This window comes from Pelobates fuscus, chromosome 8, assembly GCF_036172605.1.
Source record: "Pelobates fuscus isolate aPelFus1 chromosome 8, aPelFus1.pri, whole genome shotgun sequence".
Lineage (NCBI taxonomy): Eukaryota > Metazoa > Chordata > Amphibia > Anura > Pelobatidae > Pelobates > Pelobates fuscus.
This window is the reverse complement of record NC_086324.1, coordinates 21,012,957-21,085,045: the sequence shown is the minus strand read 5'-3', so window position 1 is coordinate 21,085,045 and position 72,089 is coordinate 21,012,957. Positions and strand designations below refer to the sequence as shown.

General features: G+C 39.0%; 1 protein-coding gene across 1 annotated transcript; it reads right to left on the bottom strand.

Annotated features, from left to right (window-relative positions):
• Positions 1 to 20,322: 20,322 nt before the first annotated feature.
• Positions 20,323 to 52,908, bottom strand: SPOPL (speckle type BTB/POZ protein like). The gene is made up of 12 exons (XM_063429374.1): positions 52,595 to 52,908; positions 42,873 to 43,002; positions 39,076 to 39,205; positions 30,016 to 30,137; positions 29,728 to 29,879; positions 28,194 to 28,321; positions 25,302 to 25,479; positions 25,154 to 25,209; positions 24,106 to 24,228; positions 22,052 to 22,194; positions 21,838 to 21,891; positions 20,323 to 21,170 (listed from the first exon to the last, which is right to left on the bottom strand). The coding sequence occupies exons 3-12, from the start codon at positions 39,151 to 39,153 to the stop codon at positions 21,026 to 21,028; spliced, it is 1,179 nt and encodes a 392-aa protein (XP_063285444.1). The 5' UTR covers positions 39,154 to 39,205; positions 42,873 to 43,002; positions 52,595 to 52,908; the 3' UTR covers positions 20,323 to 21,025.
• Positions 52,909 to 72,089: the final 19,181 nt, after the last annotated feature.

Here is a 72,089-nt window from a genome sequence, read left to right as displayed (position 1 = left end):
ACACACATACGCTTGCAGACAACTAACTGCTATTCAATCTATTACAGTGAAAAATGTTGTGGGTTTTCAAATGCACGCTATTGTGCCACCAGATATGAGTGGCACTGTGCACACTGGCAGAGTACACGCTGTTGGCCTGACACACAGACGCTTGCAGACAACTAACTGCTAATTAATCTATTACAGTGAAAACATTTTTTGTTTTTAAATGCAAGCTATTGTGACACCATATATGAGTGGTGGCACTGGGCAAGTGGGCACAGTATCCATTGTGAGCCTGACACACATACGCTTGCAGACAACTAACTGCTATTCAATCTATTACAGTGAAAAATGTTGTGGGTTTTTAAATGCACGCTATTGTGCCACCAGATATGAGTGGCACTGTGCACACTGGCAGAGTACACGCGGTTGGCCTGACACACAGACGCTTGCAGACAACTAACTGCTACTTAATCTATTACAATGAAAAAAAAAATGTTTTTAAATGCAAGCTATTGTGACACCAGATATGAGTGGTGGCACTGGGCAAGTGGGCACAGTATCCACTGTGAGCCTGACACACAGACGCTTGCTGACAACTAACTGCTATTCAATCTATTACAGTGAAAAAAAAGTTTGTGGGTTTTTAAATGCACGCTATTGTGCCACCAGATATGAGTGGCACTGTGCACACTGGCAGAGTACACGCTGTTGGCCTGACACACAGACGCTTGCAGACAACTAACTGCTATTCAATCTATAACAGTGAAAAAAGTTTTTTGTTTTTAAATGCAAGCTATTGTGACACCAGATATGAGTGGTGGCACTGGGCAAATGGGCACAGTATCCACTGTGAGCCTGACACAGAAGCTGGCAGGCAACTGCAATTAGATTACAAAAAAAAAAGCAGACTGATGTTCTAGCCCTAAAAAGGGCTTTTTGGGGTGCTGTCCTTACAGCAGAGATCAGATGAGTCCTTCAGGACTGTAGTGGACACTGAATACACTAGCCTAGCTATACATTTCCCTATTAAATGAGCAGCAGCTACACTTTCCCTCCTCTATCTAAGAATGCAGCTTCAGAATGAATCTAAAATGGATGCTGTACAGAAGGTGGGAGGGTCTGGAAGGGAGGGTCTGCTGCTGATTGGCTGGAATGTGTCTGTTTGGCACAGGGTCAAAGTTTAGTCAATGATGACAAATAGGGGGCGGATCGAACCGCGCATGTGTTCGCCCACCGTGGCGAATGCGAACACACTATGTTCGCCAGGATCTATTCGCCAGCGAACAGTTCGGCGCATCACTATTAGTAATGTAGTTTTGAATTGTGAACACTAAGTTCTCTGGGGTAACTCTCAGGATTTGGTTAATTTAATCACTGTACAAGTATTTATTTGCCCTTTATTACATATTTATTACTATCAACTTTAATTTATCATCCAGGTATACGTCTATTTAGTCATGTCACTTGTGAATTATTTCGTATTTCACATTTTCTATCACCACGCAAGTGATTTGCTTTTATGATAATACCTCCCTACATACAACAACCACTTGCTCTACAGACTGCTATAATCAGCTTGGTCTGGCTGTTAGGGTACCCTAGGTGGCCATAGGTAGTTTTTGGCCTCTTGTGCCATGATATAGCGGTTACGCGAGGCCAACTCAGCAAAGGTATTTTGCCCCTTGAGCCAAATCATAGTTACTGCCTCTCAAATGTATTCTGCCCTCTTGGCAAAGCAGTTAGAGTATCATCATACACAGCCAACTTATCATATATCTCTTTAGCTCTCACTGAGATGACAACACCCTGCCACAATGCTCAGTACCAAACCTGCCCCACGGGCCAAATCATAGGTAGAGCCTCTCATCACCACTTGGCAACTAGTTAGGTTCCCAAGTCACCAATTTAGCTTAATCATTTCACCATTTGGCTTAACAAGGGTCAGCCAGTACCTAGGTGTTATACAGTATCTCCCATTAACAATTTTTTTATCTTTTAATTAAGGTTATAATGTTGATAAATATTAAAGTATTGGTTATGTAATGTCAACATGTAACAAGTTGTAAACTATTAAACTTTTTACAGGTCTACCCAAACGTGGGTTCTCGCACACCAAAACAGACTCATGCCACCACTACTATAACTCGGCTTATTGTCCCCGACCACAAATAGAAGGCTGAGCCTGTGATAGTTTGCCTATAAATATACAGGCTACCCTTTCCTCTGTGCTGTTGCTGCCTGGTTCAGCCCACCCACCGCTCCCTTTATCAAACCATTCAATTTGGTGGGCCCTCTTTTTACAGGCCTACCCGAATGTCGGCTCCCGCACACCACAACCTACTAATGCCACCACTACTATAACTCTGCTTATTGTCCGCAACCACATATATATAAATGCCTGTTCAAGGCAGAACATGACTTTCTTCAGTTTATGCGGGCTTGTGCAAAAAGATGTACAAAAATTTTATTTACAAAAGTACCAACATACAAATGACAATGGGCATTCAATACAGATGCGAAAATATTCTCTTATGCTGGCCAGGTGCAGCTAACCAGATAAAGAAATTTGGAAAATCTGGAGAATTTTTATTGCAAATGTTTTCAGGATAAACAAATGTAGTCTCCTTCGATTTGTGGTAAGTACTTTAACCCATGAAGACTGATATGATGTCTGTTCACTGTCACATTTATTTCTAATAATAGTAAGTAACTAGGAATAGGAAGTAACTATACTGACGATTCAGGAAGTCTTGCATTCCGTATTCCAAAATAAAAGGTGCAAATTGACATTTAGGCCTCCTTCGTATACTGTTAATATTTTAAGACATGAGTGGTCCATATGGGAGGAAGACGTCAGACAAAAGTTTAATGTGCAGTCATGACCTTTACCTGACCAAATATATGTTATTATATTATAACCGAACTAGTATAACTCTTACATTTTTAACTCTTAATTCTCATTTTATTTATATATTGATATTCCTTTGAAACAAATACAAATATAAACACGGGTGACATAATGCATTTTTCAATGCATTTTTGGGGAAGGGGACCTTCCCTTTTTAACAAACTTGATCAACTGCGTTTTCTTTTCTGTTGCTTGTAGATGTTTTTTATTTTTTTATTTTTTTGTATTGCTACATGTCACATTCACCTCAAATAGATTAAAATGAGTTTAGCATGCAGTCATCCATTTTACCCATTTACCCGAGTCAGTAACCCGAGTCAGTAACTGATATAGGGCTTAATCCAAGCATCATAATAACTACTAGAGTCAGTTGTAGTGGTTATAATGCCAGAAGTACCTCAGCACCAATACCCAGCAGGAAACCATTTTGCAATAGCTCATACTTGGGTCCCGGCCGGCGATGCCACCCAGCTTCTGCAGTGCTGCAGAAACTGGTATCCAATCCCCTCAGCAATTTAATGGCTACGAGGATCAGTTTAGTACTTTCAAACAATGGATGCCCCTCTTCATATAGAGATATGCACAGAATTGACATTAACCGGCCTGGAACTCTTGTTCCGAGCTAGCTAATGACACTTCTGAAGGTGGAATTAAAACTCTGGCGGCAGAGTGGTTAAACTCTGTAAGTTCAACGTTTCAAAGCTGAAGTTGTCATAGTGCTTAGAGTATACATTCATGTTACTTTGCTAAAACCTACCTCAATTATATGTATTTTAATAACAATTGAGAAAAGGCGAAAGGTTGAAAAGACTTTTTCGGGATTCAAAACTCTGGATCAAAGATTTCAAAATTATTACAAATAGCAAATGTATCACCTGAGCTAGTAATTCACCGGTTACTGAAATCATCCACAATATCAGTTGTCTTTTTTTTTTTTAATTCTCCAAGTCATTTATCATTCATCCTCTATATGTCAGGTTTCCAACCACTAAAAGCTACGTAAAAGGTAGGTACTGTGTAAATGTGCATTTTCAAGTTGCCAATCGCATATCGCTTCGAGGAGGAAAAATAAAAAACATTTTTCAGCACATATATTATATTATAGCCTATAGCTTTCAAACAAGCAAAGTCTGATTTGTTCCAAACTGTATTCACATAATCAATTTAATTATTTGAGTGAAACTCAATCATAAACCACCGCAGTGTACATAATCATGTATTGCCCATTATAATTGCTTATCTCTATTCATTAACATATTCATACATCTATATAATTACACACCTGATAAACCTACCATTGAATTAAAAAACTGCCTCTCACACAGAGCTAGTGAGGAAGGGGTAGAACAAGTTGCTAAATTATTATTTTTTTCCTCGTTCATAGTATCTGCATTTTGTATCTGCATTTTGAGTGACCCTGACCTATTTAAACAATGCATCATTCTCACTTTGGAAAAAAAAAAATGTGTCTCGATGTTAATTAAGGTTTATAAAGTTTCCATTATCGGATGACAGTTTCACAAAACCAGATGTTCTTCATGTCTGGTGGTAAACAGATTTTACAAGATTGCATGCAAATTAAACTTAATTTGTTTTTAAATTAAGGAAATGCGATTGTATAGAAATTCTTACTGGAATAAAAATTAATATATTATACATTGCGATGAAGATGTCAATTAGTACCTAAATGGCTGGTTTGTGTTATCTTGCAAAAGGGGTAAAGATATGGAAATAAGGCACAATGGACAATTTACTGGGGTGAATAGCGTAGCGGAGGTAAGAAAGGGAAAGAAACAAATATATTGATGAGGGCAGGGGCAGTCGTAAGCTCGTGCTTCAAAAGGATAAATTGTGTATGTAAATTAAAATGAGAAGACAAAAAATGAAAACATTTTGAAGCACAACCAATACTAAACATTTAGTTAGCTATTTGGTTGCGATAAAAAAAAAATTAGGAAGTTACAGTTACTCTTTAAAGGAAGAATATAGTGGCAGGAGTACAAATGTGTATTCCTGACACTATAGGTCTAAATAGCAGTTTGGTCCCCCGACTCCCCTTACTTTTGGCTAAAAAGGGGATTTACTCACTTGGCTGGCTCTGCCTCTGATTCGTCCCCTTGGCCGAGAACATCAATATTGAAGATCTCAGCCAATCCAATGCTTTCCCCTTAGGAAAGAATTTGGAGGATATGACACATTCGTGACAAAATGCTGTAAGGGATGCATTGTGTGTAAGGTGTGCATAGAGAGTCAGAGTGTGTGTGTGTATATATATATATATATATATATATATATATATATATATATATATACATACACACTGCTCAAAAAAATAAAGGAAACACTTAAACAACACAATGTAACTCCAAGTCAATCACACTTCTGTGAAATCAAACTGCCCACTAAGGAAGCAACACTAAGTGACAATCAATTTCACATGCTGTTGTGCAAATGGGATAGACAGCAGCAGGACCGCTACCTCAGCCTTTGTGCAAGGAGGAACAAGAGGAGCACTGCCAGAGCCCTGCAAAATGACCTCCAGCAGGCCACAAATGTGCATGTGTCTGCTCAAATGGTCAGAAACAGACAACATGAGGGTGGTATGAGGGCCCGACGTCCACAGGTCGGGGTTGTGCTTACAGCCCAACACCGTGCAGGACGTTTGGCATTTGCCAGAGAACACCGAGATTAGCAAATTCGCCACTGGCGCCCTGTGCTTTTCACAGATGAAAGCAGGTTCACACTGAGCACGTGTCAGACGTGACAGAGTCTGGAGACGCCGTGGAGAACGTTCTGCTGCTTGCAACATCCTCCAGCATGACCGGTTTGGCAGTGGGTCAGTATTGGTGTGGGGTGGCATTTCTTTGGGGGGCTGCACAGCCCTCCATGTGCTCGCCAGAGGTAGCGTGACTGCCATTAGGTACCGAGATGAGATACTCAGACCTCTTGTGAGACCGTATGCTGGTGCGGTTGGCCCTGGGTTCCTCCTAATGCAAGACAATGCTAGACCTCATGTGGCTGGAGTGTGTCAGCAGTTCCTGCAAGACAAAGGCATTGATGCTATGGCCTGGCCCGCCCTTTTCCCAGACCTGAATCCAATTGAGCACATCTGGGACATCATGTCTCGCTCCATCCACCAACGTCACGTTGCACCACAGACTGTCCAGGTCTGGGAGGAGATCCCTCAGGAGACCATTCGCCACCTCATCAGGAGCATGCACAGGCGTTGTAGGGAGGTCATACAGGCACATGGAGGCCAGACACACTACTGAGCCGCATTTTGACTTGTTTTAAGGACATTACATCAAAGTTGGATCAGCCTGTAGTGTGTTTTTCCACTTTAATTTTGAGTTTGACTCCAAATCCAGACCTCCATGGGTTGAAAAATGTGATTTCCATTTTTTTAATTTTTGTGTGATTCAACTATGTAAAGATTCAGATCTAGGATGTGTTATTTTTGTGTTCCCTTTATTCTTTTGAGCAATGTGTGTGTATACACACAATCACATACATATAAATGTATATATATATATATATATATATATGTATCACAATAGACCACCCAAGTGCAGCGATATATAATAATAAAAGGTAATTGCCTTCCCTAATGTTCTAGAGTGTAACAAAGGATATAAATGTCCAGGCTCTGGCACTCAACCCAAAATGATATCAAAGTGAAACTATACCTGGGCACTCTCTCGGTTTTCCAAGTGTATTAAAAAAATATCACAAAAAGAGATTGGTCCGCAGCAAATTGCCCACAGAACAGAAGCTCACACAGAATGGCACTGTACCATGCAACAAATCACTCTGCAAACTGTGCCAACATTTATGTGGCAATAACAAATCACACAGCATTAAGGGATCATATTCGTGCACATCTGCGAATGTGGTGTACTTGATATCGTGTACAGTGTGTGACAAAGGTTGCTACATTGGAGAAACTGGCCCTAAGCTGCATCTCAGAATGAATCTACACAGACAATCAAGAACCACCAGGAAAATGGATATTGTACCCCTGATGGTCATTACTTCACTCAGACTGGTCACTCCATCCAAAACCTCAGGATTAAAGTTCTTAAGGAGAATTACAAAGACTCTTGTTAACGAAAGACATTTGAGATGAAAATGATCACACATTTCAACACCAGAAATGAAGGACTTAATGTAGAATCCGGCTCTCTCACACACTACCAAAACATCTTAATGTCTTATATAGTTCTTTTTCAATATTCGCATTTCACCTTTATTGAAATATTATGTTAGTCGAATAAAGAAGGTATCATTGCATACTGCAATACTCTGGTATTTTGGCATATATATATATATATATATATATTTGGAATTCCTTGCAGAAGTGCCCAACACTCTCCAGTTCTTGCTTCAGTCTATGTTTATTCCGGCCTTATCTCCAGCACTGGGGGCTGGACGTTACCTGTGGCTGCTCCTATCATCTCAGCCTTCCTGAAGCAGATGCCTAATTAGACAGGTATCCATTGTCAGCTCATTGACTTTGGTTCCTGTTTTTGTGTATCCAGATCGTTTTGCTCCTGCCCTTGGCTTATTCGCATCGTGTATCCTGACTTCTGGCATCCTCTGACTTTGGCTTACACTTGATGATTCTCCTGCTTGTGTCCTTACCTGTACTGCGACTTGGAGCAATATCCTGCACAGCCCCCGTGCACAGACTCACAGGCCGGGTGAATTCTTACCTGACCACCTTGGTCTGTGTTCAATTGCAAGGGTGAGCATAAATCTTTGCCTACCTGATACCCAACTACGGTAAGCCGTGACAGTGTACAACTGATAGTGAATTTACACAATTACTACACTTTCTAGCCATGTTTGTTAGACAGTGTAGCAATCAATCAAACCCTTACACGGCCATATTTACCATGAAGAGCTCACACGGGTGTGCCATTTAAAATTTGGTGTTCTACCAGTTTGGGAGACTGCAAGGTTACATATCTGTCCTTGTTGGAAATCATCTTCACACACTGACTAAAGGCATTTTTCCTATAAATATGTTTAATAGAGAGGCAATTATCAACCAGATTGTTGAGGAAAAATATGTCCAACTTCTATCATATAGATGCTAATATTTACTTATCTTTACTTTTCATAATAGTCTTGACAAAGTCATACATTGTTTGAATGTTTCAAAGCAATAAGCAACCAATATATAAAAATCCATAAATAAAATAGATACTGTAGATCACTTCATTGAGATTTTGGTTGTATGTTGATTTGAAGCAATGTATGAGCCTGTTTTCCTTGCAGGGTTTAAATGGCTCTAGTGGCTGTCACTTAAAGGACCACTCTAGTGCCAGGAAAACATACTCGTTTTCCTGGCACTAGAGTGCCCTGAGGGTGCCCCCACTCCCGCTGGGCTCTGGGGGGAGGAAGGGGTTAAACTTAACTCTTTCTACAGCGCCGGGCGGGGAGCTTTCCTCCTCCTCTCCTTCTTCCTCGCGAGGTCATCGGCTGAATGCGCATGCGCGGCAGGAGCCGCGCTCGCATTCAGCCGGTCGCATAGGAAAGCATTTACAATGCTTTCCTATGGACCCTTGCGTGCGCTCACTGTGATTTTCACAGTGAGAAGCACGCAAGCGCCTCTAGCGGCTGTCAATCAGACAGCCACTAGAGGTTTTGGAGGCTGGATTAACCCTCAGTATAAACATAGCAGTTTCTCTGAAACTGCTATGTTTATAAAAAAAAGGGTTAATCCTAGAGGGACCTGGCACCCAGACCACCTCATTAAGCTGAAGTGGTCTGGGTGCCTAGAGTGGTCCTTTAAGACAGCTACCAGAGGCACTTCTGACAAAATAGAGAAAACTCTGCTGTTTCAATCAGATGGTCTCAGAGACTGAATGGAGCAATGCAGCATTTTGCTGCGCAGGCGCAGTAGCCTCCCAGAGCTTCCCTACGTGAAAGAATTGAATTGGCAAAGATCATCCATCCTTCTTGATGATTTTAGTCAAGAAGGCAGGACAGCAGCGCTGAGACCGGGGTGACAAAGGAGGATAGCAAGTAAACAACTTATTTTTACCTCCCAGGGGACATATACAGCCACCAGGGCACTATTGTATTAGGAATAATAAAGAGGAAAATGTTCTATTTCAACTCTCAAAAGTAAAGACAAATAGGTCAATGGGGCCTGATGGAATACATCCAAATTTATTAAAAGAGCTAAGTGGTGTGCTAGCGAAACCATTAACAGATTTAAACAAAGATTGTTAACAGGAGTAGTTCCAGAGGATTAGAAATTAGCAAATGTTGTGCCCAGTCACAAGAAAGGTAGTACGGAGGAGTCGGGCAACTATGGGCCCTTACTTCAGTAGGGGTGAAAGCAATGGAAACCATGTTAATGGATAGGATTGTTGAACATCTAAAATCACATGGATTTCAAGATCAGAGACAACATGGGTTTACTTCAGGGAGGTCATGCCAAACTAATATTATTGATTTTTTTGGTTGGGTAACTAAAATAATAGATCAGGGTGGTGCAGTAGACATTGCTTACCTAGATTTCAGTAAGGCTTTTGACACTGTCGCACATAAAAAGCTTATCAATAAACTGCAATATTTAACGTTGGATTCCAATATTGTTACATGGGTTAAGCAGTGGCTGAGTGACCAGCGGCAGAGGGTTGCAGTTAATGGAGTATATTCGAAGCAGGGTCGTTTTATCAGTGGGGCATCTCAGGGATCTGTACGTGGACCCATTCTCTATAATATTTTCATTAGTGATATTGCAGAAGGTCTCGATGGTAAGGTATGTCTTTTTGCTAATGATACCAAGATATGTAACAGGGTTGATGTTCCAAGAGGGATAAGCCAAATTAGTTAAACTAGAAAAATGGTCAGAGCTGTGGCAACTGACATTTAATGTGGATACGTGCATAATGCATCTTCAGGCTTATGGGGTAATTATTATAAATGACTTAAAAGGTAGGCAGACAATGTAATAGAGCAGCAGGAAATGCTAGCAGAATGCATGGTTGTATAGGGAGAGGTGTTAGCAGTAGAAAGAAGGAAGTGCTCATGCCATTGTGCAGAACTCTACTGGTGAGAAACATAGAATGTGACGGCAGATAAGAACCATTCGGCCCATCTAGTCTGCCCAATTTTCTAAATACTTTTACTAGTCCCTGGCCTTATCTTATAGTTAGGATAGCCTTATGCCTATCCCACGCATGCTTAAACTCCTTTACTGTGTTAACCTCTACCACTTCAGCTGGAAGGCTATTCCATGCATCCACTACCCTCTCAGTAAAGTAATACTTCCTGATATTATTTTTAAACCTTTGTCCCTCTAATTGAGACCTCAGTTGGAGTATTGTACGCAGTACTGGACACCGTATCTCCAGAAGGATATTGACACTTTAGAGAGAGTTCAGAGAAGGGCTACTAAACTGGTTCATGGATTACAGGATAAAATTTACCAGGAAATGTTAAAGGAACCTAACATGTATAGCTTTGAGAAAAGACGAGACAGGGGGGGATATGATAAAGGGAATCACCACAGTAAAAGGAGGAGAGTATATTTAAAAGAAAAACTACCACAACAAGAGGACATAGTTTTTTATTATAGTGGCAAAGGTTTTAAAATAATATCAGGAAGTATTACTTCTCTGAGAGGGTAGTAGATGCATGGAATAGCCTTTCAGCTAAAGTGGTAGAGGTTAATACAGTGAAGGAGATCAAGCATGGTGGGATAGGCGTAAGGCTATCCTAGATTTAAGATAAGGCCAGGGACTAATGAGAATATTTAGAAAATTGGGCAGACTATTCTAGGTTTCTAATTTATTAGATCATAGACTGTATATTCTATGTGTATTAACACGGTTCCTCCTAATTCTCTGGTCATTTAATAATAAATTAATAAATACAATGTAACATGTAATTTAGAGGCATGGTGGAGTTCTATTGAGCTGGTGAGAAGCTAAAACCACAACTAATTGTATGTCTGTAAATAAATTTTCCAGTGAGGCATATGTGCCACTATATTAATGGCATACAGGATTTTAGAATGCTAAATTTAGATTAAATTAGTGTGACTATACCTTCCAAATGACATACGGTAAATAGGGGGATTGACAAGTGCTTGCAGAATTTAAGATGCATAAAAGTGTAGGACTTTTTTTGAAGTCAAAGCAAAGCTAAAAGAGGGTGTGAGTGGGTGTGTGGCCAAATCTATTCAACTAAAATGTAATTCAGAACAATAACAGTATATCTTATGTAGAAAGAGACTTCTAAACACTACTTGTCTAACCCTTTCCTGATTTTATGGCGTGCTATGCCACCCTACAGGGCTTTTATGCGGTTAGGCTGGCACAGCATGCCCTAGCAATCAGGCCTTCCACTATACGTCAAATACTCAGCCTTAGTCATATGATCGTGATGACACTAAAATTGTATTATTCAGACCGGCGTGATTGACAGATTGCCAGCATGGGAACTGTCTAGGTTGTAAGACAGGTGCCTTAATATATAACTAATAAAATCACATAATTATACAAATAATTTAACATATACACTTAGAATAAAAATTATATATATTCATTCTACATGTATATTTAGGTATTATTTTTACATAATTATGTGATTTTTATTAGTTATATATTACCTCTCTTACAAACCTGGCAGAAAGGCCTGAGAATTTAATTTGCAAGCCCTATATTTAACCGTGTATCTTTCCAAACCAAACAAACTGAACACAAGAAGTCTGATATCAGATATGAACACAAATGTGAGTAGTTTTAGAGCAGTAAAATGTATAAGGACAATGATATCATTGGTGAAAGAGCAAATTGTGTGTGGAAAAATGAAAAAAAAAAAAACGAATATGAACCCTAATATAGGTTTGTGATTAAGAGGCTACTAAAAAAAACACAAAAAAAAAAAAAAAAAAAAAAAAAAAAAAGACTGTTCATACCCCATTTGAATACTCTTTGTTGGTCACTTTTGTAAATGGTATGCCTTGATGGCGTTAACTTTAATTCCTGGATCGCCATACTGTGTCAAAGGCAACATACGCCTAGCAAACCAATTTTGGCTAATTTCAATGTGTACAAAATGAAAAGGGGAAAGCTTTATGTTTGACAATGTCATTCCCCAAAAACCTGTAAATGGGGGATACTCATGTGAGACACCGCTGAAAACAAATGTGTATTTTATTGCAGTAAAAGCTAACAAGTATGACAACATTTACAGTTAAAATGCAATGCGGAAATCACTCTTAATTCCGCACTTTTTTTTTTCGAGGTTATTAATTTAAAGTTATGTTTCAATATTTGATCCTGATATATAATAAGCCTGGTGCACTTTATATGAAAGGTCAGTTATGGTTGAACAGACATTGCTCAAATTCCTGACTTTGTTTTGATCAGACAGATACATTACTATGAAGTTTTTTGTTTTTTTTTGCTCTGGAGCTCTGTTATAACTCACAATACCAACAATATGGATCTCCTAGAAAAGAGGGACATTTGGATACACAACAAAAAAAATGCCACACTATTGAGCTCTGCAATGACGGCATTCTGGTGGTGGCAACAGCATGCGTTGATTGACGTGCTGTCTGGCTGACCCCAGGTGCCGATGCATGCTGTCTGACTGTGCCACTAGCTCCTTGCGACGACCTCCCCCTGCTTCCAACTCGTCTCCTCCTCCTCTCTGTCTCCCCATCTGAACTTTCCCCCTGTTCTTCTTCTCTTCTAGCGGGCACCCACGTGACATCCACGGACGCATCGTCATCATCAACCGCTTCACTTGTATCTGACAACTCAGCAAAGGAAGCAGCAGCGGGTACAACATCATCATCATCACACCGTACGTCCATGTGTGTAATGCTGCCTGCCTGAGACATATCCCTGTTATCTACATCCTCTGGCAATAATGGTTGCGCATCACTCATTTCTTCCAACTGATGTGTAAATAACTCCTCTGACATACGCAGTGAAGCGGATGTGGTGCTAGTGTTGGTGGTGGCGGCAGATGGGCGAGTGGTATCTTGAGAGGTGCCCGAAGCTAAGCTGGAGGAGGATGGTGTGTCAAGGTTCCGAGCGGAAGCTGTAGAAGATTGGGTGTCCTGTGTTAGCCAGTCAACTATGTCCTCAGAACTTTTCAAGTTCAGGGTACGTGGCCTCTGAACACTGGGCATTATTCTAGGGCCAAAGGGAATCACAGCACCACGACGGCCCCTGCCTGTCTTTTTTTTTTTTTTTATTAGTGGTACTATGCATGCAAGCTACTGTGACAACAGATATGAGTGGCACTGTGCAGTGGCAGAAGTTGGCAAAGTAGACGCTGTAGGCCTGACACACACGCTTGCAGACAACCAACTGCTATTTAATCTATTACAGTCAAAATTGTATTTAAAAAAAAAAAAAAAAAATGTACACTACTGTTACACCAGATTTGAGTTGCACTGGTGTGACACTGTGCCCTGGCAGGCCCTGAAACGCACACGCGTGAAGGAAACTGACTGCTATTATATTACAGTCAAAAAAGTTTTTTTTTTTTTTTTAAATGCAAGCTATTGTGACACCAGTGAGTGGTGGCACTGGGCAAGTGGGCACAGTATATGCTTTGAGCCTGACACAGAGGCTGGCAGGCAACTGCAATTACTTTACACACACAAAAAAAAAAAAGCAGCCTGATGTTCTAGCCCAAAAAAGGGCTTTTTTGGGTGCTGTCCTTACAGAAGAGATCAGATGAGTCCTTCAGGACTGTAGTGGACACTGAAAACACTAGCCTAGCTATCAATTTCCCTATCAAATCAGCAGCAGCTACACTGTCCCTCCCTCTCACTAAGAATGCAGCTTCACAATGAATGTAAAATGGATGCTGCCCAGGAGGTGGGAGGGTCTGCTGCTGATTGACTGAAATGTGTCTGCTGACTGTGAGGTACAGGGTCAAAGTTTACTCAATGATGACGAATAGGGGGCGGACCGAACAGCGCATATGTTCGATGTTCGCCAGCGAACCGCTCGGGACATCACTAGTTCTATTTTAATTCAGCTTTTTCCTGGGGGCTGTGTGCATCCCAGTACTACCTTACACAATTTCCCCATAACAGTAAAAACACAAGCCCTAAAAATATAATGCAAGACATATAATTTATAATATATATGAAGTACTCCTTTAATTTCTCCCCATAAGAAACGGTTCACTTATTTTCTTGTATATATCACCCTAACATTATACAGTGATCTTTCAGCAGTAATATTAACCTATAATGTATTCATCTCAATCCTGGAACTTGTGATAAATATTTTTTAAATCTTATCCCACATCTAAAACCCTACAGCCAACTGAACAAAAACCTCTCTTCTAAATGAGAAGACCTATTGGAAACAAAAACAGAAATAAAGCAAAATATGTGTTTCTAAATAAATTGTAACTTTAGCAAAAGATGACAGTACACAATGGTCAAAAGACAAGGATTTTAAATTCCCCAAAACAGCCAGACAGAGAACTTGAAATGCTATATAGTCCCATAAAATATCATTTCAAGACATAAAGCATTTTGTTAACGCAGCCGAACTCATATTATACATTTAGTTTAACGTACAGCACAGTGTTTGACATTTTTGGTACAAAAATGTATTTTTTTTTCTTTTAAATTGAAAATAACAGACAATGAAAATATATAGATTTTTTTTTTTTTAACCCCATATTTCAAGAACAACCTGATATAGACGTATTCACCATATTTGTTAGACCAGACTATGTGCAATTTTGAACTATAGGGTTTCTGAAGCACCTTTAGAACAAGGCAATGTTCCACAAAATATTTACCAAAGCCCAAACAGCTTCTTTCTCCTAAGAGCCCACCCAACAAATATTCTTTTAACAAGTGTTAAACAATCTACATATAATCCCTCATACGGTTTATAAGTTAAATCCATTTAATGCTTCCTTCAAAATTAGAACAGAATATTTGGTACATTTCCTACTAAAAGGATTTCAGTATTTTTAAATGTAATACTTACATTTACCAGCACATATAGAACCGAGAAGCTAGACACCATACTCTACTTAGAGTTGAAGCCAATACACAAGAATGTCTTTTTGTTAATAATTACCGATCAATGGATGAGCAAAGTGATACGCTATAAATTATCACATTAATATTTTAACATAAGTAATTTTGTGTGCAACATCATATTCTAGTGAATACAGCATCTCTATAAAATAAAGGTTTGCTTTTTGGGCTTCCTTATAATATTTGGTGTGAGTACTACATGTGCACGGTGATAGCTTGTTATGTGTAATATGGGCAATGCAAAAACATAAAAATGGAAACATCTCTTAAAATAGCATACACTGGCAAGATACATACCTCAAGCCCTCAGAGATACACCGAACAAGCACTAGATTGGAAAAAAAACATCATCAGAACTGATGACTTCAGTGGCTGCAGAGGGGAGACTGGATTACAAATAAGATTTATGGCGAGTTTAAACTTTTTTGTTTTTTGTTTTTTTTAAACAAGGTGATGCCCCAGAAAAAAATTAAAATAAAGGAACACCAACGTTAGATTGTTCTTTCAAATGTTCACTGACATTTGTGAGAGGACATTTATGTTCAACAACGTGACAAACTCCTTTAAAGAGACTGTAATGCTGTAATAAGAGCACATTTTTAATGCACAAACAAAACAAAAAAAACGCACAATGCAAAGCATTCAAACATCCATATATACATTTAATTTTAATGTTTGAAGTGCGTATTTTTTTATTCCTACTGAAATGGCGGGTGCTGTCATTTTGGGTCATGTTTTGCTGTATTTGGATTCTCTGCTTGCATTACATTCTGATTGGCCATTTCTTGGATCCAGTCAGTGTGAAAATAGCGTTAACTGAAGGAAATTCAATTTTTTTCCCATTTAATGCATTCTTTCCAGACATAAAGTGCATAGCAGGTAAGTCACACAGCTTCTAAAAACATGAATTTGTCCCAGTGTGCAATCTCAAATTGGATAACTAGAGAAATAAAGCCTTTACCCACTCTTAATCTGCCTGAGAACAACAAATAGTAAAACTTTTGGCTCCTAATTCAGACATATAAACTAGTTTTAAAATACTGATCTATTTCAGAGCAATGTATAAACCATTTAAAATAACTACAATCACATTTCCTGACATCATGCAGGGGATTTAAGGATATTTTTTGTTTTAAAGCAATAATTTTGCTTAAAACAATGTTTGTTTTTTCTCCCATTTTTACAGACGCAATTATGGCCTCAATTTTATAAGCTTTCCGAATATCTCATTACGGTAAGAAAACAAAAGATGTATTCACTAAGATTACAATAAAGCGTTAAAGGTTACTTCTGTAGAGAAATCATTGGAAAGATTTAACAGTAGTTAATCATTTGGAAAGCTTAGTAAATCGAGGTTTATATAAATAGAAAGGAAAAACAAAATATCTCAGAGAGCCTCTCTTTAGTTATAACAGAATTAATACTAAAAAGGTTCTACAAAACGCCTTCATTAGATTCTTCCCAGTGTTAGAGGAGATCTCCATTAGACAGAAGAAAGTGGTGCTGTAACAGCGTACCTATCTACTGCTGGCAGTTTTCTGGAGACAGGTGAACAGGACATACCTGTCTGTATCGTGGGAACCAGCATTAGGTTCTAAACCTGGCCATAGAACAATTTAGATATTAAAGGGACACTTCAGTGCCTAAAATAAAAATAATACATACCACCCAATGAAAGCATGCATACATGCATTTATTTAATTGGGATATATATATATATATATATATATATATATATATATATATATATATAAAAAACAGCTTGCAAATCTCTTGTCTGCAGCCTTTGCAAGCCCTCCCTTTCTAACCCGGCCCAGACTTTCTCTGGCTGTCCAATCACAAACTTCCCTGGAGCTCAATGAGAAGGCAGGTGATCTAGGCAATAGCTGCACTGAGGAAGTAACAGGACTAGTTAACTGATTGACAGCCAGGAGGTGTAACAAATTAATTTAGCAATGTGCCATTTTCGATTGAAATCTGCAATTTTTGTAAAAAAGTGTGGGAGGGGCGGGAAAGAAATACATTTAAAGCACTTCAGAAAGCTTAAGTGCTTTTGGGGCCTGGAATGTCCCTTTAAGGCAAAAAACTGTTCATATACAGGTTGAGAAGTTTTCTAGCAATCAAAATGGTATTAAAGTTTAGTTTTTTCTTCTATTTATACAATAAAAAAAAAAAATGCAACTGCAAATTCTTCTTTGCACTTTTAGATAATTAGCACAAAGACACAGAGGACTCTCAAAAAAGGCACAGCTGCTTTCCACACGTTTGGATTACAAAAGCTATTTGAAAACCAATGAAACCCCAACATGCAATCTTCTGAAACTCAGAGGAATGTTTGCTAGAAAACCTGATTCTTACACCACTATGGCGGCTTACAAAACAAGAGGACATGTCCATTCTCACTGCCCAATACTATGCAGACATGCTCTTGAAAGATTAATTTACCAAATAACTTTGTATACAACTGTGCCCAATCTTACAATGCATAGCAACCACATGTCCCACGCAGCATTGCCATATTCACACACTACCGCTGTGAGCAAAATACACACACACAGACACACAAAAACCATAAACAAACTCCACAGTAAAGGCATGAACTCTGAAGGCAAACTGAAAAGCTCAAAAGAATAAACCTAAATCATATATAAACAGAGTAAATTACCATCAATCCTAAATAGCATGGATGACAAGGGGAATATGAACGTGGCTACTAGAAAATATAGGAAATCCTAGTTCCCATTAGTTTTTAAACCACTATTGTTTTTGCTTCCGTTTTATATGGCATTAATCAATTCCTACCTACATATACCAATAACATGCGCAGATTACTTTTTTTTGCTAGGGAAGTTTATAAATAAAAATAAATAAAACACACCTCTGCACGTTTTCTTTGTGTTATAGACATTATGCTGGCACTTCCTTTAACAAGGATTTGGAAGAAAATCAAGTGAAAAAGGGTCAGAAGGCAGAAAGGGCTCCTAACCGACCCCACAGGTTGCCAGTTAGCAATATCACAAAACCTGAATTGTGCACCAGTATTTACACACACAGACACACATATACAATGTAAAACAAAGCAATCCCATATTACACATTGTAATTTCCTATAATAAGAAACCAGCTCAGAGGATATATCCTAAAAAATATAGATAAAAAAAAAGTTTGCCACTCAGCCAAACCAAACCATTTGACAACACGCAGAATTTCAAGAGCTTCCATAATGAATATGTATCATGTAACTGTATTCAAGAATTTAAAACAGAACAATTATCATCAAAGGAAATGGTTATCACCAGTTTAATGTCATATTACATACAAAGAACTAGAATGTCTCTAAAGTGATTCCAATCAAATGTTTGTCAAAGTGCGCATTGAATTTGTTTGCTCAAATTTCAACTTTTGTTTAATGAATAGGTTTCCACGACAGTCATGCTAAAATGTATAGCTAAAAATTAGATGAAGTATTAAGTAACGGACAAGGTAACAGGGACAACATAAAAATATGAACCAGATCATAAATAGAAATAAAGTTGCACAGATTAATTTAGATGAGATTTTTAAAAATCACTTTTAGGGAAATTAATTTAAGAGACGGCAAATGGTTTCTGCATAAAACAAAGGTCACGAAATTGCACCTGAATATACACTAAGCAACACAACCATTACAGCTTTTTGTACTGCTATGGTGCAAGGGGTCTTTAGGTGAAGTCATTCCAGCTACTGGAAAACAGTTTGAGCAACCATTCAACCATTACTGCAACAAAAGCTGTAGTGGTTATGGGATTTACATGAACCTATAATGTGTGGAAAGGGAAATGTCCAAAAATAATTACAACAGTATGTAGACAAACTGAATTGGCAAATACCGCATACGAAGTTCAAAGACAAGGACACTTCATAAGTTGCTAAAAGCCATTAAAGTATAGCCCTTAATTAAACAGAATTGAACCAGCATCGCAGTGACTGATGCCATTAACCTGGAAGGGCTGCCATTTAAAAACTGCTTATAGCCATGGCCAGTGCACAAAAGGTAAAGAACACAGAGTGATGAACACAAGACCAGGACCCTGGAATGAAAACAGAACCCAAAAATAACAAAATACACTGCGATAAGTCATCTTTCACCAGATTTTTATAAAAAGAGACTATTTCACATCTAGAGCAAGTGAAATTATAAATTATGGCTGTTTATAATTGTCTTGCCTTATATATTATACCAAGAAATAAGAGGACATACTGCACAATATGTTCCCATATTTCAAGACAGTGACCTCATACACATTGATTCAGTTATAAATAGGGGAGCAGTTTTATCGACATCAGAGTTTAGAAGTAAAGTGTCTTATTGCTCCTCCGATAACCAGAAGTACAGAATGCAAACTAGATTTTCATTTTCATCAGCTCTCAAGGAACTCAAGGCCTTTTGGCGGTTTTTAAGTGATGAAAAGTAGAAATATTTAAGAATAACCCACTACAGGCTTTTCAGAACTTGTATAACAGTTTTATGCAAGGAGTGAAACTTTACTGAAGGCAATGGGTGGCCCCCACTTCCTATAGAATCCTTGGTATAAATAGATTGATAGGAGTTTCCATTATTTTGCAAATGTTGCGTGGCAGAAAACCAGCAAGTTACTCAATATAAATAAAAGATGCCACAAAAATATTTAACCACACAAAAAATAATTAAATTAAAAATATCCCTGACCACTCTTTACAGCCACTCCATGGGAGTTTTTGTGAAACCCATTGGTCAAAACACAGTCCATCCTAACAAAGGAAGCAAGCTACAGACGCACATAACATCACATGATATAACACACACACACAAACAGCGCAAGTGATGTCATCCTGCGGGAATGTGCATCAATAAATCTGCTTTGTATGGCGACTAAATGAAAGGTTTGACAAAGATAGCAGGTCTCACAGTTACAGACTTTAAAGATTGATCAAAGGGTAAAAATGGTTTTGCTGTTAAAGTGAAAAACAAAATGTATTTTAGTGGCACTTTTATTTAATAAAAAAATAAAAATAAACAGGTGACTTATTTTAAGTTCAAGTTGGAGTACAGATCACAAAGACATATTGGCAAAGCCTTTGTGTGTTTCCACTCATCATTCATTAAAACCAATGATGGATGAACATACTATGCAACACGCTAAAGAAAGCATGTCAAGTTGGGTCAATGAGTTGCATTAGCTTTCTAGCAGTCTTTTACAATACGTTGCCTATAGCAATTGAATGTAAACACATCTGCTCCTGTTAATTGACAGGGGCTTTCATTTCTGGAAAACAAGTGATTTTGCTTTAAAAGCCACCACTTAATTTCAGTTATGATGTGGAATAAAGTAGAAACAGCTGTTCAGTGAAGCAAAAAAAGAGAGAGAGAGAGAGAGAGAGAGAGAGAGAGAGAGAAATCAAAGCTTATGTTAACAATACATTTATATTCTGTTATTACTGCAGTATGGAGTTAGTGCAATCCTGCGTAGCCAAGTCACATGACAAGGCACGATCTGTAAAAACAAAAAACAAATACAAAAAAGGGGAAAAAAAGCAGAGAGATAAAGAAAAATCTGACACAACTGGCAAATATGAGACAATTTAGACTGGGTCTATTAAAAGGAATTTAAGGCCATTCAGTGAATTAGAGACCAGTCTAAATTTTAAAGCTGTGGATTAGATCAGGTCATCTATCCGCAAAGCAAACACTACAATTGATTTTCAATTCTATGGGCATGTCCGATCAAATACAGGACCTGTGGCAGGTATGTGTGATACCAAGGGACTCTATGCCTCACCCCACCCATGTGGAGTGGTCTCTCAAAGAGACTGAATTGGTACATCATTTAAAAGCGAGCAAGACCGTGCACAGGCCTTTATATTTTTTGCGTTCACAAGGTGCTTAAGACGCAAGGAGTTCATTGCTCATCTGGCACGCCATGCCGGGTTAGTATGAACTGCAGTCTTGCTTGGCCTCTGGTGGTCTCAGAGCAAAGAGAAGAACAAACTCTTCAGCCAGCTCAGGAGCCAGAGCTAATGTCCTTATAGAATTTGAAAAGACAGAAAGTTCATATGCCAATTCATGACTGTTTTAGCCGCTTTCTTGGAATTCCAAACGGTGGGCACTGTGCGGAAGCGAGTGCTCTGAAGGCCTCTGCTACTAAGTGTGGATGGGATTGGATCATGGATTTCCAGCCTGCTGTTTCCATTATGTCTGTTGCTTGACTGAAAAGGAAAAATAATAAACAATTAAAGCTACACAAACCAGAACAAAAATAAATAAATAATATGAGTAAATGAGAAGATGCATTTCATTAAATTACTCAATTTTATCAACACATTGTTAATATTAAAAAATGTAAATTAAAAGACCAGATCACCACATATGTTTGGCTGATGAGACTGCACATTCACACAAATCTCAGAATTCCTGGTTACACTGAACCACAACTACTGATAGGTTTACTGAATTTGAAGGTAGCAGAATTGAAAGCTTAGCCAAGCTAGCACATTTTTCCACTTTGGCTACACTGGCCTTACATTTGAAATTCACTTTGAATTCTCATTTTAGTTAATAAATGTGTGTTTTGTGGCCGTGTGTGCATGTCACCAACATGTACAGCTGCACTTCAAACATCTATTCTGATGTTACAGAGGTAACAATTGGTATCTTCAAACACTCAATTTAGCAATTTGTCTGGCACAACAAATAAAGGAGATCTGATAAATCTATAATGTTTGACAATCAAGTGCAGAATAACTTTATTACAACTGCAGGGAGTTTTGCTGGTTGATGATAAGCCTCACAAAGATAAATGCAAGGATGGTGCAGCAAAAACAACTTCTAAATGAACATGCAGATAAGAACAAAGGGAAAAGATGCAGCACTTACTTGCTATTCCAGTTTTTCCCATCTTTGCAACCCAATTGCCTGAGAACACTACATCTAAAAAAAAAAAAAAAAATACATATAAAACAAAGAAAAAAGTATTAAAAAAAAAAAAAAACAAAAAAAAAAAAAAAAAACACACACACACAAAACACATTCATTCAGTGTGTGAATGCAACGGAAACAAACACTAATAAATAATTAAAAGTGTACTTGCCGGTTTATAAAGTCTATTGCTTGTGCTTTCAGTTGCTCTGCACTGTGCAAATCTGCCAATATAAGGACATCGGCAACATTTTCTACTGAGAGGTTACTACACAACGCTTCTTCACACATGACTTTTAGCCGTTCCAGTGCATACTTACAAAGAGAAAAATAAGTCATTAGGATTTTTCTTTTTATATGAAATATTTCACAATATTAAATGAGAAAAAAAAAAAACAACAATATGAATGTAAATATATTATATATATATATATATATATATATTTATTATTTGCTATTCTAATATGGTGGCGATTGAAACAAGATAAACAAAGTCAGAATGCCAAGAATATAAATACAAATCAATTTTTGATTGGAAATTGATGTACATAAAAGGTTAACATTTGGGCACAGGATATGCTCTTAAGTTTGCAATTCTTTTAACAGGCATCCACAATGTTCAGTCAAGTAAAATCCCCCTTGACACATCTGCTCTGTTCCCTCTCACCACACAAAATTTAGAAATAGCATCTAACAGAATCTAGAGAAATTTAAACAAACATTAAATAAATAAATCATTGGAAACCAAGTACATGAGCAATTCCATATTCTATATAGATAGAGGAGACCCTTAAAACAAGGGGATCCCAGAAGTAGCTCTAAGTACACAGAAAGAAAAAAATAACCAAATAATATCAGAAGATATGGGGACAGACACAAATGGGTAGAACAGTAATAGAGGTAGGCAATAGAGATATACAAAACACCCTATCTATACCTGTAGTGGAACGAACCAAGCATCCTGAAACTTGCTAACTGCAGGGGAAGACAGCCCCCCTCACAGACCAGTAGCACAGTTACAATGGAGAAGGGGGTAAAAGACCCCAGAACACGTCCCAGTATAGGTTATAAGTGTATATATAAAAGAGAAAGCCCTTTCTGTACCTAAAGTAGCTCAGATAAGCCAAACCACAACTAGCTACCCAGAAAGAGGAAAAAAACGTCACCCACACTGGCTTCAGGTGAATGAATAAATAGGAGTCCTGTCTAACAAAGTAGTAGAATCATCTAAGGTAAAAAGGCTTAACCCCAGAGATGAGTAAAAGACCAACCCGCAGGACTAAACTAAATTCGTATGAAGCGCCAAAATTCTGAATGTTGGTGAAGATGCTCAATATAAACGAAAACCTATCTAAGCATAACTGCCTAAGTGCTACCTAGTGAAAGAAATAACAAAAATGAGAAATGCTTGAAGCGCGTTTCGGCGTGAATACACGCAGTCGTCAGTAGCTCCTGCGTATATTGAGCATCTTCCTCTATCTATATCATTACATTTTGGGTTACCCCCTACTCAGTAGCTCTGTGGTAGTCATCTTTTAGGACAGATCACACACTCTAACACGTTCACTGTGATTGTGAGGATCTGACCTTCTTTGTTAGTTTTCAATTCCATATTCTAGATGTAAAACTTTTTTATTCTTCTTTTAAGTAAGAACATTAGATGAAAGCTTTAATGCAGACAAAGTCATTCCATCTGCCTTTGCTACAGGTGCATTAGAGCCGAAAAAGTTCTCTCACGGATTATTGTGTTGCTCGATTTCCTACCCCCAAGCATTCCAACAAACTGTTGATATTATAAAGTGCTATGCAGCCTGCTTTATAATATATATATATATATATATATATATATATATATATATATATATATATTTATTTTGAGGGTGGGGGGTTGATTTCACACTGAATGTGCCACCATGCTACCTACTCAAAAAAACTGTTACAATACGAACACCTAAATTAAAAACACTGACTAAAACATGAGCCTATAACTACAGAAGTTACAAACATTAGAAATATAGTATCCACCTCTATAAAATATATTAAATATACACATAACAATGTAAAATACACAACTTTGACACGTTCGTTTACATATGTCTTATCAGCATTAGCCAAATTAAAATTAAGCCAGTATTGCATCCCCCTCCCCCATTCTAAACATTGAGAAGACTACCATATAAGAGCAAAGAAGAAAAAAAAAAAAAATCAAATTAGAAAATTACTTACTTTATCTGCTGCTGCCAACAAGTTATCAGCCATCTTGTCAAGATTAGGCGCTTTACCGGTGTAAATGAACCTCATCATTTCTTTAAACACTTCAGGGTCTACATCATGAATATCTACTCTATTCTGTAGAATGCATAAGAAATAAAATAAAATGTTATACACACACACACACACACTTTCATATAATGATAAAGCATCAAACACACCAGAGCTGGAGTACAAATTGACATAAGTATGGGTTTCATTTTAAAGTTTTGCAGTGTTATGCTCTTGTGCTATATTACATGCAGAGTCATTTAAAATGATCTTGTGCTTAGCGTGAGAATATTTAAATTAATACGCATACTTGAAAGCATGGAATAAGAGTCTCTTGACAGAGATGGAGGAGGAATGAGCCTAACTGCAGCAAATTCAACTAAATGGTGTATCAAAAGAAACATGTTTGCTTTTATTAATACATTATCTTTATATCTTTATACTTGCACACATCGTTGTTCTCTCATAACACTTTGTGGGATGCCATCACCACTATTATGCTGCCATGCAAATGCAGAGCTCTGATAACCCCAAGACATGCACCAACTTAGAAGAAAACAAAGTTGATGCATGCTGGAATCTTTAAGATAATTAACTTTTTCTGTAGGCAAGATCTGTAGGCATGCAATAGAAAAAGAAATGTAAAAACTTCACAATGTTTGCTGAGGTTCCTTAGGGGCGTGCATACCCATGGTTATTTTTTATTGGAATATAGTATTTAATATTAATGCTCAAGACACCTGGACCCCTTAACTTCTCTAGGATAAGGCACAGTCCATAGAACAATAGGGGTTTCACTGTATCTGTGAAAAATGTGTGCAGCTAATTCTCTGTCTCAACAACTACAGAGGAAATACAAGAATTCAACTATAGGAAAGAAGAGGGAGTCTTTAATTTTCCTCATAATAAAAAAGCAGAATAAATTAGCTTGAAGATACGCTAACAAATGTTTAACCAACAATAAGGTTTTTCAAGAAAAAAAAAAGAAAAGAAAAAGAAAAAATGATTTTACCTTTTTACTTTCTTCCATCTCATGTTCAAACATTGCACTAAATACTGGAGAGCGAGCTGAAACAGGAAAGGAAAATATAAAACCTTTCATTCCTCTTTTCATATGTGGGAGGAACGTTGCAAACAATATGAAACGATCAGAATGTTACCTGCAAGGATAGATTTATGAGCTTTGAATTCCTGTCCTCCTACATACAGGCTGCAATCTGTAAATCTTGTGGTTTCCCAGAGATAGCCTAAATCTTCAGCGAGCCGACATTCTGGTACTTTTAAGTTGTTTGTACTAGATTGGCCGGATATGTTCACCGAGTCTTGAACCACACTGACCTGGAGGGGAAAGATAGCTCCAATGAGGTGACTTCCAGGAAAGATACTGGGCCATATAAAGGGGCATGGGTGGAAATGTCAAAGTCCTACAGCTTTTCTACATGATATACAGAAGGTATCATCAGCAAACACAAATCTATGGGCTCACCCCACTAATCTACTCTGCCCTTCTTCTGGAAAATAAAGGGTTATTATTCATTTCGCTATTCCCAGGTAATGTAATGTGAATGTGAGTCACTGAAACACGTGGAGTTGCAGGAAGCCATAGAAGAAGTGGTATACTCAGAAATACTTCATATTTGAAGGCTATTCATAGGTCTGCTTCCTCTGACAATAATGGTTGTAAGTAATGAAACAGCCAGTGAGAGCGAATGTATATGCATTAGGAGGGTTCATGCAAACCTATTGGTGCCAGAGTTTAGAACGGATTCCAAGTCTATTCTAATCCTGTAATGCTTTGTGAGGTCTATGGCTGGTTTTGACAATGTTAAATGTAAGTAGGACCTGGGGTGCATCTTCGTTAATCAGAGCAGCAAGAGAGACTATAAAACTGCCAAATTGGGAAATGAAAGGAAAAAAAACAAACACACACAACACAGAGTAAAAATTAAGCTAGTCAAATAAACCGGGTTAATACGGAACAGGTACTACTTTTGTGTATATTTAACAGGAAACACTGCATACAAAGATTACCATCTGAATTCCAGAGTAAGATGGAATGCATTAATGTGTAATTAATCTTTGACAACGAATGGGTTATCTTATTTCCTATCGCAGACAGAGATTTCATCCTCTTTGTCAGTCACATAATTGTATTCATAACAGATCCATTGTACAGCTCATTTAACTTGTCTAAATGGAAATAGGATGTGCTATATTTGCACCATGTGGTCTCAGGGGCCATATATCAATTATTCCCTTGCACACAATAATATATAATTAAGTTGCAATCTTGCCAACGTTACACATTTCCAGGAGAAGCAGATCAAAGCAAAACAAATTAGCAGTTAACGCGTTCATCAGCCTTCAAAGCTACTCATCGGCTCATGGAAGGGATGAGAACTTGTGAATGTATGTTTAGCACCCTGTTCTCACACTGTGACCTTCTGCACTTGTCTGATTTATGAAGCTCACAAAAGTGACTTTCCTAAATTTAAACAAAGACCCATGTTCTACACAAGGGTGATCACTTGTGAAGAGTATGTTGGCAATAAGGCAAATGTAGTTTGGCTGGCTGAGTCAAAATGGGAAACAGAGTCCACAAAAGCAGCAACAGCGCAAAATGTAAGGCTTCACTAGTCTACAATTATTATTATGATATTTATATAGCGCCATCAAATTCCGCAGCGCTTTACAATGGGTGGACGAACAGACATGTAGTTGTAACCAGACAAGTTGGACGCACAGGAACAGAGGGGTTGAGGGCCCTGCTCAATGAGCTTACATGCTAGAGGGAGTGGGGTATAGTGACACAAAAAGGTAAGGAAAGTATTAGACTAATGACAGTTGCAGAAGAGGAATCAGTCAGTAACTATTAACAGTTTAATTGATACGCTTTTATGAAGAAGTGGGTTTTTAATGATTTTTTTGAATGAGTGGAGACGGAGGAGAGAAGCGAGTTCCACAGGAACGGTGCAGCCCTCGAGAAGTCTTGAAAGCGAGCATCAGAGGTGGGAGTACGGACAGAAGATAGACGTAAGTCTTCAGCAGATCGTAAGGGCCTAGACAGGACATACTTGTGTATAAGAAAGGATAGATAGGTGGGAGCAGCATTATGTAGCGATTTGATCATCAATCCCTTCACATCAAGAACACACACACAATTTCAAACACAGTGTCTAAGTAGCAAAACGGTTAAAAAGGCACAGAAACACAATATTTATATCTCAATTCACACATTCACCAAAAAGCATATACAAATAAACAATTTAAGTTTTTACAAATTTTTTTCGGCATATAAAATTTATCATGGCCTTTGGGGAACACCGGAGGCTCCTTTGGGCTGTAAATACTTTGATTAACCTCACCACCTGAAGAGACAGTATCCCAGAGATCAGAATATAACACATGATACACAATACAATCCTGACGCAATCTCCAACACATCCCTCATGACAGGCAACAATCAGGCATGGTCACAAGGGTAACCAGTGAGGAAATCGTGAAGTTGCTGCCTGGCTTGCAAGATAAGTTCTGCATGAAAAAGGATTACCTGATGAGGTTTTTCACTATCAAACATGCCAGAGGCTGGGTCTATTTGGTTTGTTAATTCTTTTATATTTTCAGGATCGCAGAGTTTCTCCAACATGGCTGCGGGTGCCTTTATTCTCATTTCAGCTAATGATTTTTATTCCTATCAATGTCCAGCAATATGAACAAGAAGAGCACTCCAGAAAGCACAGCAGGGAAGAAGAGTAGGAGCATTTTGGTATTTGTTCTACTTTTCCTTTATCAATGGTTACCACGGAATTGCAAAATAAAATCAATACGTGCACCTTGTTTAATTAATTCTCTATAATGTAATAAAAGAGTGACATCCACACAGTTCAAGAATGATCACAAAAGGCTATACAATCAATAGATCAACACAATATAAATATGAGGGTAATGGCTAACCGTGGCAATACACAGGTTTATGAAGTACACTGCTGATGTCGACGGAAAACACAGTTGAGAAGAATTAGGATGATGAAAGACAAGAAGAAACTACTTACCTCGCAAAAAAGTGTAAGTTTATCGTCCGGCAAAAGACCATTGGCTTCATCAAGTAAAAAATCCCGTCTAATAAACTTCTTAAAGCCCCAGTCTTTGCCTTGAACAAACCGATATGCTCTTTGACTTTCTGTAAATGGGAAAAATAAATAAATTACAAAATTATACTCCTAATTAAAACAATTACTATAATATCATTGACTATTTTGAGCGTCCATAAAATAAGGCTAATCTTACAAAACACAGGCAACCAGGCTACTCTCAAATCACATCTGGACTAGAAGAAAGAAAGTTGCATTTTTAAGGCTGGAGAGATGCTGATTGGCATTGTGTAAAACTTAACACATTGACCCAGCATTCTCCAGAAAGCTCTGTTTGCAACCATTTCACAAATGCAAAATCATTAAAAAGAGAAATATAATTGAAAGGAATTGAATACCTTTCTAAGAATTTGCTGCGTTAGAATATGGTATTGTGTAAACTTAAAGAAATGTCAAATCATGGGTCTTATTCTGATAGTTTTCCAGGTTTAAGTGCATAGATATTTATTCAGCTACAGAAATATCAAGCACAGTCTGAGCAACTATCAGCAAATGCCAGTTTTAACAGTTGGGTTTAACATTACTGGCAGATACCTAGCCAAATATTTATATTTATAATATTTAGGAGCATTGTATATGGAAGCACCCATAGCATGCTCTCACTGGGACCAGGGAATGGCAAGAGGTTCATATATTAAAGGGACACTCCACTACCCAAATACAAAATAAATACAAATCACATGTATATTAGATATACCACAAATGAAAACATGCATGCAATTTATAATGTATTTTTAAATTGTGGAAATACCTAAAAATCAGCTTGCAAAACCTGCAGGCTTCCCTACTAACTCCGCCTAGACTTTCTGTGTCCAATCACAGACATCCCAATACAGCTCAATGAGACGTCTTTGAAAGACAGGTGATCTGGGCAATTGCTGCCTCTTGAGTTTAGCTCCACTGAGCTAACCAAACTAGGAAGTAAAATCACCTGTTCTCTGCTTGAAAGCCAAAAGGGTTTAAACAAGGTTATTTTGCAAAAGTGTCAGTTTCTATTGAAATCTGCACATTTAAAAAATAAAAACTAAATAAATAAATAAAGGCACGATTTTCACACGTAGAGCATTTCAGCATGCTGAAGTTGTTTAGGGGTCTGGAGTGTTCCTTTAAACTTTCCGCATAAAAAAATTAAGAATCGTTTATTGAGACACTACAACTTTAGAAAGGTGTAAAAAAAAAAAAAAAAAAAAAAAAAATCACACTAATAAATTGGGGAATTGTAAATTGAATTGCTATCCTAAAATAAAAATTGATGAGTTGGAAAAATCTGAGTAGGACCAATTTCGCATATCTGCTATCTTGATTTGGCTTCATTTTGGAATTCAGTTGACAATTCACAAGTCCCTTTACAGTGAATAACCCCTACGCTTTTGTTTCACCAAAATTATATTCATACAAGTCATTTATAAACATACAATGCAGCAACACAACCTACCCATAGCCTTCGTTTCTTCCCTTTTAGCATTGAGGAGAGAAAACTTAAATTTTGCTCGAACTTCACTTTTTGGACAGCTGACGAGGAGTAAGTATAAGGAGAGATAATCTTTGCTTTCATCATCTAATCCCTTAGGGTTAACCCTAAGACACCTGAAAAAGAATACAGTGTTTTGATGAGTAAAAACATGGTAAGAAATAAGGGGGAAAAAATTATAATAAAAGAAAATACACACACACACACACACACACACACTATCAAACCCATGAAACACGGTAATTTACATACCATTTCATCTTATCATTTGGCCCAGAGGAAAAAGTTGAACTTTTTAAAACTTCCCCCATTTCTTCTCGGCAAAAACTGAAGTTATTTATGGTCCACATATAGGAAAACTTCACTACTTTGACCTGCAAAATAAAAAGTATTATTAAAAACATGTACAGTATAAGAATAGTATAATGAGATATTTTAGTATTCCAATAACCAATTTCAAAGTAACAAAACAAACAACTCACCATTTATCAATTACCACTTCAATTTCAATGTGGCAATCGCTCCTCCTCCCCCCTAGAAGGCTATCGCCGCACTCAGACATTCAGATATTTCTCACAGAGAACACCTGAATCCAATCTATGAGAAGCACTGTGACTCTTAACTTTAATGCTTTTAATTATTATAAATAGCAAAATAGTATCCTTTTAAGTAGGGATGCACCGAAATTTCGTCTGCCAAAATTTTCAGCTGAAAACGGACCTATCCCATTTCGACCAAAAATGGGTCAAATTTGCCAATGGGATGGGGGGGAAGAACAGTAGGGGAGAGGGGAGGCGAGGAAAGAACACTAGGGGAGAGGGGAGGCGAGGAAAGAACACTAGGGGAGAGGGGAGGCGAGGAAAGAACACTAGGGGAGAGGGGAGGCGAGGAAAGAACACTAGGGGAGAGGGGAGGCGAGGAAAGAACACTAGGGGAGAGGGGAGGCGAGGAAAGAACACTAGGGGAGAGGGGAGGCGAGGAAAGAACACTAGGGGAGAGGGGAGGCGAGGAAAGAACACTAGGGGAGAGGGGAGGCGGGGAAAGAACACTAGGGGAGAGGGGAGGCGGGGAAAGAACACTAGGGGAGAGGGGAGGCGGGGAAAGAACACTATGGGAGAGGGGAGGCGGGGAAAGAACACTATGGGAGAGGGGAGGCGAGGAAAGAACAATATGGAAGAGGCGAGGAAAGAACACTATGGGACAGGGGAGGGGGGAAAGGAAAGAACACTATGGGACAGGGGAGGGGGGGAAGGAAAGAACACTATGGGACATGGGAGGGGGGGAGGAAAGAACACTATGGGACAGGGGGAAAAACACTATGGGACAGGGAGGAAAGAACACAAAAAAAGAGGGAGGAGAGAGGAACATTGAGAGGGGTACTGAGGTACAGGGAAGGGAAAAGGAACACTGGGGTGGGGGGGGGACACACTAAAAGAGAAGGTAAGTTTTTCCATTTAAATTCTTTATTTTCTGTGCACGTAATTTGTTGTAAAACATGCTTGTGTTGCCTTTTTAACTTAGGCAAATTGATAAAAGAAATTGACAGTAACTTAGTACAGAGATGATCAGTCAATTTAACACATGAATATTGATAGTAACGGAGGAGTAGGCAACAAGTACATTGTGTTTGTCTTTCAGGTAGACAGTCGTGGGAGCTAGCGTGTGTCCGTGTATTCAGAGAGAGCCTATTAGAACTGTGTGTGCACTTTTTCTTTTTTTCTGTGAGTCGAGTTTGCCCATGGTGTTGGTACCCATAGGGCGAGTTGGGTGTAGTAGTGGAGTGTCGAGTGCGTAGATGGTAGTAGGGTCTCAGGAGTGGTTGTAGGGCACCTATCCCAGTTGCTTTGGGGGGGTATAAGGTGGATTGGTAGTTTGTCGCCCATCGCAGTTTGAGTTGATGTGTATGCCTCGGTGTGGGCCCTGTGTTTTGTCGGTGCCTTAGTGTATTTTGCATGTCTGGTATGGTATACGTGAAATGTTGAGTGGTGTCGGCCCTTAACCAAAGAGGGTCGTGGGGGGGGGGGGGGGGTTGCGTCACGGTCTATGTGGTGGGAGACATTAAACAACTTTGAATATAGAGAGATTTTTAGAGTGAGTTTAGAAAGTAGGAGAACAGCAGGGCATGGAAATCAGCGGTAGACATTTATTCAGGTCCCAGTCTCTTGTCTCTTGCTGCCCCTGGGGTAGAATGGAACAGTTCGCTCTGGGTCCCACGGGTGGGGGGCTGGTGTCGTTCCCGTCTTTGAGGAATTCTGTGTAAGTCCTACTTTTTGGAGAAGTGCAGGGGCCTCTGAGAGTGAAGTGAGTTTTAGGACCTCCGCTCCGCTGATGACAGCCAGTGTTCTCGGTAGTAGCCATCTGTACTCTATTTTTCCTTTCCGCAGTTGTTCCGTGACTTCGCTCAGGGATTTTCTCCAGAGCAGGGTGCTCCTCGTGATATCTTGGAAAAAGGAGAGTTGTGAGGCTTCGAAGGCTAGGGGTGTCTTGTCCCTCACCGCAGCCAGTATGCGACGTTTGTCTGTCATTCAGTGACATCTGACTATGACATCTCTTGAAGCCGTTGCGGGTGCCCTTTTGGCCTTGTTGATGCGGAAATGGCTGTCAAATTCCAGCTTTTTAGCTTGTGTGTGTGGCAGGATTGTTGCCGTGAGCCTCCTCAGGTATTGTGGTAGTTCTGCTGGGCTGATTGTGTCAGGAATTCCCCGAATTTTAATATGTGTGCGTCTGCTGTGATCCTCCATGGCGTCTAGTGAGTTTTGGAGCGCTGCGTTCGCTGTTTGTAAGTGTTTCAGGGTATCCCCCATGCTTTTCACCTCTTGTCTGAGGTCCAGAATGTCCTCTTCAGAGGCTTGTACTCGTGCTGTCACTGCCTGCGTTTCTGTGCGCATTAGGTTTATGTCGGCGTCGAACATCTGCTTCATTTCTTGCAGCAGGTGTCTGATATCTTTTTTAGTGGCTGGGGCTGATTCATCCACTATTGCTTGTAGGCTGCTGGGGGATTCTGAACGCCTGTCTGCCTTGCTGCCTTGTGGTAGTTGTTCTGTGCCTGTGGAGCCAGTCTCCTGGTCCTGGTCGGCCGCCATTTTGTGGCCTGCAGTGCGCTGTAGTAGGGCTCCTATATCTTGGGAGTCCCTGGGCACAGCCTGCTGTTAGGTTAGAACGTTCTCACCTCAAAACACAAGTGTCAAACCGCAAACCAAAAGGAAAAACAATTAATGAGGGTGGGAAACCCTGTGTTTTGGTGGCGGGTTTTGGGGGACAAAAGAAACGGCGTCCCCTTCCCGCGCAAGGGTCCAGGGAGGGGGAGGATCCGGGGATGTGACCCTGTATGGTTGTGTGGGAGACCCCTTGCATGGGGATATGCATAAAAGCCGTGTGTGGTCAATAAAATTGTGTTGTACCTACAGAACTTGGTCTCGTCCAGTTACTAGTGGGGAAATGGGACTCTGTATATTCTAGAGAGACTGAAGGAAGGGAATTAGTGGAGGTTACCGGTCGGCTTACCCGGGGTCCGCTACAGGGGGTGTTTATTTTTCATAAAGTACTAATGGAACACTTCCCCCTTCCCCCTCATCTCTTTTCATTTATTGTGAACCTTTTTGTTATTATATGCCAATTAGACAGCCCATTGCTAAAGGCTTCAGAAGTATGTCAATATGTTTTGTCTGATACACAAACGAAAAATCAAGTAAAAAAAGGCGCTGTGAATAATTAAAAGTGAATGTAAAATACCATAAAGGGCAAGCAGCACTAATTGAGTGTAACATAGCTCAAAACACACTTTATATAAGAACAACAAAAGAAAAAAAGTGCGCTGTGCCTTTTAGAATAGTGATTAAAGTGTACATCTTAGTAGATATATAACGTGATGACGCGTTTCGCCTCAATGATCCGACGAAGCCGTTAAGGACGTACGACGTCAGGACGCACTGAAAGAAGCTCCCTGTAGGATCCTCATGCCGTTCCGGTGCCCGCAAGTGCTGTTACCTGGATCGAGTTCGTGATTTTAATGTTGTTTCTACTATCAACAAAAGTTTGAATTTCATCCAGCTGCTGTCCTGCCTGTGATATTGTGGTCCTGCATCTTGATATTTCTGGGCGATTACAGTGAGAGCAGGCTTATACTGCTCCATTCTAGTGAGTTGATTGGTGTATTCATTTTCTCTTTAGTGTTATTATTTACAGATTTACACTATATTCCTTTTTATTTTCTTATCTCCTTTTGCTTTGATCTGAGCCACCCAATATGGTTTTGTCTGACTGTCTAAAGCAGGGGTAGTCAACCTTTTAATACCTACCACCTACTTTTGGATCTTTGTTGATGCTAAAATTTCTCCTTACTGCCCACCAATGCCGCAGTAACTAATTTTGTAGCGCAAGTGCAATATTTTTTATTTTAGATCGGATTTAAAAAAATATATATATTTTAAAATATGTACTTACATTTATCTTTTTTTCTCTCTCTGTGTGTCTGTGAGGTGCTGTGTGTGTGTGTGTGTAGAGAGCACAGCACTGTATCGGAGTGTTGCCATGGTAACGCTCCGTCCAGCCTGCTCGTGGGAGGAACACAGATCCTCCCAGGCCCTTCCCTCCCTCTGCTGGAATGAAGTGCCAGCAGGCCATTGAGGGAGATATTTTATCTCCTCACCAGCCCGAGAGGGTTTACAGCAAGGCTGGCTCTGCTTGGGCTGGCAAGGGAGATACGGCCTTGGTCCATGGTTATCGAGACTCACTGGGCGTTTTCTGCAGAACCCACAACCGCCCACCTGAAATCCCAAACTGCCCTCTAGTGGGTGGTAGGGACCAGGTTGACAACCCCTGGTCTTAAGCCTTTATAAATTCTAAGGGTCATAAGACATCTCACCTGTGTAGTATAGTGTTGTTATGGGGGCAGGCTCAGACACAGAGTTTGTGGAACCACCATCCTCCATGTCAAAGTTGTGCAAGACTGCAGCCAATGACAAAAAGGATAAGGTGAGGGCTAATAGAATCACCTAACAACAACTGCTTTCTATCATAACAGAGACAGGAGATGTATTTTTAAAATTGTTAAGCGAACAAAACAGGAATTGGATGACAAATGACTTGGCTTGCAATGAGGTATCAGAGGTAAAGGATGGTTTTTATGTTTGCTTCCACATTGTCATTCTCTAAAGTTCTGCCTGTGCATAACACTCAAAAATTGACAGGCGGATGCATATTAGGGACTTTAACTTGTGGCTTCGTAAATGGTGTCGAGAGCAAGGACATGGTAGCTCTGTTTGGAATGGAAATAAACTGTACAAAAAAGATGGTTTGCATCTTTCTCAAAAGGGAACAAATGTTCTCAGTGAGCAGTTCAGAAGTTTTGCTAGGACGTATTTAAACTAGGAGAGGGAAGGAGGGGTTGGACAGAAAGTGCCTGTGGCAAGTGTGTTAAAAAATGATAAGCTTAGAATCATGTCTACAAACGCTCGCAGTTTAGGTAATAGTATCCAAGAACTAGCAAGGGACATAGCAATACCAGGGTACGCTCCATATAGAAAAGACAGTGAAGGCAAGAAAGAGGAGGGTGGCCCTGTATGTGAAGGATAGCATAAAATCTAGCCTAATAAAAGTTAGTGAGGGGAACAAAGTCTGTTTGGGTTACGTTACAATTTGGTAATCACACATTAACTCGTGTAGGTGTGACTTATAGGCCCCCAGGACAAATAGAAGAGTGAGATAATCTACTAGTTGAGGAAATAGCTAAAATGACAATAAAGGTGGGAAGTCATCATCATGGGTGACTTTAACATTCCTAAAGTGAACTGGAAAACCAAAATAGCTGCTTGTGCCAGGAGCACACATATTCTAAACTCCCTACTGGTATTGTCTCTAAAAGTTAGCTCCTCAACGACTTGTTTTAAAGAGGGCATACTAGATTTAGTGTTTACAAATGGAGATTTGGTATCAGATATTACTGTAGGTGAAAGTATAGAATCCAGTGATCATCAGTCAGTGTGGATTAATATAAGAACAGTGACAGAGTCACAGCACACAAAAACAAAAAAAAGTTTTAGACTTTAGAAAAACTTTTCTAAAATAATAAAGGAGTGTAAAGGAGTCATTGTCAGACTAGAGCAGTTTAAATGGAGTCCAAGAGAAAATGGGATTAATTAAAAGTTGCAAAAATTGCATTAGGCTTGTCAGTAAAAGCAAACATTTTAAGAAACCACTGTGGTACCAAAATAGTAAAAAACTAAAAGTTATCATTTAGTAATTATAAAAAAAAACAGAGTGAGAAAGATGGACAGAGCTATAAGATTAATCAGAAAGAGGCTAAGCAAGTTATAAGAGCCTCCAAATCACACACAGAAGAGAAAATAGCACAGTCAGTATAAAAAAAAAAAAAACCCCGAAACATTTTTTTAGATACATAAATGAGAAATTTTACATTTTTGTTCAGTATTTACAGATGAAAAAGAAGGAAAGGGACCTCAGTTAGGTAAAAAGACAAATTAGTCATTTGTTACATGTGAGTGAGTCATTTGTTACATGTGAGGGAGTCATTTGTTACATGTGAGGGAGTCATTTGTTACATGTGAGGGAGTCATTTGTTACATGTGAGGGAGTCATTTGTTACATGTGAGGGAGTCATCTGTTACATGTGAGGGAGTCATCTGTTACATGTGAGGGAGTCATCTGTTACATGTGAGGGAGTCATCTGTTACATGTGAGTGAGTCATCTGTTACATGTGAGTGAGTCATCTGTTACATGTGAGTGAGTCATCTGTTACATGTGAGTGAGTCATCTGTTACATGTGAGTGAGTCATCTGTTACATGTGAGTGAGTCATCTGTTACATGTGAGTGAGTCATCTGTTACATGTGAGTGAGTCATCTGTTACATGTGAGTGAGTCATCTGTTACATGTGAGTGAGTCATCTGTTACATGTGAGTGAGTCATCTGTTACATGTGAGTGAGTCATCTGTTACATGTGAGTGAGTCATCTGTTACATGTGAGTGAGTCATCTGTTACATGTGAGTGAGTCATCTGTTACATGTGAGTGAGTCATCTGTTACATGTGAGTGAGTCATCTGTTACATGTGAGTGAGTCATCTGTTACATGTGAGTGAGTCATCTGTTACATGTGAGTGAGTCATCTGTTACATGTGAGTGAGTCATCTGTTACATGTGAGTGAGTCATCTGTTACATGTGAGTGAGTCATCTGTTACATGTGAGTGAGTCATCTGTTACATGTGAGTGAGTCATCTGTTACATGTGAGTGAGTCATCTGTTACATGTGAGTGAGTCATCTGTTACATGTGAGTGAGTCATCTGTTACATGTGAGTGAGTCATCTGTTACATGTGAGTGAGTCATCTGTTACATGTGAGTGAGTCATCTGTTACATGTGAGTGAGTCATCTGTTACATGTGAGTGAGTCATCTGTTACATGTGAGTGAGTCATCTGTTACATGTGAGTGAGTCATCTGTTACATGTGAGTGAGTCATCTGTTACATGTGAGTGAGTCATCTGTTACATGTGAGTGAGTCATCTGTTACATGTGAGTGAGTCATCTGTTACATGTGAGTTTACAGAGGAAGAGGGTCTATTTCAACTGTCAATAGTTAAGACAAATAAGTCAATGGGCCTGATGGAATACACCCAAAGTTATTAAAAGAGCTTAGTGGTGTACTAGCAAAACCATTAACAGCTATATTTAACAAATCATTGTTAACAGGAACAGTTCCAGAAGATTGGAAGTTAGCGAATGTTGTGCCCATTCACAAGAAAGGTAGTAGGGAGGAGTCGGGCAGCTAAAGGCCAGTGAGCCTTACTTCAGTATTGGGAAAAGTAATGAAAACCATATCAAAGGATAGAATTGTTGAACATCTAAATTCACATGGAATTCAAGATCAGAGACAACATGGGTTTACTCCAGGGAGATCATGCCACACATATGAAAAAATAATAGATCAGGGTAGTGCAGTAGACATTGCTTACCTAGATTTCAGTAAGGCTTTTGATATTGTTGCACACAGAAGGCTTATCAATAAACGTAAAAGTTTGGATTCGAATATTGTTAAATGGGTAAGGCAGTGGCTGAGTGACAGGCAACAGAGGGTTGTAGTCAATGGAGTATATTCAAAGCAAGGTATTTTTTACCAGTGGGGCGCCTCAGGGATCTGTACTTGGACCCGTTCTCTTTAATATTTTTATTAGGGATATTGCAGAAGGTCTTCATGGTAAGGCAAGTATTTTTGCTGATGATACCAAGATATGTAACAGGGCTGATGTTCCAGGAGGGATAAGCCAAATGATTTAGGTAAATGGTCAGAGTTGTGGCAGATGACATTTAATGTGGATAAGTGCAAGATAATGCATCTAGCAGGAAATGCTAGCAGAATGCTTGGTTGTATAGGGAGAGGTATTAGCAGTAGAAAGAGGATACAGAACACTGGTGAGACATCACTTGGAGTATTGTACGCAGTACTGGTGATCGTATCTCCAGAAGCATATTGATACTTTGGAGAGAGTTCAGAGAAGGGCTACTAAACTGGTTCATGGGTTACAGAATAAAACTTACCAGGAAAGGTTAAAGGATCTTAACATGTATAGCTTGGATGAAAGACAAGACAGGGGGGATATGATAGAAACATTTAAATACATAAAGGGAATCAACACAGTAAAGGAGGAGACTATATTTAAAAGAAGAAAAAAAAAAACACAACAACAAGAGGACATAGTCTTAAATTAAGGAGGCAAAGGTTTAAAAAGAATACCAGGAACTATTACTTTACTGAGAGAGTAATGGATGCATGGAAAAATCTTCCAGCTGAAGTGGTAGAGGTTAACACAGTGAAGGAGTGTATGAGTGGGATAGGCATAAGGCTATCCTAGCTATAAGGGACTATTGAAAGAATTTAGAATGGGCTGAATGGTTCTCATCTGCCACCACATTCTATGTTTCTATGCTTACAATCCCATTTGAAAACATGATCTAAATTATTTTCCAGGCAGCACATTTACAAATAATGCAATATTTAAGAACGTAAAGAAAAGAGAAGAATTAAAATCATGTAATAAAGCGGTGTCAAAAAATTATCAGCTGAGGGACAAGTAAATAAATCTCTACTAAAAGATAAAAATTAAATAAAAATGTATACAATTGCTTGGCATTTTGTAAGACAACACTACTGAAAAAAAATGCTACAAAGAACCATTGAAACAAAATGATTATGCTATAAAATAGTAAAAATAAATAACATCTCAATTTAATTAGCAAAAACTTGCTCTTTTATAATGTCGAAAAAAAACAGTCACAAGTAATTAGAATCAAATTTACCTGTGTGTAACACCAGCTTTCAGCTACAGGCCCACTTGACATCTCAGCCGGGGGAGGTGGTGAGGGTACTGTAGACATCGTCACACATAGGCAATTGTTTTCAATATGAAAGAAAGCTTTGGTTCGAAGTCTTGTTAAAAATGAAATAAAAAAATATGCAAGTTAATACATTTTTTTTTTTTTTTTTATCTAAACTTAATAATTGCAAATAAAGTAATACACAACCCACAATAAAGATTGAAATTTAGATTCTTTAGAAAAGTAAAAGGATGGGTGATACCCAGCTGATGAACGACTTAGAATTACATACAAAAGAAAAATTAGAAAACTTGCATGGATACATCTAAAAAGGACACTGAAACTAATGTGAGTTGTAGGCTGCTTAATAGGATTGAAACAACCTTTGCATGAACTTTTTTCTTCATTTCTTGCTCCCTGCATTTATGCAATGGTGTGGTGACCTTGTCACAGCAGTATCGCAAACTACTCCAGAGCAGGAGCCAGGAACTGTGGCTTAAGAGCATGAGAGATGAAGCAATTTATCTTAAATATGTTTAAAAAGAAAAATTAAATATAAAAAAGTATTTTTTATTTCTTCATTGAATCCGATAGTATTATAAACAAACATTTATAAAAAGAAAAAAAAATGCATCACAAGTCAAACATTACAAGGGACACTATAGGTCACTAGAACAACTACAGCTTATTGAATTTTTTCTGGTGTGTAGAATCATTACATTCAGGCTTTTTGCTGTAAACAGTCTTTTCAGAGAAAATGCAGTGTTTACATTACAGCCTAGTGATAACTTCACTGGCCACTCCTCAGATGGCTGTTAGAGATTCTTCCTGGGTCATGGCTGCCTAAAATGCATGCAGACACTGAACTTTCCTCATAGAGATTCATTGATTCAATTCATCTCTATGAGGAGATGCTGATTGGCCAGGGCTGTGTTTGAATCATGCTGGCTCTGCCCCTGATCTGCCTGTTTGTTAGTCTCAGTCAATCCTATGGGGAAGCATTGTGATTGGATCAGGCTACCACTTCTGATGATGTCAGCAGACTGTTTGTTTTTCTGAGTCTAACAGCATGCAGAGTTACAGCTTCAGGCTTGAATACAGTAAGATTTTGCTATATTTATGAAGGCATGAGGGTCTCAGGGGGGCTAGATGGTGGTTTTAACACTATAGGGTCATGAATACAGGTTTATTTTCCTGATCCTATAGTGATCCTTTAAGAAATGTTAAGAAAAAGTATTTTTAGCAGTTTAAAAAAGTATAGAGTTGGCAAGAAAAATATACATTTGGGTGAAGTACATGATTCTTGTTAAATTAAACAATATCAGATTACGGAAAAAATCTACCAAGTAGAATATGAAAGGATAGAGAAAACCCATGGAAACACAAATCTGTTCTCTTGGCGGTCTCCCTCCAGCTGTTGACACAATGGAGGAAATGTATCAAAGTGTTTGGCAAAAATGTAAGTGGAGGAGTCACTAACGGAAAGTGCCTGGTGGTTCCACTGTTCTGCACTCACTTTTAGTGAGGGCAATCACCACTATGCTTCAATGCTTTTCTATGGGGATTTTACCGACGCTGGATCTCCTCATACAATGTATGTCCTGAGACAGTCTGCATGTAGCTTATAACTGCAACAATTTGTAAAATTGTAGCTATAAAATCGATCAGGTCTTACATATTATGTTATTATTTATAAAGTACTCAAGTAAGCACCCATCTGAAAGGCTAAGATTCAAATGAGCAGCAAGCTGAGAATTTTGAGCAGTACTTTCATTCTCAGCTATTCAAGAATGAAACTGATCAGTGCGAATCTGTATACATATTCCATACACCACCGATGTATTTATGGGATATTCCCAGCACTCTCCGTTAAAAAAAAATGGAAGGGATAGGATTGGCTGCATGAATTGAACGGCTCGGTAGAGTAGAGAGGGTGTTTACTGCAATAAGATGCCAAGTCTGGGTCAAACAACAACTAAACATGAAGGTCATATTGTATTCTGCTTTGACCCTTTAAACAGGTTTACTACTTCCTGGCTGCAGCAGACTAGGGAATTCATGTGAAAGAGAAACAAAGAAAAATAAAAGGTCTTAAAAATACTAAAAATAAAAAAAATGGAAAATCCGGGCAGATTAATAATATTCATAAATTGGGTACATGAGTGCATGAACCAATTTAAATGGCTGCCCAATGGTCCTTATCACAAAATGCCATATGTAAAAGAACACAACTGCAAAAAACTCTGAACACTGACATTTTTTTTTAAAAACAGTGCATCTATATCCTCAACATGAAGCATTTATTAGGCTGGCCTGCGCTGTCACTAACTGCTCTGTGGACTATGAAGCCAACCTTCATAGGAAAATCATTAGAGGGGACCCCAACTCTCTCTCCTATACAAATGTGAAGATAAGAAGAGCAAACGTCACCAACCAAAAAGGCCATGCACACATAAGCCTTTCCTGATTTTTCTCACACTGTGCAGCTCTAAGAAAAACTCAAAAACCGAGAGGAAAAACAAAAATACATTCCTAGAATGAACCCACCTACTACGAAAGTATTGTACAAATCATGAGGGCTAGGCTGCAGATCAATTTGTAAGTGGAAGCTTATAGTGGAAAGCAATATTTAGGTCTGGCTCGTATATTAGGACTTAAAATTGTTAGATCTGCTGTCAACTTTTGTAAAAACTAGGAACTAGTACTTCTCTAAAATGGCAGCCAGTGTTAGGCTGGGAGCCAAAGCCAACGCGCTCAGCCTATAATTGGTCACAGAGAAAAACCATTGTCCTAAGCCAGTGGCAGAGAAGAGAGAAAATCAGGGAAGCAGTGCTAAAAATTCAGGGGACAAACTTTGAGATTAAATAGTGCCCAAGTTATGGGTTGGGAGTGTTCCTTTTATATAAAGATTGATTCATGGTTTTGTGAATCGGACTGGGTGGTCTACCGAGCTGACAGTCACACATGCACTTTACTACTGCTCACCTCTCCCTTCCTCGGACATGTGAGAGACAGGTTGTTATGAAGTTCAGAGTAATCCTTTAATGTTAAACAGACATTTTTTTATTTTATTGTTTTGATTTGTAAGACCACTCTTCTCACAATGAAGGGTTTCCTTTTTGCAGCTAGGAGAATATGCAGTTTTGCACTCAACAGCTCATGAGAAAAAACATGAGTGAAACGGTTGCCTGAGGTGGCACAATATGCAGTGTGGCTGTGATTACACTGCCTAACAGATAGCTCCATTCATGGTTTTATTGACGATTTACCTGAGGCACCAACTTTCTGTTAAGCAGCCACCTATAAATTGAAGGCATTCTAACAAGTAAGTGTATGGGTCAGATGGGGCTTTGTGTTTCATTGAAGTATAGCTGATTGAGGTGGTTGGGATATAGTGGCTGTTATACTTGCAGTGTGTGGCAGTAAATAAGACTTAAATCGAAGCAGGACCAGGGGAACTCCTAACTCCACGGCCTAGGTTACGCATACATCCTTAGACTTTCCCACCATCCATTACAGCATCCTATACCTCTATACAGGAAGGGAACAGAGTGTCTAGCTATTCCAAACACCTTATTTTACTCTTAAAATTAATGGAGCCTTATTCTGTCATCTGAATGATTCCCTCCTTATCAAGCACCATCAAAAAAAGCATATGATAATCTTTCTTCTGGCTCATTTATATTACAAGAAGTTCTAGATTTTGGCCTCTGAAATTTCAAACCTCTCAAACCTTGTACAGTGTAGAACATTAGATATCAACTTATGTTGTGACTTACCTCTATTATCTCACCATAATTTATGCACTGTGCTAAGAAGAAGAGATATCCAAGCACTGCATGGCAACATTAACTCCCCAGCTGCTTAGAGGACCTCATCGATACAAGGTCCTAATACTCTAAATTCCACCTATAAAAAGAGAATATAGTGGTGATCAGAAAAGTGAAGCAATCACCCATGGAATTTATGTAGTTGCGGATACCATTCAATCCTATGTTGATCACCCCACGTTTCCCATTCATAATGATTTTATAAAATTTCCTCTTGTCCAACGATTAAGACCCTGCTTAGGGCCCTAATTGATCTATACTAAACCCCTATTTAGGAAATGCATCTATATTTGGAGAATATAGACAGTTTTCCTAACACGCCAAGTTCATTCAGGCAGTGTGTGACATCAGATGTATACCAAAAGGATAAAACATATTAATGTGCAAACATTGATACAACCTAAAACAATAAATATATTTTAGTCTGTAAAGCAAGTCACCATTTGCATCACGGTTTCCCGGAGATGAATAACATTTGCCAACATTCAAAATGCAGCACACAAAAAAAATACATGACAAAGAACAATGAAATATGACCTATTTACAGTCACATTGGTTGAAAAATGACAAAGATAGATTTGGCTCAAAAGAATTTCCATTTATTTTTAGGTCCTCTATGCCCAAGAACAAGAAAAGAGGGGTAGCAATTATAATATCTGCGAAAATAGATTTTAAGTTCATTCACCAAGTCTCAGATGACGAAGGAAGGACTCTCATAATAATTGGAGAAATAAATAATCAGATATACACGTTTGTAAATCTATATGCGCCCAATAAAGCTCCCATAAGGTTCTTAAATAAATTGGTGAATAAAGTAGAAAAAATTAAACAAGGGAAAATAATATATATGGGTGATTTTAATTGTATACTAGACCCTAACATGGATAGAAATAAACTAAAAAAAAAATGAGAACAAGGGACAGTTAGAACAATCCTCCCTAAAATTTAATGAGACAATTAAAAAGGCAGGCCTTATGGATATTTGGCGCATATGGCACCCTATGGAAAGGGATTATACTTGTTTTTCCTTCCCGCATCAGGTATATTCAAGAATAGATTACATATTGACAGAAATCAATATTGTTAGAAGGGTCAAGAAAATTCTGATTACTAATATCCCATGGTCAGATCATAATGCTCTAATTCTAGAAATCAAAGAAGAATTTGCTAAAACTAGATCTAATTGGAGATTGAACGAATACTTGTTAAAAAAAAAAAAATGTGGATACAATACAAAAAGCCATAGAAGACTATTTCAGAGAAAATAATAATTCTGAGATTTCTTTATCTACGCTCTGGTGTGCGTTTAAATGTACAATCAGGGGAAGCTTCATAAAAGTGGGCACAGAGGAAAAAAAAAGAAACTTACAAAACTTGGCACAACTCTATATAGATTACGACAGGTTGGAAAAACAGAATAAAAAAAATATATCGTTTGAAATTAGTAAAGAATTAAAAAAAAATAAAAGAGCATTAATAATATCTTGATAAATAAATCTAACCTTGCGTTAGAACGCTTAAGAAGAAACTGGTACTATAAAGGGAATAAAGCGGATAAACTATTAACAAATAGACTAAAAAAGGAAAAAATTAAAAAAATTATCTCTAAATTAAAAATAAATGGAGAAGAAGTAGTCTTGTCACCAGAGAAGATCGGTAATGCATTTCAAAAGTATTACGCAGATCTATATAATCTACCCGGGAGAAATAGTACTGATGATATCTCTGAATTTTTTACTGAACTTAAACTCCCATGTATAACAGAAGCTCAACTGAAAGTATTAAATGAACCTATCCTACAAAATGAAGTAGAATTTGCAATTAAAAAATTAAAATCAAAAAAAGTACCAGGACCTGATGGGTTCAGTAATTGCTTTTATAGAACCTTTAAGGGAAATATAATAGAGCCACTTACCAAACTATTTAATGACTTTATGTCACATGGAAATATCCCCAGCGAACTGTTAAAGGCCCACATAGTTCCAATTCTAAAGCCTGGGAAAAATCCGGAACTTGTAATAAATTATAGACCCATCTCACTACTTAACAGTGACATTAAAATCTACTCTTCTGTACTAGCAGATAGGATCTCTAATATAATAACAAGTATTATTCATCAGGACCAGGTGGGGTTTATATCCAGTAGAGCCCCAACTTCTAATATTAGATTGATAGATGTGGCAGATCTGGCAACTAGACGCAAGATTCCCCTCCTTGCCCTGTCATTAGATGCCGAAAAGGCCTTTGACAGGGTAAGATGGGATTTTCTGGAGAAAGCCCTATCAGGTTTTGGAATTCAAGGTAATATCACCAGGGCTATTATGGCTTTATATACAGTCCCAACAGCTAGGGTAGTGGGAAGTGGATTTTCCTCCGAATGGTTCCAGTTGACAAATGGAACAAGACAGGGCTGTCCCCTGTCCCCACTTTTATACCTGATTAGTCTTGAACCATTAGCACACAAAATTAGAGCTGACGATTCCATAAAAGGAATAATTAAAGCTTACAATGTATGCTGATGATGTGGTACTCACACTGAGAGACCCCGTGAAATCAATGGAAAAGGTCATGGAATCTATAGGGGAATATTCGCTTTATTCAGGATATAAACTAAATTTAAGTAAGTCTGCTGCACTTTCATTTAATCTCACGTTAAGTACTAAGCAAAAGTTATTTGACAAATTTGGATTTAATTGCGAAAAAAATACCATGGAAGTTTTTGGCATAGAAATTACTAATGAACCGAATAACATGATGGAACAAAATTTCTTAAGGCTAATGAAAGATAAAGCAAAAACCTTGAAAAATTGGAAGGGAATTGAAGTATCATGGTGGGGTAGAATAAATATTATAAAATTTTATATATACCCAAAGTGGGTGTATCTCTTCCGTATGCTACCCTTATACTGCTCAGAAAGCTGGCTATCCTTAGCACAATCAATCATTAATAAATTTATTTGGGGCCAAAAACGTCCTAGATTAAGTCGTAATCACTCAATGTTAAAGATAAAATCGGGTGGGCTGGGAATTCCACAACTAAATCATACATGGAGAGTATGTAATATAGCACAAGCAATAATAACCCAATCCGATTTAGCTAAAGAACAAATTTGGTTTAAAATGGAACAGAGTTTACTTAATGATGAATTAAAGGAGGATATATATTCTCTTTTCAGGAAGACAGACCTTAGAAAAAAACCCAGGCAGGGAAATCATGATAAGGGTCTGATTCTAAATAATATAATACCCATATGGAATAAATTAAGAAAAGATCTAGACTTACAAGACAAATTGTTTATTAGCATTGATTTTGGACAGCTGCAAAAAAATATTATTGATCTTAATATTCAGAGTTGGATTAAGGCAGGGGTTAACAAAATTAACAATATAATAGACAATGGTATGATAAAAGATTTTAATACTCTAACAGATGAATATAAGTTGCAATCTAAAGAGATATCTGTAATATTGTTAAGCAAGCAAAGCAGGAAGGGGAATTGGATGTACTTGTCCATTTAGGGACAAATGACTTGGCTTGCAATGAGGTTTCAGAGGTTAAGGAAGTTTTTAGTGTTTTTGCCAATGATATACGGCAGGTTGCTTCCACATTGTCATTCTCTGAAGTTCTGCCTGTGCATAACACTCAGAATGACAGGCGGATGCGTATTAGGGACTTTAACTTGTGGCTTGGTGAATGGTGTCGGGAGCAAGGATTTGGCTTTATTGCTCATGGTAGCTCTGTTTGGAATGGAAATAAACTGTACAAAAAAGATGGTTTGCATCTTTCTCAAAAGGGAACAAATGTTCTCAGTGAGCAGTTCAGAGGTTTTGCTAGGATGTATTTAAACTAGGAGGGGGGGGCAAAAGGGTGATAAAACATCAATCCAATTGTCCCCCAAAACAAGGACAGAAGGTGCCTGTAGCAAGTGTGTTAAAAAATGATAAGCTTAGAGTCATGTCTACAAATGCTCGCAGTTTAGGGAATAAGATCCATGAACTTGTGGCAATAATGGCAACTGATAGTGTAGATTTAGTCGCTGTTACTGAGACATGGTATAATGAGAAAAATGACTGGGACATAGCAATACCAGGTTACTCTTTATATAGAAAAGACAGGGAAGGCAAGAAAGGGGGAGGGGTGGCCCTGTATGTAAAGAATAGCATAAAATCTAGCCTAATAAAGGTTAGTGAGGCGAACATAGAGTCAGTTTGGGTTACGTTAGAATTTGGTAATCACACAGTAACTCGTGTAGGTGTGATTTATAGGCCCCCAGGACAAATTGAAGAGTTAGATAATCTACTAGTTGAAGAAATAGCTAAAATGACAATGAAGGGGGAAGTTATCATCATGGGTGACTTTAATCTTCCTGATGTAAATTGGAAAACAAAAATAGCTACTTGTGCCAGGAGCACACATATTCTAAACTCCCTACTGGGATTGTCTCTAAAACAAGTCGTTGAGGAGCCAACTCGTAAAGAGGCCATACTAGATTTAGTGTTAACAAATGGAGATTTGGTATCAGATATTACTGTAGGTGAAAGTTTAGGATCCAGTGATCATCAGTCAGTGTGGTTTAATATAAGAACAGTGACTGAGTCACACCACACAAAAACAAAAGTTTTAGACTTTAGAAAAACAGACTTTTCCAAAATTAGAATATGTGTAAAGGAGTCATTATCAGACTGGAGCAATTTAAATGGAGTCCAAAAGAAATGGGATTATTTAAAAGTTGCACTACTGAAGGCAACAGAAAATTGCATTAGGCTTGTCAGTAAAATAAAAAAATTCAAGAAACCACTGTGGTACTCCACAGATGTAGCCAAAATAGTAAACAAAAAGTTAGCATTTAGTAATTATAAAAAAAACCCAGAGTGAGGAAGACAGAATGACCTATAAGATTAGGCAGAAAGAGGCTAAGCAAGTTATAAGAGCTTCCAAATCACACACAGAAGAGAAAATAGCACAGTCAGTAAAAAAGGGGGACAAAACCTTTTTTAGATACATAAATGAGAAAAGAAAAGTAAAACAAGGATTAGTTAGATTAAAAACAAAAGAAGGAAGGTATGTAGATGAGGATAAAGGTCTAGCTGACTGCCTCAATTAATATTTTTGTTCGGTATTTACAGATGAAAATGAAGGAAAGGGACCTCAGTTAAGAAAAAGGATAAATGAGTCATTTATTACACGTGAGTTTACAGAGGAAGAGGTTCTATTTCAACTGTCAAAAGTAAAGACAAATAAGTCAATGGGACCTGATGGAATACACCCAAAGCTATTAAAAGAGCTTAGTGGTGTACTAGCAAAACCATTAACAGATTTATTTAACCAATCATTGATAACAGGAGTAGTCCCAGAAGATTGGAAGTTAGCGAATGTTGTACCCATTCACAAGAAAGGTAATAGGGAGGAGTCGGGCAACTATAGGCCAGTAAGCCTAACTTCAGTAGTGGGGAAAGTGATGGAAACCATGTTAAAGGATAGGATTGTTGAAAAACTAAAAACACATGGATTTCAAGATCAGAGACAACATGGGTTTACTTCAGGGAGATCATGCCAAACTAATCTTATTGATTTTTTTGATTGGGTAACTAAAATTATAGATCAGGGTGGTGCAGTAGACATTGCTTACCTCGATTTCAGTAAGGCTTTTGACACTGTTGCACATAGAAGGCTTATCAACAAACTACAATCTTTGAGTTTGGATTCCAATATTGTTGAATGGGTAAGGCAGTGGCTGAGTGACAGGCAACAGAGGGTTGTAGTCAATGGAGTATATTCGAAGCTTGGGCTTGTCACCAGTGGGGTACCTCAGGGATCTGTACTTGGACCCATTCTCTTTAATATTTTTATTAGTGATATTGCAGAAGGTCTTGATGGTAAGGTGTGTCTTTTTGCGGATGATACTAAGATATGTAACAGGGTTGATGTTCCAGGAGGGATAAGCCAAATGGAAAAGGATTTAGGTAAACTAGAAAAATGGTCAGAGTTGTGGCAACTGACATTTAATGTGGATAAGTGCAAGATAATGCATCTTGGACGTAAAAACCCAAGGGCAGAGTACAGAATATTTGATAGAGTCCTAACCTCAACATCTGAGGAAAGGGATTTAGGGGTGATTATTTCTGATGACTTAAAGGTAGGCAGACAATGTAATAGAGCAGCAGGAAATGCTAGCAGAATGCTTGGTTGTATAGGGAGAGGTATTAGCAGTAGAAAGAGGGAAGTGCTCATACCATTGTACAGAACACTGGTGAGACCTCACTTGGAGTACTGTACACAGTACTGGAGACCCTATCTTCAGAAGGATATTGATACCTTAGAGAGAGTTCAAAGAAGGGCTACTAAACTGGTTCATGGATTGCAGGATAAAACTTACCAGGAAAGGTTAAAGGATCTTAACATGTATAGCATGGAGGAAAGACGAGACAGGGGGGATATGATAGAAACATTTAAATACATAAAGGGAATCAACACAGTAAAGGAGGAGACTATATTTAAAAGAAGAAAAACTACCACAACAAGAGGACATAGTCTTAAATTAGAGGGACAAAGGTTTAAAAATAATATCAGGAAGTATTACTTTACTGAGAGGGTAGTGGATGCATGGAATAGCCTTCCAGCTGAAGTGGTAGAGGTTAACACAGTAAAGGAGTTTAAGCATGCGTGGGATAGGCATAAGGCTATCCTAACTATAAGATAAGGCCAGGGACTAATGAAAGTATTTAGAAAACTGGGAAGACTAGATGGGCCGAATGGTTCTTATCTGCCGTCACATTCTATGTTTCTATGTTTCTATGTTTCTATATTTACCTATATGAGAATAAAGGGGTACCTTAAAGAGCATTTACCTAAAAACTACTCAGCGAAACAATTAATATTGGAACAACTATTAAAAAACCATACCACTATTAAGAAGTTAGTTTCAAAGTGTTTTAATTTAATCGAAATTGACCCGGAAGAAATTATTGGTTTAGTAATATCAAAATGGGAAAAGGAGATAGACAATAACATAAGATATGATGACTGGACGAAAGCACTAAATCTGATCACAAAAAATGTACACTGTCTGAACCTAGTGGAACTTCAATACAAAATCATGAATAGATGGTACTTAACGCCAGATAGATTAGCTAAAATGTACCCTGATGCCTCAGATAAATGCTGGCGCTGCGGGGCACATAAGGCAGGAATGTTACATATATGGTGGGAATGTGGACTAATTAAAAGATTCTGGTCTATGATATGATAACTATGAATATTGAATCATGGACAGGAATTAATATCGATAAGAAACCAGAGTATTTTCTGTTACAACTACATATGTCTCAGAATTTTGACCAATTTGCTGTTTTGATAATCCATATATTGCTAGCAGCTAAAATATCAATTGCTAGGAAATGGAAAACTAGGGAAATCCCAATATGGGAGGAAGTAAAATCACAACTAATCTACCAGTTGAAAATGGAGATAGGGATAGTCAAAGAACCAAATACTTTGAAAAACTGGCTAGGCATTATACAGGAAAATTAGTCTATAGATAAACCCTGCTTACATTTGATATAAGGATATCTTATTGCCATAACAGGAATATAAAAATATTAAACTGAAATTTATTCTGACTCATGAGAGCCCTCAGTCTGGATTATTGTCAATGTATTGTATGTTGGATATGTTTACACTTGAAAATTGTAATACGCAATGTAATATTGTAAAATGGTAATGCATACGATGTTGTCTATGTTTTATATAATAAGAAAAAGAATAAAATATTAAATAAGTTTAAAAAAAAAAGAAATATGACCTATTTACAAATAAGGAACAAGATGAAAAAAAAATTAAATGCACATATATTTACTTCACATGAAAAATAGTAATAGCCCACCTTCTACAGTGTTTGCCATTAGTAGTGGAATAAAATAGTAATAATTACGGTACTTGTATCTGAAATCACATAATTAAGAACTGCTGTGACAGTTACTAAAATGTACTATTAAAAATGAAAGATGTTTTTTGCATGTTGCTAAATGTTCTGGTAAGAACACAATACAATACAGCTATATACTGCAAACACACAAAAACCTTACTGCCTTCTTCTGTCAAGAAACACAACACTGAGGTTCATTCATCAAATAGGAAACTGTGGTCACGGGCCAAGGGAACTGCAAAGTTTAGGCCAAAGTAGCTGAATTGTAAACATTTTGTAAGCTAGCTTTTTCTGCAGTTTGGCACCTTTCAAATCCCCTAGTCAATCTATTACAATTCCCAGATTAGGGGATAAAACCAGCTCAGCTTTGCTTTGTTCTAATAAACTTAAATTTTATTAATGCTAAATGTAAGGGACGGCTCATTCAGAATGCTTCCACTAATTAAATAGCAGTTAAATTACTCGAGGTGTGGTCCATAGGCCAGCCATGCACATGTATGAATTAAATATTTCATTTATTTTTAAGACTTCACAAGTCTAGACAAATATCCCTTCATTCGGCAATGTTGGGGGATTTTGTACATCCCAGTTTATGTAAATGTTAGCAGGACTTCAAGTAACACACATTACTCCTACTAGCCTTTCTAACAAGGCTGAGGATGATGAGTGTCAGAATCTTAGCACAACCAGGAAGAATGCCTCTTACGTCTGACTTTATTACAAAATACCCGAAGGGTTATTCACTGAAGGGTGTATGGTTAGGAATTCCAACTGATTTGTGTTTAGGCAGGAAAAAAAAAACCTGAAAATATACAGAGCTATCAGAGATACGTTTTAGAATTCTTATTAGACCTAAAATAAGAAATTTATACTTTGATGAATAACACTATGCAAATTCCATACAATCATTGGGTCTAATCACTAAACACCATAATTATTTAAAAACAAAATTACAAAAATATACAATAAAAAAAAAAAAAAAAAAAAACCCACAGGAAAAAAAAACTGCATCTATGCGATTATCGTTTGCCCATTTTAGCCTTAGTTTCACAATTTGATTGTAGAGTATAGATTCTATCCTACAGTTATTCAGTAAACCTGGAATATTATTTTTGGGCTGAATAAAAAATAAATCAAAAAAAAAAAAAAGTTTTCTGACAACTATTTTGGCTTAAAATGTTCTAATTCCCATTTCAAATCAATAACTATTATAAACATCCAAAAGAAAACAAAAAGGGAGAACTGACACATATACACAAATCATTTGATCTTATACTGAAAACCTTTTTTTGGGGGGGGGGGGGATATCTGTTTGCTATTTCAAATTTTGTATCCTTTCTTGTTTATCTGGGCCTTTAGACATGACCCAAGTTACACAGGATACTGAATTTAAAAAAAAAAAAAAAAACACTTTATTTAAAAATTAAATAAAACTTCCAAATTCATACCCTACACACCAGTCTCTTGGCCAATGACTGGCTGAACTTTGGCCCTCCAGCTGTGAGGAACTAAACTTCCCAGCATGCACTGTGGATGTTATTAGTCCACCACAGCTGTAATCCTTTAAAGCAGCCTGGCAGAGCATGATGGGAGTGACAGTCCTGTAACAGCTGGGGTGATGACCTCTCAGCCACCCTCACATTACACAGATAGGTGTATATTAATAGTTAGCCCCAAGAGCTTACAATCTGTTTGGCTGTCATTAAGAGGAAGAAGTACAGACATTGCTGCCATTTGGGGTTTTACCTGCCAGAGTTGGGGTGCTGTGTGTGGAGTTGTTCCCGGGATGGTCATGATCCCAGGGTCACCCCCCTCCCCTCCTCCTGCTGCTCCTGCTCCTGCTGCTATATGTCACTATAGGATGTGGCCCAGTCCCAGCTCAAGGCCTCTGGATCCCCAAAGTGCTGACCGTTGCTATGGTAACCGCCGCACCGGCCGCCGCCCCATCCTGCTAACTGCCCCGACCGGCTCGGGACAGCCCCGCTCGTCGTCGTCGCCCCGCTCCTCTCCGGGTTGCCGTAGTTTAGTCCCGATTTGGACGGGCTTTAAAAATTCCCCGCGCATGCGCACACGGCCAGACATGCACAGCGCAGACACCGAGCGAGGGGGACCAGCCGCGCATGCGCAGGGCTGTCAAACCCGCCGCTGTGGACAAGCGCAGGGCGACAGAACGAGGGGGGCGCACGCGCAGTGCGGCCGGACGGTTTCCCTATGGCTCTCGGCGATTGTCAAACGGAGCTGGCGTCTGCGCGTGCGCGGCTGGTACTGATTAGCAGTCTGTGATTCATTTATTCATTATTTATTTTTTTCTATTTAAAATATAAAACGTTGCATAGATTTCAGAAAAGCACTCATATGTCTAAATTATTTTGAACCCTAGCCTATGAATTGCTTTGGATTGAAAAGGTATCTAAATTAAGGTCAAAAGTGTCTGAAGGGCTGTAGACATTTCTACAGTATGTTATATTATATTCTATATAAATAGAACCTAAACCTTTAGGGCTTTATTATAATAATGTAGGTTCTTAAAGGTACACCTGTAAGATAGCTTCATAAAATGTATACATTGATATAAAGACTAGTCATGTAAATTAAAGGGACACTCTAAGCTCCAAAACCACATCTTAAAGGAACACATTTGTGTTAGGAATACAAAGATGTATTTAACATTGTGTTCCTCTGCCAATCCCCCCACCTGCCAACCCTCACCCCCTAATTTATTTGCCAACACCCACCCCCTAATTTATTCACTAACCTGATTCCAGCGATGAGGTCCCTTTGCCTCCTTTAAAGTCAGCCAATAGTGGGACCTAAAGCGTGGCGAGCGTGAGGATGTCCAGCGTTGGATGACCAGAGGAAGTGCCTCTAGTGGCTGTTTGGTAGGAAGCCACTGGAGGCAATCTCAACCCTGCAATGTAAACATTGCTGTTTCTCTAAAACGGCAATGTTTTATATTGCAGGGCTAAAGGAGCAGGGACACTGCACCCAGACCACTTCGATGAGATATTGTGTCCTTTTAAAGGGACACACAAGTAGCGTCAACAGAGTTATAGTTGCCCAGGGTAGAAGAAAATGTTGCTCCCTCTTCCCCCATTTACTAGCCCCAGTCCCCATCAACCCTGCCCTTATGTTTGTAAGTCTAAATCAACACATGTAAAAACTATAGTATTTGTTGATAAAGTGCATTGCAATTTTGTATAAATAAACACTAATTAGGCAATAGAAAATAATTATTGACAAATGTAAGCATGTTTTGTGTATTTGAATGTATGTATGTAATGTATGTATGTATTTGTGTGTAGTGTTGGCATTTTAATGCAGGTGTATGTTTGTATTTACTGTTGTTATTTGAAAACAGTAGTGTGCTTTTATTTAGTGATTGTGTTTAAATGTGTTTGTATGTACACTTGGTGTTTGATTGTTGGCTGAGCATACATTGCCCAGGAAATGCACATTGAAACACACACAGATACACACTGACACAATATGACTCAATGACAGACACAATATCAATGACACAGTCACTTTTAGACAAACACTCACTGACAGACACAATGACACTCTCTCACTGATTTGAAAAACACTGATTTGCAGACACACACACACATACACTGATAGGCACACACTTACAGATACACTCACTGAAATACACATTCAAACTGACAGACACACTCTCACTGACTAGGGATTGAGCGATTATCGTTTTTGCCGATATCGGCCAATATTCCGATTTTTTTTAAATATCGGTATTGGCCGATAATCACCAGCAATACCGATATGAGATGAGGTGGGCCGGCGCATCCATAAGGCGGCACAATCAGCCGCCTAATGGCGCACCGGCCCGGGGGGGCACTAGATCGGAGTGACCGGCAGGAGGTGGGCGCACCGGCTCCCTCCTGCCAGGCACTCTGTGTAGCGTGGCCGAGCAGAGCAGTGCTCACCACGGTACAGGAACTTGTTTCCTCACAGAGAGAGCACTTCCTGTCAGTCTGGCCGGGTACAGGAGACTGTATCTCCAGTACCGCGGTGCGCACCGCTGTGCTTGGCTACGCTACCAGGAGATGGAGCGGGGACCAAGGAGGGAAGAGAGAGAGGGGCACTAAGGGATGGGGGGTTTGAGGGGGTGTTAAGGATCACCATGGGACGGGGGTGGCCGAACACTATGGGACAGGGGGTGGGGGTGGCAAGGAACACTATGGGGGAGGGGAGGTGGTAAGGAACACTATGGGACAGGGGAGGGGGTGAAAGAACACTATAAGACAGGGGAGGGGGGGGGGGGTGAAGAACACTGTGGGACAGGGAAAAGGGGAAAGAACACTAGGGGGGAGAGAGGAAATCCACTACACAAACACACACACTGCATCCACTACACAAACAAACACCTTGCATCCACTACACACACTGCATTTACTAAGCAAATACTCTCACTGCATCCACTACACACACATATAAATATTCTTGAAAACATAAAAAAATCTGACTGGCATGTATATTTTGTGCATTTACAACCTAATAAAAAAAAAATTAGCAAAAAAAATAAATAAATACGGTAAATGTACAGAATATCGGTAAGCTATCGGCCTGAAAGTTCACAGATTATCGGTATCGGTGTCAGCTCTAAAAAAATCAATATCGGTCGACAGACACACTCACTGACATACACACACACATATACACAGACAGACAGACACACTCATACATTCTTGCACACGCTCTCACAAATTAATTTTATTTATTGTGGTTTTATTTTTTTATGGTCAAAAGAACCGCACATGGAGAGACAAAATAGTATATATAAAAAACAGCCAGGTGCAAACCATATAAACACTCCCTCAAGTGCTTTAAATATTCAAATGTATTATTATTATTATTATTGCAATTTATATATAAAGAATATAGAATGCACATCATAACAATCTCCAAAAAATCTTTAACTTTATTAAGTACAAAACAGTACCAGAATGAAAACATATAAGAAAACTAAACAAAATGACAGAAGCAAAGGGTACCCTTGATAAAGGCAGCCATTTGGTGCCGAAACGTTGGGGGGTTTGGTGACTCGTGTTTCTGTCTTGAGGCTAGTAAGAATTTTTGTGGTAATTTATTACTATTGTTTTATTGTATTTGCCTTTGCTTCTGTCATTTTGTTTATTTTTCTTATATGTTTTCATTCTGGTACTGTTTTGTACTTAATAAAGTTAAAGATTTTTTGGAGATTGTTATGGTGTGCATTCTATATTCTTTATACATTTATTTTTTTATGGCCCATTCTGCCTCCCTACCTTTAGGAGAGCTAGTGTGGGTCATTTCCCCGGGGACGAGGGGGGGCTCCTGCAATCTATCAGGTCCTCACACTGCTCCCTTGTGTGTTGTTTATTGATTCTAGGGCTATGGCGACATCATATTTTGGCTCCTGGCATCACCAAAGAGGGTTCCCGAGGGAACAGTGTGAGGACCTGGGAGATCAGCCCTCCCTCGCTGCCACCACACCAGCCTGCCTCCACCCCAGTATATTTCGGCAGAGTAAGCACCTGCCATCCAGGTAAGCAGGTGCCTTCTCTGCCTGATGAAATAAGTGCCTGCCCTAAGGTGGCCAGTCAGCCGGAAGAACACTACAGCATTAGGAATACAGGCATTTCCCTGTTTACGAACAACCGGTTTACATTTTCCCGCCTTTATGAACGATCTCCGGATGTGCCGCCATCTTCTTTTGACGATATTTTGTTTCAGCGCTTCATGGCTGCAGACCGAGGAGCATGCTTGGGAGCATAGGAAATAAGAATTTGTGGCCAGGAGAAGACAAGAAGAGAAAAATGTAGGTGTTAAAAACGTGTTTGTGTGTGTGTGTGGCTGAGATTGATGTCTGTTTGTGTGGGATGGCAGGACAGGCCCTCGAAAACGGGTCTGGAATTATAGAGTAATTTAGAAGGACTTACATTTTTTCTATCATTAAAAAACACCAGGGCTATTAATGCAAACAATTGTGACTCAGAGCAAATTTTGGTAATTATTTACACGTCCTACTCATGCCTTCAAGCAACATGATTGTTTGAACAATCTTTCCCCCCCTTACTGTTGAATATTGATCTCAGACTGTGCAGGGGGTTGGTATTATTTATTATAATGAAAAGCATTATGGGCTCTTCAGTATTAGTCATCATTCAGGATGATGAGACTGTGCTGTCCTCTGCATTTCAGAAGACCTGGGGTTTATATTCGTCACTGGCACTGAAGGGAATACGACATTAGTTTGCTTGTTTTTTATTTTGTACTTCATTATTGCTGTACCTGGTGCTATAATGACCCAGGCTACACAAGTTTACATTGTGATGTAGATTTAGGAACAGTTTGTGCAGTTAGGACTGAGTATTATGGTGTACTCACCTGAAGGTGCTGAGAACTGTACCAGCCAACTCAAGGTACACCTGAAACTCTATTAGTTCCAACGGAGTTGGAAACAGAAATTGAGAAATGAAAGCCAACATATATTTGCTATGCTTTCATTTTGTATTTGTACCTAACAATTTAGGTTTTCAATGGTAAAACTTCTTGGTCAGGAACGAAACCCATGTTTATTATATTGCGGTCTATGGGAAATTAGTTCTCACTTTATGAACTCGGTTTCGGAACCAATACGTTTGTAAAGTCAGGAACTACCTGTTTTTATTTCTATTCCTAATTCTATAGTGGTACTTTAATGTTGTGGTTTGAAGGAAGGATGGGATGGTTTTGATGTTTCTAATTTTCCTACTTCTCAATTTTTGTTACATCTACTTTATTATATATAATGTATATGTGTGTCTATATTAATACTGCTAATCTTTTCTGAAAATATACAGGATAAGGGACTATGATGAATCACTAAAACATCTCTCCATGAACAATTATATGACAAATTAAATTCACGTAACTGTGCATAATTGTATTGTTTGTGTCCCTGAACAGCAATCTATGTTCCTTTGTTTATGTGCCATTTGTACATCCTATATTTCAAAGTGTACTTTTTTCCCGATTAAGTTTAGTTTGGTAGGGAAGAGGTTAAAACATCCATTAAACTATTTTCCATCTATCTCGGCTTGATGACGAAATCAATTTTTTTTTAACATTTAATTAGACATGAATATTAATTAGCATGACCTTTACTTGCTCGTTATATGTTTAATTAAACATAAGTACCATTTGCTTTAAATATAACAATCACTACTATTGACCTGCAGTAGAAGTATTCCATTTGAATAATTAGCCAAATGAACACTTAATAGCTGAAATGAGCCTCGAGTCTTTGGACTATTTGAGAGTGGGTATAGTTTTTCTACCTAAAGAATTCAAGTCATGTGGATGGCGCATCACCTGCACCAAATGCACAGGTCAATAACTTAAATTGAATTCTGTCTTCTGTCTTCAACCAGTGCCGCACAATCAATAAAAGGGTTGCTGATATGTAGTTAAGAAAGGAGAGTGAAAGTACTGTAGCTACCAAGTTCATGATTAGCTCAAGGGTTTCATAGGAAGATGGAATACCACTTTCAAATCGTAGACAATAAGAAAAGTGTCCGGCCAATGGAATGACCCCATGTTTTTAACTAAATACAATGGGCAGCAATGTGTTAATCAGACTTTTTTTTATCAGACATTTATGTCATAGGATATGGAGAAGAAAGGCATTCATTGAAAACTTTCACATCAGGGATTTTTAAATGTTGTTGAGCGTCATTTGAGAGATATTGAAATGGAGCTGTGTTCATAAGACCATAGCATCGTTACGACACTGTTCTTAAAAAGTTCAGGTTAGTGAACAAAAAAGTTGGAGGTATGTTAACCATTGCTATTGATTCTGTTGATTTGTAGATAAAAACTCATATATTTTACTGTCTTTTACAAGATTACGCAGAGTGGAATTAATTTCTGTCACCGCATATCAATAATGACGTACATGGCATCATAAGAATACCCACTCTTTGGACCAGTAACTCCTGTTTTTTCCTTGCAGGGATTTTCACATTTTGTGTAAGTATGTTTTTTCTGGCTTTAGGAGACGCCTATTCCTGCTTGGCAAGATTTCACATAACAGACAAAAATGCTAAATATGAAAAAATAATGATACAGGTTTTCCCAGTTCTTGATGATAGGAAAGATTAATGTGCATTAGCTTGATGCGGTACAGCTGTTCTTGCACACCTTAAACGTATGATAGATTGACAGTTTTAGAACCTGTATGCAACTTTATTATTATATACGCAAATGCAACACATGGACTAGAGGACCCCCGTGATACATTGGTACAGCAAGTTAATTTATGTGGTGGAGGGGTAAATAGCTGCAATTATTACTGTGGATTAGAGATGTCCCGAATATTTCGCTGGCGAATAGTTCCTGGCGAACATAGCTTGTTCGCGTTCGCCACGGACAGCGAATATATGCGATGTTCAGTCCGCCCCCTATTCGTCATCATTGAGTAAACTTTGACCCTGTACCTCACAGTCAGCAGACACATTCCAGCCAATCAGCAGCAGACCCTCCCTCCCAGACCCTTCCACCTCCTGGACAGCATCTATTTTAGATTCATTCGGAAGCTGCATTCTTTTTTTTTGTATTCTTTTTTTTTTTTTTAGACAGAAGTGTGTTATATTTGAGCATGCTAGGCTGAACGTGCGTATATCATGGCTAGTTTCACTGAGGGTATGAGTATATAGCAGTACATTGTTGTGAAAGATGGCTGTCATGTTTAGGGTGTAGCTTGCATGTTATCAACTGTGTACTTATATCAGCAGCTCCACCACTAGTTATAAATCAAGTGTGAGTCGCCCCATGAGATGAGAGTAGTGAATAACATAATACATGAACGGTTAAGGTAAAGGCATGTAAGGAACTACGACAATAAACTCTTTAGGAGGTGAAATAATGACATGTTTAAACGCTTGCTACTTTACGATTAGTTAATGTGCAGAGAGCAGTTCATGTGATCAAAGGCATGGTGTGGAGGATCGGCTATAGTGGGACATGCTTGGCAGGCTGCTGTTTACTGCTTGTGCTCATCCGATCCCTTCTGGGCGCCAGGTGCAGACCCTGGGAGTCCCTGATACCTGGAACAACAAAGGCAAGTCTCTGGCTGAGTGCCGGGTTCGCGGCTTGAGGTGGTGGAAGCTTGTTTTGTCGGGTGGTCGGATCTGTCCCAGTGGTGCTTCACGTCCGGTGCGGGATTGTGGTGGCTTAAGGTGGAGGCGAGTGCTTGACGTGGGGCAGGCTCTGCGTTTCTGTTTGTGCCTCCGGTCCCGTCTTCGACGCCTTTTGCGTTGGTGGATTTTAACGGGGACTGCTTCGCTTAGCTGTGGTGGAGCTTGTTGGGGCTGTGGTGGAGCTTGTTTGGGTTTCCTGCTTGTTATTTGCTTCCAAAATTGATTAAAGTGTCTGTCCAGCTTAGACTCAATATCCTGCCATGCTTTGCTGGTACCAGGAGGACACGCGACTGCCGCCATATTGGGAGAGTCGCAGATGAGTATGTCAGCCTGGGTGGCTGTGCTCTGTGCGTCCATTAGCTCCAGACAGCCTCTCAGGGGTGGACCAGGATAACCCCCACCGGTCCGAGGGGGGGTAACGGAGCTCCTGCCGGGAAGTAGCTGCTCCTGGGCATCCCAGGATCGGGAGATCGGCCGCCTCTCCCGCCCGGTGAGCACCAGGCCACACTTGCCACGCGGAGGTAAGTGAGACTCTGTCGAGTTGCTGACCGCTATTAAGCATGTCGGGTCGGTCAGGTAGGAGCAACATTGCTGGGTCATCCCCTTCTGGGGTGAAATTCGCTTGTTGATAGCTGCTTAAAGTGAGATATTGAGGGAGCTCACACGAAGTGCGTCTTTCCTCCATGACAGCTAGGCCCCACCCCCCGGAAGCTGCATTCTTAGTGAGAGGAGGGACAGTGTAGCTGCTGCTGATTTAATAGGGAAATCGATAGCTAGGCTAGTGTATTCAGTGTCCACTACAGTCCTGAAGGACTCATCTGATCTCTGCTGTAAGGACAGCACCCCAAAAGGCCCTTTTTAGGGCTAGAACATCAGTCTGCTTTTTTTTTTTTTTCTGTGTAATCTAATTGCAGTTGCCTGCCTGCCAGCGTGTTTGTCAGGCTCACAGCGTATACTGTGCCCACTTGCCCAGTGTCACCACTCATATCTGGTGTCACAATAGCTTGCTTAAAAAACAAAAACAAAACTTTTTTGACTGTAATATAATAGCAGTCAGTTTCCTTCACACGTGTGCGTTTCAGGGCCTGCCAGGGCACAGTGTCACACCAGTGCAACTCATATCTGGTGTAACAGTAGTGTATATTTAAAGAAAACAACACTTTTTTGACTGTGAAATAATAGCAGTCAGTTTCCACTCGCCCGCCTGCCGCCACCACCAACACTAGCACCACAGCCACTTCACTTGATCTGTCAGAGGAGTTATATACACATCAGTTGGAAGAAATAAGTGATGCGCAACCATTATTGCCAGAGGATGTAGATAACAGGGATATGTCTCAGTCAGGCAGCATTACACACATGGACGTACAGTGTGATGATGATGATGATGTTGTACCCGCTGCTGCTTCCTTTGCTGAGTTGTCAGATACAAGTGAAGCGGTTGATGATGACGATGCGTCCGTGGATGTCACGTGGGTGCCCGCTAGAAGAGAAGAAGAACAGGGGGAAAGAACAGATCTGGAGACAGAGAGGAGAAGGAGACGAGTTGGAAGCAGGGGGAGGTCGTCGCAAGGAGCTAGTGGCACAGTCAGACAGCATGCATCGGCACCCGGGGTCAGCCAGACAGCACGCCAATCAATGCATGCTGTTGCCACCACCAGAATGCCGTCATTGCAGAGCTCTTCAGTGTGGCATTTTTTTTGTGTGTCTGACTCTGACAACAGCGATGCCATTTGCAACCTGTGCCAAAAGAAACTGAGTCGTGGGAAGTCCAACACTCACCTAGGTACAACTGCTTTGCGAAGGCACATGATCGCATATCACAAACACCTATGAGATCAACACATGAGTACAAGCAGCACACAAACTCAAAGCCGCCATCCTCCTCCTGGTCCAGCATCTTCAGCCACGTCAACCACTGCTGTCCTCCTTGCCCCCTCTCAACCATCCGCCACTCCGTCTCTCGCCTTGAGAAGTTCCTGCTCATCTGCCCACAGTCAGGTGTCTGTCAAGGACATGTTTGAGCGTAAGAAGCCAATGTCACAAAGTCACCCCCTTGCCCGGCATCTGACAGCTGGCTTATCTGAACTCTTAGCCCGCCAGCTTTTACCATACAAGCTGGTGGAGTCTGAGGCGTTCCAAAAATTTGTAGCTATTGGGACACCGCAGTGGAAGGTACCCGGCCGAAATTTCTTTGCACAAAAGGCAATCCTCAACCTGTACTCGATTGTGCAAAAGGAAGTAATGGCATGTCTGGCACACAGTGTTGGGGCAAGGGTCCATCTGACCACTGATACCTGGTCTGCAAAGCCTTCAATGACATCAGTGAGGACAAGGAACGGGACATGGCTAGCTTGGTATCCAACCTTGCGGTTGTGCAAATGGACTGTTTGCGGTGCATTAAACGGGGAGTTTGGTCTGTCACTGTGAAGCGGGCGTAACCCTTACACTACCTGATCGATACAACATCATACCTGATGTTTTAAAGCACGTTACTCCAAACATTTTAGGAATGTTAGGTGATTTATGCCCTTTATGGAATAAAACCAGACTCTGCATCAACTATGTAATTTTCCATGTGAGTTTTGCCATGGATCCCCCTCCGGCATGCCACAGTCCAGGTGTTAGTCCCCTTGAAACAACTTTTCCATCACTATTGTGGCCAGAAAGAGTCCCTGTGGGTTTTAAAATTTTATGTTCGCGACATCTTTACTGTGGATGCACCAGAGAGTGACCATCCTCTTTGGACAGAACTAACAATAATCATTTGTGAGTCAATGGGGTGTTCACCATGTCTCTGCTTTGAAAAGCATTTTACACCATTTAAAAATACACCATTTAAAAATATACAGAGTATTGTCACATTGACAATCTGAAAGTTCCACGTTTCTGACTAAATTTAGCAAGCATGGTTTCAACTAAAAGAATATTTCACTCCCAACTTTTTCTAGTAGCAATTGAGAAATGTTCATATTTAAAATGGAAGCACAGAGAGCGTTCGTGCATTGATCCATGTAATGGAAACATTCGGTTTTGTGACAGTCTATTACTATAGTAGTAATTATGCAGCAACAGTGTAAACCCATTATGGAGAAAACAAATCATTAGAAAGCATTTTCAGAGGGAAAGAGCAATAGTCTTTGTGACAGGTCCAATTAAAGATCTGAGAATAAAATATTTGCAGAAAAATGTAAAGGAACAACACACTCTAACATCAACATCGTTTTTACATTTGGAATAATTGCACATTGCTTAGATAAGATTCATAATTAATTTGGCTTTACATGTATGATACATGTAGTAAATCCACTGTGCAGAATAGATTTGGTAAATATTGCTAAATATTGAACAAATTCAGCAAAGATTTTTTTTTCCCCTGGATATTACAAATTTGAAGGCATGTGACATGTCTGACATGACCATAATGTGTTCAGCCGTTGTGTTGGTTATGGTGCTAGCAAACCACTGGAGCTTTCCCATAGTTCTGTGTCAGGACCTTTTCACATGATATGACACACGCACAGATGCCTTTAGCCAAAAATATTAAATCGAAGCCTAAATACATTAAAGAATAACTAAGTAAGGATGGGTAAGTTATCGCCGTAGAGCGGGGGTCCTCAAACTGCGGCCCACCAGATGTTGCTGAACTACAACTCCCATGATTCTTTGAATTACATAGATAGCCAGAGAATCATGGGAGTTGTAGTTCATCAACATGTGGGGGGCCGGAGTTTGAGGACCCCTGCCGTAGAATAACTACATCTTTCCCTTGCATAACCTACCCAGCTTCCCCCAAAAGATGCCCCTCCACAAAATATTAACTCTTACCTAGCCAAGCTAAAAAGTAATTCAAGGCTCTGTTCATTAAGTTCCCATGGCAAATTTTCCTGATGTTCAACAAGCTAAACGCTGCAAATAAAGGCTACAAATAAGAAAAACTCAAATGTGAAATCATATTAAAATTGCCATCTTTATTCCTGTGGCGAGTCAAAAAAATCAAATAAATAAATAAGTAAACTCTACAACTTAACTAACCAAAAGTTTTACAGTACATTGACAAAAATATATATGGGAAAACAAGTTACAAACGTTATAACCTTCTGCATTGTTTGTCACAAACCTATCATTGCATCCATTCTGTTATCGTTTTCCTTCTGTTATTGCAGATACATTGTAATGTCCCTTTAAGAGATGAAATTCTTCTGATATTTCGTTTTGGTTTAGTCTCACCCTTTAAGCACAAGTCTAAACCAGAGACGGCAGAGATGGAAAACTCTTGTTGTAAATGGCCAGTAAATGCCGTCTTCTACGGAGCTCTCTGCTGGAGTGTAAATTGATCGGCCTTTCTGGATCAGTCATTTTGATCAACAGTGTTGCAGTCAAGCATGGGTATCTTTAAATCTTGACCTTCAAATGACCCCCTAGGAATGAGATCCCAGCTCTTGGACTAGAGCTATCACGATCAGAGCTATTGGGAAGCTAGATATCTCTCTGTATTTCAGATTATGCTATGGTGAATGTTTTTTACTTTGTGACAGTGCATTCTGAAATGAGCTTTAGATCTTGCAGACATCTTTAATATTGCCCACACATTCAACGTGATAAATAGTAATATACCCCTGTCACACTCTTGCACATGATTGTTGTGTTATTTATGCAGAACATTTGTTTTTTTGCATCCTCCATGCCAGTAATGGCTTTCTTTGGCACTAGTTGTGTCAGTTAACAAATATTTGTAGTGTCAAAGTTAGCAATCACTGCTTTATGATTTATTATAAATGCCTGTGCAGTTTAAATCAAACAAATCTCTTTTTTTCCTTTCTAAAATTGATGTTACCTTCCCAAAACCTCACTTTACTAGGATCAACAATACCAATCCACGCACAAATTCACTTAAATATGGATCACAAACACACGCACACGCAAAGGCACACAAATATGAATTGCCAGACACATACTCAAATTCATTCAGGCACACACACACACACACAAAAACACACAGAAACATGCAAAATCCCAAATATATATAATTCTTGTTACAAGCCCCCTGTTTTCCTGCCTTTTAGCTGTAAAGGGTGGCTTCCTTGGAGTCCACTGCGAGTGGGCAGTTTCTCAACCTGCTCGACTTGCACACACACATACTTGGCCTCCTCTGGGCTCATCCTCACTATACTGCTGCTGAGAGCATGGAGAGACAGCTGTGTACATAGGTTAAAGGCCATCTGATGAACATTCAAAATGCATAGATACCAACAGTCCTGAATTTGCAGGGACAGTCCCACGTTTTGGGGTACTGTCCCAGAAAAAATAGGTCCTGGGCGTCTGTGCCTGTATTTTAAATCTGTCAGCAAATTTAAAAATTTAGAAGGGACTGGGAACTAGGACCATGCACAACATACTTCAGCAGCGCTCCATGCATAGTGAGGGAGCAGGTGGCCAGGAGGTCCACCTATTTGACTGGTGGGTCCTCTACTTTGGCGTTAGATGTTCCACAGTGTATGGTGCAGACTGCTCTCTCCCCTGCCTTCCTATCTCCCCGAAGGTGGGCAGGGGAGTTTAGCAGGTATAAAAATGGTCCTAGTGGGTGAGATATTTCTCTCTTCCCTACTGGACCAATAACAAAAACACAGAGGCTGTGAGCATTGAGGAAAGAAGGATTCCACTTGGCTGTATTGCTGTAGGCCTTTCAACATGCCTGAAGGGGTGGGTTGTGGGTGCTGGGTTTTTGTAAAACAACTTGAAAATGGTTTAAGTGATAATTTGACAAAAACAAAACAAGGGTCCCACTACACTAACAACTGAAAAAAAGCTATAGTTCTGATGGTGTGTAGAGTCCCGTAAGTTAACCCCTTAAGGACCAAACTTCTGGAATAAAAGGAATCATGACATGTCACACACGTCATGTGTCCTTAAGGGGTTAAAGGGGTACACTAAGCAATATAACCAATGCATCTCAATGGGTACCATGGAGGGCCCTGGTAAGGATAACAAGGTGATATTAATAAATATATAATTATATTTGACATTACAGAAGGAATATGAATGTCATGTGAATGCAATAGGATCAGAACCACAGCTTTCAAATCTTAACCTTCAATTACATTCTGGAAATGTTTTGAAGAAAACATTCTTATTTCTAAATGCGCTCGCTCCACATAAACTGGGAAACCATTATCAGCATTTAATGCACTCTATATGAAGCAAACAATGCTGTTATTTTTAATTAAATTTCCCTGTCTTAGGGTGCTGCTGATTATGCCTTTTGTGCCTGAGGATAAGACATATTGCTATAGCATTTTGTGAAGGCAAAGCGGTTATTTACTGACATTTCTGTTAAATGTCCCTATTGTAACAATTTCTAGAGCTGTTACTTAAAATGATTTTAAAACCATCAGAGCTTATTCACTAAACAGAACTGTTTAGTGAATAAAAAATTAAATTGCAAAAATTAAGGACAAAACAGCTCATGTTACTATGAAGAAAACCATCACTTTTTAAATTTCTGTAATAAATACAATCAAAATAATGATGGAATTTAACAGCCATTTTTTTCTAAAAAAAAAGCTTGATCAATATTCTCCTTATGTCTCTTAAGAATGTTTAAATCAGAACTGCTGTTATACAAAAAATGCCAATAAAGTATGTATATGTTGCATGGCCCATCCTCTAGGACAGGACAAATAATGAAATGGCCTCCTTCAATTCTAAAATAATATATGTTAAAATAACATTCTAGGAAAAAAACTTCAATAGATCATTTTTTGCGTCACTGGCGTCCTCAATGTTGTCACTGTAAATAATTAATTGTGAACTGTTGCCTGGGCATTGAGAATATAATTTGCCAGTTCTAGTAGGGACCTATTAAAATTGCACAGGAACCCAAATTTTGGGCCCTTCACTTGGATTTACTATGTATCTTGTTTTTCTTTAACCCTTTCAGGCTGCTACTACACATCCACCATTGGGTTCCTCCTCCACACAATCCAGCCCCTTATTGTCATAAAAAAAACTTTTAAATTGGAGTTATGGAGACTCCTGATTTAGTACCTAACCTATTACTGTTTTTCTGCCACTTGTCCTTTCTACATCAACATAAATCCATGAAACCAGTCAAAGAAAAAAGAGATTATTATTATTGGCATTTATATAGCACCAACTTGTTCCGCAGCGCTTTACAATATTATAAATGGGGAAATATATCCAATAAATGAGACAATTACAAAATGTTACAGGATCACTAGTTTGAGGACTTTGCTCAAACGATTTGGATCGCAATAGTAAAGGCATCTAGAATGTTGTTCTTCAGACTTGGCTTGAGGACAGTCTAAGCACTAAAATCACTAGACATGTGCAATTCGTTTCGTTCTGAATGTTAATTCGGACCAATTTCGGGCAATAGCTGAATTGACGAATTGACGAAGTTCTGAAGTGTCGAAGTTCTGAAGTCCCAAATTTAGGAATGCCGAACCGAATATTTTCCCCATGCACATCCCTAAAAATCACTTTGTTTTAAATAAGTAGTTATTTTTTGTGGTAAAGATGCTGCTCTTGCAGATATAAACAGTGCCCCTTCAGAGAATCAGCAGCCTCAAAGACTCTGTAGATCCTGTGGACTGTAACTTCGAAAGTGAATAGTAGTGGTTTTGGTGTGTTCCTTTCATAGAGATTTTATTATCTGGAATCTTACTTTTATAAATATTTTGGACAAAAAACAATAAAGTGGGGGGCGGGGCCGGACCGCCGAGCTGGATGGTCGCAAGTGAGACCAGCTCCTGAAACCTGGGGCCCAACAAGCAATAAAATGAAGATTTCAGGCACGAAACCGACCGGCAATGGTGGCCCTCAGCGGGCAGAGAGCCCTGGATCCAGGGTGAGGCTATCCCAACAGGCTTCAGTCCCCTGGAGAAGGAATCCTACCTGACACTTTTGAGGCCTGCTCCGAAGGCGAGCTTTGCGGATGGCCACTGCCCTGCTGCACGCCATGCGGTACTCAGAGTCAGACCCGCGGGGAACCGGCCCCCACTCTCGGGACCCGACCACCGCCAAGCACGACAGGCGAAACTACAGGGCCGCCAAGACCCACACCCCTGGCACTGTTACCAAGATGGCGGAGGCCACGTGTGAAGGCGACGAGACCAGAGTCTCCATGGGATACCTCCCAACAGCAGCAATACAACGAGCGGACTGTAGACACCAAAGGTACAGATCCCGTCTACAACCATCCACCTGCACACGTCCTAGAACCCCAGCAAGCCACTCACCTTCACTAACACTGGACCCTCAGAGGTCTCCCGCTGGGCTCCGGTACTTCCTCCCTCCTCAAAGCAGGGAAACAAGACGCCCCGCAGAGGCATCAGCCGCCCGCAACCAGCGCCGCACTGGGGGGCAAACCAGTGTGTGGAAAAGCAATAGAGCAGACCGGGCTCCCTGATATACCAAATCAGCAGCTGCAGAGGACGTCTCTTACTCACCTAACAAGGGACTTTCTACTACCGGGACTGACCCTGTCTTCCACCATCTCACCCTCAGGGACTCTGTGCCATTCACTTACGAGATCTGCTGCATGGGGGTATACTACACCCAAAAGCATGCCCATAGACCACATTGTGAACAGGAACAACCATCTTGTTGAACTTACCAGCCTGTCTTTAGATAACTGTCATTAGTTGGAATAGTAAAAGCATGGGTGATCTTTGTTTCACTACTACCACGAATGCTGGATTTGAATTAGCATAATTAACCCAGCACAATAATGCGACTTACCTAGCGACTGACACAATGCCTGATATGTGACCTAACTGCTAACCGACTGTAGGATATGACTAGTTAGACAGCCTGTTTAAGCGTAATCATACCTTGGGCCCGAAGCTAAAGCGACAACGATTACTACACTTAATAACCTTAAGCTACCATTACCAAACGTCTGAATAATTCATTTTAGACAGCCAGCATGTACCCAGCCTGTTTTATCATTTATTGTTAAAAAAAAAATATGTGCATACCTTCTAAATGCTTAACAACAGTTAAAATTCTTGTATGTTTATATTATCTAAGAAAGATGTTGTGACATTATAGTCAAACAAATGTTATACGTGCACATCAAAAATAAAGAATTAAAAAAAAAAACAAAAAAAAACACAATAAAGTGAAACCTAATCTTTATTCCATTTAGAGCAGAAAAAGAGGGCTTTGGGTTAAAACCACATAAAAAGTAGTTTGACAAAAAAAAAAAAAAAATATTGGAACTTCACCAATTGCCTTCTTGTGAAATAAGACACTAACATGAACTGTAGTGGTTATGGTGCTCAAGTATCTCTTTAATATAGTGTTCTAAAAAAAAAAAAAAAAAAACAATTTGCAAGCCACTTACTTACAAATGTAACCGAAAAACGAATGAATGAAAATGTGTTTGTTTACTTCCATTTGGATTTTACCGAATACTTTTTTATTACAAGAGAAACTGCTCTTCTGCAGAGACTCAATTTTAGAAGCATTTAATTTAGGTTGTAGAGTACGATTTTAATTTGGAAACGGATGATTTAGTTTTCTGTTCTTTTAGCACGACAGGGAAAATACGAAAAAATAATAAAAATAAAAAACCCTACACTTACAAAACTACTAAACTAAAAAGTGGAATATTTCAAAAAAATCTGACAATTTATCACGTCAAAACCTGCCAAGTCTCTTCCTGATTTTAGCCTTGATTTAAAGTTATGGCCAAGTTAAAGGAGGGAAAGGTGATTTAATAATCTAGTCTATGCTTTACGCTCTATTATTTATAGTAGTGCTGGGCTATTCATATTTCACAGTTAAAACGTTAAAGTCAAATCTCCTGAAAAGCTAGAAAAGGCCTTCTGCTGACCAGCATACACAGGTTTCGTGTACAGATGCCATAGTTTGCTAACATATGGAAATATTGCTGAAGAAGCAACAGAATGTCCTAGGGGTGCTTTAACTGATTGCTTCTGACATTCAATTAATTAGGTCTTTGTATGTCAGAAAATGTTTAAGCATTACTTCTGCTTTTGTTACACTTATACATAAATACTATATATAAAGCAAGATGTAACATTATTGGATGAGCAGTATGCAAACTAGAGTGTTATAAATCACTATAAAATAACCCATTCCCTTGCAACAATGTGTACACACAGAGTGTCTTAAATACATTGAAATATACAATTAAAGTCCCACAAACCATTCCCTTTGCTCCATCATTGGTTTTCACTCAGAATAAAGTCATACTTCCAAACCAGGGCTCCATACTGTTCCTCTGCATTTCTGCAGAGGGAGTCTAAATAGTGATCCTTCGTTCTCCTACCAGAATCTTAAAGGGACAATATAGTCACAAAAACAACTTTAGTTTAATGGAGCAGTTTTTGTGTATAGATCATGACTCGGAAGTCTCAATTCTCAATTTTCTGCCATTTAGGAGTTAAATCACTTTTGTTTCTGTTTATGCAGCCCTAGCCATACCTCACCTCGCTGTGACTGACACAGCCTGCATGAAAAAAATCGGTTTAATTTTCAATCAAGTTACTTACTTTAAACGTTTTATCATCTGCTCTGTATTGAATTTTAATCAAGTGTTTAGGAACCCTGTGCAAGTCACATGCAGCGAGGTATGTCTAGGGCTGCATAAACATGTCTTCTGCTCTGTAACATAAATCACACATAGGAGGCTCCTGGAGGGTCTAGCAAGCTATTAGAGCAGGAGATAAGACATTTTAAATTAAACATCATTTGTAATAAAGGAAGTGTAAACATTAGATTACTCTTTACAGGAAGTGTTTAGTCACATGCAGGGAGGAGTGACTAGGGCTACATAAACAAAGTGATTTAACACCTAAATGGCATTGAATTGAGCAGTGAGGCTGCAGGGGCATGATCTATATACCAAAACTGGCTCAATAATCTAAAGTTGTTTTGGTGACTATAGAGTCCCTTTAAGTAACTTTTATAGGTCAAAATCATGGATGCATTCTAGCAGGAAGGAGAGAAGGCTCAGAACATGCAAAGGGTTTTATGCACTTAACTCTGAATTATATTGAAATACAATCTGATTGGTAAAATTGAGGCTTAAATAGCCAAGCAGTGCCCATATCTGAATGGTAGACTTTGAACAGAGTCGCTACTTTGACTGGAATGCTGCCATTTTAATTTAAATTCACCTCAATTTGAAATGTTAATGCCTGTATACAGTAGGGGTTACTTGCAGTCTGCATTGTTCTGTTACTCACATTTTAAATAAATATTATGTTGATTTTGTAAGCTAATCGTTAGCATAAAAGCAGAAATAAATGTGACAATATAAGATAAGTAAGAATGATCAGCAAATCAAGGCATTTTTGAGAATGTAGTCACTAATAGTAAATTTGTAGTGAACACACCGCAATCCAAAGTGGAGCGCTAAACAATAGATATTAAATATTCCCTCACCCTTACACAGAGGCAGTGCCAAAAATATTTTTGAAACCCGAGAGAGAAAAAAAAAAAATAATCATTTAATATTGCTTAAAATGTTGTATTTATCAAATGTGTGATAATCCATCCAACTCAAATTTTAAAGAGCCCTTAATTTTGACTCTATTATATTAGCTTGTGTACCTTTAAGGAGGTGCAAGCCCTTCTTCTTTAGTTACATTTTTGAGAATGTCCCTTCCTAAAAATGCAATGATACAACTAGTCACTGATTCTGTGACATCATGATCAATAAATACAGGGAGAGCCAGATAAAACAGATAAAAAATACAAAAAAGGTATATATAAGCGATAAAAAGTCTATTCAGTTATAAATGTCTTCAAGTGTTCAAGTGACGTGTAGCTCAAAGCGTCAGCAGCATATTAAAAAAGAGCCGAAACAGAGGGGACCAATAGTGCAATATTCTAGCAAAATGGCTGGGTATAATATATATATATTGAGAAATTAGAATATAATACTACTGGTGACAGGAAAATATTCATCATCCAAAGAATCCTCGGTGGGAATTGTTCCACCCATGCTTGGCACATAGAGCGGTCTGTCTGCTCTTAACCCCTTAAGGACCAAACTTCTGGAATAAAAG

What these genes read in the sequence shown, in the direction of transcription:
- SPOPL (XM_063429374.1), bottom strand. Translation starts at nt 39,153, where the DNA reads ATGTCTACAGTACCCTCACCACCTCCCCCGGCTGAGATGTCAAGTGGG. An exon ending in AACTTACACTTTTTTGCGAG is followed by an intron (nt 25,480 to 28,193) that starts GTAAGTAGTTTC and finishes TTTCCCCTCCAG; the next exon opens with GTCAGTGTGGTTCAAGACTC. An exon ending in GGGAAAAACTGGAATAGCAA is followed by an intron (nt 21,171 to 21,837) that starts GTAAGTGCTGCA and finishes TTTCCTTTTCAG; the next exon opens with TCAAGCAACAGACATAATGG.